We start from the raw sequence: 71,820 nt of genomic DNA on the forward strand, positions 1-71,820 counted from the left end.
TGCCATGACGTCCAAAGGAGGCCATAGCGTTAGCCAGTAACAGACTTGTGTACATTTGAAAGCTGTTGCTCCTGGCAACTGCAGTTTCCTCATTTATTCATTTGTAGTCTCCAACAAAGAACCGAGAGGAAGCTGATCATGATAAAGCAACATCATTTAAACGGGCACAGTCCAAAGGAGTTCTTATCTGCAAATGGGGTGGAGGGTGACGTCTGATTCTTCCCCAGATATGCTCACTTAATGGGTGAGAGTGGATGGGGAAATAATTAGAAGCATTTGTGGGAAATTCTGATCCCCCCCCCCCCATAACAGTAAATAGCTCTTGTAGTGTTAGGAAAACACCATTTCCCCTGTAACTGTCAGAATGTCTGGGAGAAGATTTTGGAATCTCTGCAACAACTTAATTACAACTGCATTCCCTGCATAATCCTCTAGAAACCCTTTTAACACAGGCAATATGTACTTCAACAGAGTAGTGGTCTATCATGCATATAGTACATTTCCAGAGTATGAGCAAATTCTGTTTTTTTAATTACATTAGCACATTGTCATTGGGTTGCTGCTGAACTCCCAAATATTGTTGCATCATGATATCAGTTGCCAAGGATTTATATTAGTATGTAAAAATCAGTGTATGCCTTCCCTTCCTCATCCAAAGTTTTTCACTGAAACATCAATTTCTGTCTTAAATTGGTTGTCCTAGCTGAGCTCCTAGGTGGCTCAAAAGGATCGATGCTCTGTGTATGGGGAACCAGGTGACCAGGCTGCATCTCCACAGATCAATTCACAAGACCGATGCCATATGGTTCTATCAAAGTTTATTTTAAATTACGTATGACGGTAAGTTCCTAATGTCCCTATTCATACTCACAGCAAGCTTACAAGTTGAGATGGCCAGTCTCAGCAGCAGCTGTAGACAGAGGCAAGGAAACTGGTGCATGCATCACTACCTCTGGGGTACGTTGGTCGTCTCTCAAATGATCCATGCGCTGAGCTGCTCTGTTTATACTTTCCAGCTTCTCAAGGCATCCACCACCCTTCACATTTTCTTTGTTGTCACTTCGGGTTATTTATCTGGCACAAAATGGTCCAACTGTCTTATAGTTTAGAAAACAATGCCTTTCCTCAGAGGGTTATCTCTCAGGGTCATATCGTTTGTCCCTAAACTATCCTGTTTACCAGCAGCCTGCCTCTTAGCAGGTTGTAATAAACTACTTTTCCTCTGATGTGTGTATCTTCAGCCTGTTCTTCTGTGTGAAGGCAGACTGCCGCTCATGAATGAACTGGACTCTCTATGCCTCGCTTTAGCCTTTTCTCTTCAGGATCTTGCTCATTCACACACTCACACATTCCCTTTGGCTAATTCTAAGTTTTAGTACGTTTTTAATTACAACAATATAATAAAATACATGTTTGTCAGGCTAGTTACTACTTTATCTGTACTGTAAGAAGTCTTTCAATATAGTTGGCAACTGGAGTTGGGGTACAAGATGCAACCTGGCTTTTCCTATGTAATTTCGGATATGTAGTCTGCACAGTTGGCAAAGAGAACATGGAGTAGCTGCAAGTGGATGAAAAATGACATTAAATGGCAATTCTGCATTCTAAAGGCTCACGATATAATTATTACACAGTTCGTATATTTTCATAGTACAGAAGAACCCTGTTATCCATGGGGGTTCTGTTCGGGGGGGGGCACGATAGTGAAAGTGTGGATAATGGGGGCAGAGGTTAGGTTCCTGTGGCAGTGGGGCAAAAGGGCAAAAATGATGCAAAGGGGCTGGCAGGGATGTGCACGACCTGGAAGACTGCCAGTTTGGCGGCGGCAGGGGTTATCTTTAAGGAGCAGGGAGGGTTTCCCCTGCCAGCGCTGTGCCCAAAGCGCCAGTGTGTGTGTGTGTAAGAGCAGCCTCCCTGCTCCTTAAAGGTAACCTCTCTCCCACTGGACCTCCAAACCGGTTTGGCAGTCCGGAAAAGTACCACTGAACCAGTTCATACACATCCCTAGGGGCTGGTGCCAACAGTGCATAAGGGCTAGCGAAAACGGTGTGAAAGGGCTGGTACAAACAGTGCAGAAGGGATGGCGAAAACAGCCTGAAAGTGGTGGGGGGAGGAAATGGAGGTGAGTGCCCTACCATGCTGTCTGTCCCCAGGTATTCAGCAATATCCCCCAAATGCTGCAATTTTCATTTCTCCCCCTGTGGTTTTTTTCTTTTTCGTGTTAACAAAAACAAACCAGAAAATGGCTCCCTTATACAAAATGGTAGGTGGAAATTACCTCAGAGGTTATTTCCACCCACTCCAACCTGCAGATATGTGCAAATTAGGCTTTTTTGCTGTTTTTTTCCAGCATATACTGAGGTTGGGTGCCAGTTACCCGACAGTGAATATGTGAAACCACGAATTTCAGGTCCATGGATAACGGGCTTCTCCTGTATACTCAAAGAAACCTATAATAATGCAAAGTAAAACAAAGAGCAAAACTATTTTTAACAGAATTCTTGCATATTTCTGCTGTGTCCTCCATTTTAATGAACACATGTGCTTGTAGTACAGGTTTCCCTAAGAAGTATTGGGTAATTTAGTTGTAATTAAATAATACCATGAGATAAAAATCTATGATAGTTCAGCAAGACTCATTTAAATGCTAAAACATGTAATATTTTTAGGTTGCTATTAGTCTAGTCTAGTGCGGCCATGGAGTCTATCATAATGAGAATGATTAAAGCTACTGCTTCTACATCTGTCTTTTATAGCATATGACAAAATAAGTTAGCAGCTGAGGTAATAAAGGGTATGTATTCTTTAGCAAGTGCCTTCCATAGTACATTTCATATGTGCCCTGATTTTTTCTTATTTTATGGATGAGGACATTGGTTAGAATTTAGATACAGCTTGTAGGTAACCTAGGAAGGCAAAACATAGCAGGTGTAATTCTTTTAAGGCGGGGTGGATTTAAATAAAGGTGATTTAAATCACCAAGAAAAAAACTGACTTAAATCGAGGTGATTTTAGTTCTTTTCCCACTGATACTATGGTGCAGATGTGACCAGTAAAACAAATTTGACCAGTAAATGTCAATAAAGTGTTTACAATATCTAGGAGAGTAATTCTTAGATAATTTGATTTTTACTAATTTAGGAAATAGTATATAATACCTTTTTTTTTTTAAGTGATGGATCTGCCTTGGACCCCACCACAAACAACAACTCAGACTACATCTTTGCACAGATAATTTTAGTCTGCTTAAAAACAGATACTGAAAGCTCAAAAATCTCTAGAAACAAGCTTGTAGTTACTAGACAGTGCTGCAGCCATTTTAATGAGATTCATGAAACTGAAATGAATGTCCCCGCTGTTTGGTAGGTAGGTAACTCAATGTATGAGAAAGCCAACATTCTTTAAAAAAATATTTTAAGTGTAGGTGTACCATGTTTGTGATGAGATTTAATTTTAAATATGTTGATTTTTAAATGAGAAAGGTAATATTCTATCTATCTATCTATCTGAATTTTATCCATCCTGCTTAAAGACCCCTGCTAACTGGGCAAAGTGGCACCTTTTAACGTGGTGATTCTCTTTATTTAGGAGGGGGAGAGTAACTGGCCCTATCCACTCCCAACACAGTACTTCCAGTGACTGTTGCTGGTGTCTATCTTATGTTTCTTTTTAGACTGTGAGCCCTTTGGGGACAGGGTTCCATCTTATTTGTTTGTTATTTCTCTGTGTAAACCGCCCTGAGCCATTTTGGAAGGGTGGTATAGAAATCAAACAAATAATACTAAGATAATAATAATAAGGATGGTCCTGGGGGGACATATCAAAGTCCAGTCTTTTTTAACCGGCTTACACAGCTCTTCAAAAATTATAAATACTTATTTTTCAACATACTGGGAATAGAGTCTAGGTTCAACTTGAGGGAATTCAAATCTAGGAGAAGCTTTTTTCCAGAACTGAGGATTCCCTACCATTGTGAAAGTTGTTTTTAATACATTACAATTATGATTTTTAAAAAATAGATTTTGGGGTCAAACTGTAAGTAGTGCCTCCTTAAAAATCCCAATCACAAGCAAAAACACTTTTTCGCAAAGCATGGTTACTACAATAAATATATGTACATTTCTGCTTTACCTTCATGTAGAAGCAATACTGTTTCCACCAAGCTGCGTTGAGGAGCTACATCTACAGGCCGTTCAAACTCTGTATTTTTGGCATTTATGTCTGCCCCAAACTCAAGAAGCATGTTTATTATTTCTGCACTTGATTGCCTTGCAGCTGCATGTAATGGAGTTTCCAAAAACTTTCCTTTTTGTACACTTGCACCTATAGATTGTAACAGTAAAGGAGAATATAGATTAACTAAATGGTCACAAACAAATCCTAGTTCCTAAAATCTCGTCCTCAAAAATTAGTTTATTAATGTAGAAATAGGAGAACCCCATTATTTGCAGGGCTTCCATGTGGGAGGGGGTGCAGATAGCGAATTAACAGATAATGGAGCATTAGGACTATGGGAAACACAAAATGGTAATTTCCAGCCACCCCTGACCTGCGGATATGTGAGTTTAACCCTTCCCCCCCCCCATATACCAAGGTTGGGTACTAATTATCCAGCTACAGATACGTGAAACCATGAATATTGGGCCCGCGATTAATGAGGTCCTCCTGAATTGATATTACAACTAATGTTCAGTAGTTCTATAAGTTCTAAATGCATTGAGAGGTACCTTAAGCCTGCAGCTTTAAAAATACCACATAGGTACAGGCTTGGGAATGTCTTTGGGTGCTAGGATAAGATGTGGCTACTCAGCCATAGATCAGGCAGCCCATGGCTAAGCTGGGTAAGCCACATACAGATACTTTATTTTGGTCTTTGACCATAACATAATACAAGTAGCCCTCACACACATACTGTATGTCCTTTACCAAGACATGAAGGTACTTGTACAGGCTGATGATTTCATTAGTGTATTGTGCATAAATATGTTGTTCCATTGGAATCTGCGTCATCCTTTCATATCAAATGCACAGATGACACAAAATTGGCAGGAACAGTTAAGGCCCAATTTCCTATGAAATTCAAATGCCATTTTATCTGTGTTAGGATTTCCCCCCAAGACTGAAGAAGCAGCATTACTAAAGCATACTCGAAACAGTGCTAAGACCTCATTTGGAGTAATGTATACATTTTTAGGACCAGTTAAGAAGGATCTTGACAAACTTGCAGGGTGAGCTACAAGAATAATAAATTTTATTTTTTAAAATACTATCAATTACTTTCAGCTGTATTATATAGATTAAAGCCTTTGTCTCAGAGCAGCTCACGTGACGGGGGCGGGGAATGCTGAATCATCCCCAATGAGCTGCCTGGCTAGGCTTCTCCTAAACTAATCTATATTTCTGGTAGAATTAAAATGCTGCCGCCACCACCCCTCTTATCAACAGAGCTTGAACCTCCCTGGGCTCGGGGTGGAATCCCAGGGAAAACTGGTGTACTGAATGACTGCCCTGGAGTTCACCAGCCTGTCAGTCGAGAGAAGGGTTCACTCCCTGTTGACTCTTTAGAGGGACAGGGAGGCTGATCACTACATGTAGATCGTGATATTGCCCTGTTCACCTTATGAACAGTCAGTTTGACTTCTGAGGACTGCCAACTGGATTCCATCTTTTTTTGGATACAATAATATATTAAGAATTTTAAAGATTCAGTAAGCACGTACCTGCATGTAGAAGCTTACGGACACATTGTTTCTGTTGTGAAATGCAAGCTACATATAAAGGTGTTCCCAAGTGTGGAATGTCTTGATCAACATCTATGCCACAAGAGATCAGCAGCTCTAGACAATCACTATGACCTAGCCAAAAGAGAATGCAATTAGATATACAATGTTGGATGCATTTCGTGATCTATTTCAGTTATTTTAATCTTTTACCTCTGCTGACTGCTTCATGAGTTGGAGAAGGGAGACATGTCTCCCACTGAGCTTTGGCACCGTACTCCAAAAGAAGCTCAACACAAGATGTACTTCCTCTTGAACATGCATTGAACAAGGGTGTCACTCCGTCAATTGTTGTAGCATTCATCTAAAACATTGGATATATTTGTGATCAGTAATAAAATACTCATTTATGTATTTTATATCCCGTCTGTGGAAAAATCATTATCTTTCCTCTCCTTTTTTCCTCCTTGATATTCCAGGGGGAAAGTTGATTTCCTGACCCTTGACCAACATGACTTACAGCAGGAACTAACCAGAACAGTCTCATGAAGAAACACATGTATCCACTGTAAAGAACAAAGTGAGGCAGCAGGCAAAATCTGAAGGATATAAACCTTTCCAGTGATAAAAGTGCAAATATTGGTGGCAGCGGAGAAGATAGTAATGTGTATTCAGGGCCAGACCACTAATGAAATGTGGTGAGGCAGGCACATCAGACACAAATTCTGATGTGGCCGAAGCGGTACAAAATGTCCTACAACCTCTGGCACCGTCTCCACCAGCCACCGCACTGCACCGCCTCATACCAGCACCATCCCATTACCTGGTGATGGCACTAGCACTACTGTTCTGCCACCACAACCACAACCTCCTTCCCCTCCCTGGCTTTTACAAAAACCAGGGAATGGGAGGAACAATTTGTTGTATTTGTTGTATTGTTTTTTATGCCTGTTTTTATATGTTTTTATATTTTTAACATGATGTTTTTATTGTCTTTTTATTGTATGTTTTTAACTTTTGTAAACCGCCTTGGGGTTATCTTTTTAACGAAAGGCGGTATATAAATGCAAAAATAAATAAATAAAAATAAAATAAACAAAGTGTGAACAAGGAGCAAAAAGAAGCGTGGAGCAGAAGGGTGGCTATACTTCACCATACTACCTCAGACACAGTTGGAACTTAGATGGGGTCTGCTTGTATAGTAACTTTTAATGTTGCTCACAACTCCTATGTCCTGGCAGCAGGCAAAGAATACACTAAGGATGGAAATTACATCTAGTTTTTGCATCTCTGAAGCATTCAGAGAATCTAGATAAATGAGCTCTCTGTGCAGTCAATAGATTGCCCTGTTGGGAAACATAATTTAGTACAAAACATAGCTGCAAGCTTTCTAATAGGAGGATCACTGGTAGCATATTATACCAGTGCGTCAATGTTTGCAATGGCTTCTTAGTGTCTTCCAGTCACAGTGCAAGTTTTAAAGGATGAAAAATGCTTACATTTGCTCCTGCTTCAAGAAGGATTCTAGCACAGCATACATGATCTCCTAAGCATGCCTCATGCAGTGGAGTCACTTGATCAATGGTTAGAGCATTTACATTGTATCCCTAAACAAAAGAGAAGAAAACCCAAATAATTTAGACAAATCTATCCAGTCTCCTAGTAAAAGATCTACTTCTGCCTGATTGCATTGAGACAGGACATCCTAAAATAAAACTTTTTAATGCAACATATACTTAACATGCAAATTTCACTGTCATTCAGACACTTATGAAAAGGAATGTGTAAAAAGCCTGGTATCATTTAATTGAAGTCTGATCATGATAGGATCAAGCGTATACTTGAAATATTCTTGAACATCTGACTTGTAGATACATGTGCTGAATAACAGGAACAGAGTTTTCAATAACCACCCTCCTTAAAGAAAGAAAGAAAAGCAACAACTTTCCTCTTAATTTTGTTATACCAACCCTTTGCAGACAGAGACAATAGTGAGATGATTTATCATATCAGGAAATATAAAGCTGTGTAGAGAAAGCCAAGAAAAGACTGTGGGACAGCAAGCTTTCCCTTTTACAAGTACTAAATGCCATGTTGTTTTGCCTTAATGGCACTGAACATCGTGACTGACATCATGGCTAATGAAGCACCAGTGCTTCTGAAAAGTTCAATTGACTCGGTTCTACTGCTAATGTAATGGGCAGAAATTTCGATGAACTCCCCTTCCTCAAGAAATACTCTATGCCACCTGAAAATATGCCCCCAAGAGTTGCACAGCCCTCAAGGACATATTTTCAGATGACACAGAGTGCCTCTGGGATAAAGGGAAGTTACTGAAATTCACACAGACACAGACACCCCGGTGTATCCAGGGGGTAGCTGTAGTTGAACAAATGTCCCTAGACATTGAGGGAGACAGCTTTCTCTTCACTCTCCCCCTCCCACCCTCCAAAGGAGGCAGGGGCCCATCTTCACTTTTTGTCTCAGGACTCACTCCAACTCTACTATGCCCCTGGGTACTGTTATGAGTCTAGAACTCTTCAGAAGCACTGGTGCTTTGCCCACTGCACTGGTGCTTCGTAAGTGAGGATGTCAGCCTATGATTTTACCTTTCCCCCTTGAATATTATGGAACAACTTTGTGATGCTGTGGATCGTTGTGTGATTGTTTGTATATTTTGATAAGTTAGTTCTTCGTGTATGCCCTTAAGGATGCAACATGGATCTGATCCCAAATTGCCAAAATCAGCAATACATGCAGTTAAATCCGTAGAGCTATGCTGGTCTCTGCAAGCCAATACTGAATAAAGGGTTTATGCTTGACTGAACACTCTGCAAGAGGACCCCAATTCTGTAAAGACATAGTTCTACATTAATTTTTCAAAACACATGCTTTATTAGTATTAAACTAGTCTGTGAGGATTAAGAAATATATCATGGTCAAAATATTTGCTTGTATTACAGTCTACTGTTCTGAATAATTGCAGGCTTTCCAACAAACATCAAGAAAGACTTAGAACTATATATAATTTAATAAACAAAGAAGACAGAATGGTTTGAAGTAGTGATGGACCAACAATAATAATACCTGCATGCTGTTTTCACATTTAAAAACTGGATACCAGCAAAGAATGATGGTATGGGGGGAAATGGACAATGTCTGAAATTCAACATGAGCATTTTTACCTGTGCAATTAAAGTTTTTAGTGAAAGCAGGCGTCCCTGACTTGCTGCTTCATGCAGTGGTGAGCGATCAGCCCAAGAACCTGTGGAACAATATCATCATATGGTTTATGTTATAAAAATAGATATTCTCATTAATATAACAAATAAAAAGTAAATCTGAATATCACAAATACTACAAAAGCCTATGCAGTACAAATCTCATTCCTCAGTGTAAGTGAATCCTGTTGTAAATGTAGGGAGAGAGATAATAAAGCCAGGAACTTTCAAAGTTCAACAAGGTCGTAACATCCATCATCCATGATAATGCTGCAATTAATTGGGAGCAAGTCCCATTGAACTCAGGACTTACTTGTGAGTAAATGCATAATGGTTCAGCAGGAGGAGGCTTAGAACATCTATAATCCAGTGCTGTGGCCAGATGAAGATTGCAGCAACTTTGCTTGTGGAAATACTGGCTTTGTTCTAGCCTAGATCTCTTGTATATTGCACACAAATCGAGTAATTCCAATATTATGTTCAAAACATAGGACTAGCCTTTACAGCAGGGCTGCACAACTTTGGTCCTCCTGAAGGTGCTGAACAACAACTCTCATCATCCCTGACATTTGGCCACTGTGGCTGGGGACGATGGAAGTTGTAGACCAACAACAGTTGGAGGGCTGCAGTTGTGCAGCCCTGCTCTGCATGGTATTGCTATGATGATAATCACAGAAAGGTCACCAGTGTCAGCATAACTCATAACTGCATTAAACAGGATTTGTATGAATCAAATAATTTGAAGTTTGACATTCTTGTCATATTTATTAAAGTTTCCCAGATAGCCATTGTTGGCTTATGCTAGAAAAGTGAACAGCACTTTAGCAATCTTAGGCAGTATTTACCCCAACAGTGTGAAATAACGGAAGAAATTGTTGCAAAAAATCTCAAGATTAGTGGCTGCTGTTTCAACTATCCAAATTTATCCTCACTGCAGCGAATTCAACACCCTCTTGTGCCAATTTGTTTTGCTGCCAAATTGAGTTCTAAGAGAATACCAAGAGCTGCTGCATCAGGAAACTGTACCAAGAATATAAAGTACCTTATTAACATCTAAGAGACATTTTAAACTGATATGAATTCTACAGACTTTGCAGAAATCAGAATATAGCATTGAAGATAGGTCTCTCCCACCACCCCAAATTATATAAATCTTTAGCTGTGCTGCCTTTGCTACTTAATGCTATTTAAGCAAATGACATTTACTTCTCAAATGATGCCAAGACACAACCCCAAGCTCTGTTTTGAAACAAGTCCCCAGGGTATCCCTGACCACTGTCAACATCAATAGTGTATACACTCCAATATTTCAAAGATGAAAATAGGAGCAACATGCTTGTGTACGTGCATATCATACAAAATATCACTTCCTGGCTACCCCACTCCTCACTTTATTCGTTGCTGGAGACCATTCTGCACTCACTGTATGTTGTATACATTTACTCTGCTTTATAATGGGCTTCTTAAATAGGGAGTGTGTGTAAACTGACTATAGTACCCTTTTTAAAAAGGGAAGCCCTGAAGAATATTTAATATCACAATAGACCTAGTTGTACTTATAGAATAGCTGCAACTCAAAACACATCCTGCAATATTTACTTTCCAGGAAGAGAGTGCTTTGAAGTTGTACACTGGACTTTTGTGTTCATGTGCATGCATTTATATTTATATGCATTAGAGTCAAGAAGCATCCCTCCTGCAAGGGATTTAACTTCAAGAGACCCAGGAAAGTGCTGAAATCTGAGGAATTCTCGTGCACACTATTAACATTCTTTAAAAAGCATACACAAAAGGCAAAATAAGGACAGTTATTTAGGGAGTTGATCTAAAAGTTTGGGACAGAAAGTTATTTATTTTTCTGGAGTGTCAATGCTTGATGTTTCCATCATAGACAGAGTTGTAGATTACAAATATTCCCTATGCAAAATATTTATTCAGTACTCTGTACACTTTTTTAAATGTCCTTGCAGTTTTTCAAAGCCACCTCATGTATTGTGGTGAAGATTTAGTCCTGAAACATCCTGGCTCAAACATCCCCTTTTAAACTGAATATACAACAATTTTAAAAGGCAGTTTAGGAAAATATTCCCTGTTCACCATTCTCCTTATGATTCTTTCCCCCACCCCCTGACTTAGATGTAAAGTATCTCTGACTATATTTAGACTCTGTGTTCCAAGCCATCTGGCATTTAATTTACTGGAACAGCAGCCTACAATTCTGTAACTAGGGCTGAGATAAGGTTTTAAAAGCTAATATAAACAGCAAGAACAAGACATTTCTTAAAATGTATATACAATACCTAAATCTCCATCTCCCCATGGCATTTCCAGCCAATCGTAATTATAAATCCTGCTCATTTTTAGTAAGAGAACTGTCCCCTTTAGATGAATCCTGTTCTTAATACACTTCAGCCATTTTTAGAAGGAGATCTGCACTCATTATAATATGAACTTTCACCTGTAATACCCCTGTAGTAAACAGAGATCGAGCGCTGAGTTTAGGAATAACCTGTATTTTCTTGTGAGTACAAATACATACAATACAGCATAGTTTAAAATATCATTCTCATGTTATAATAAAGAAACAATATGATCTAGTGAGCGGGGTAGATTTTGATCTGGAGGGCTGGAATAAAACCACCCATCTACCATATATCTGTAATGTGATCCAAGACTTGCAGCTTCTATTTCCTATTAGTAGAGTGGGGAGCAAGGCTGACTCTTGGTGGTGGTGGTAGTGGTGGTGGTGGTGAGTTCCCTTCAGAAAAGTAGTTGCCCTCCCCCTGTGGAACACAGCTAAGGTAAAGTGTGCCTTTGAGTTGGTGTAGACTCCTGGCGACCAGAGAGCCCTGTGGTTGTCTTTGGCAGAATACAGGAGGGGTTTACCATTGCCATCTCCTGCACAGTATGAGATGATGCCTTTCAGCATCTTCCTATATCGCTGTTGCCTGATATAGGTGTTTCCCATAGTCTGGAAAACAAACCAGTGGGGATTCAAACCGGCAACCTCTGGCTTGCTAGTCATGTTATTTCCCCGCTACGCCATTAGGAGGCTGGTGGAACACAGCTCACCACTCACAAATACATTTAATCCTTCTGTGCTCCCCTCATCTGGTGCAAACTATGATGGAAAGAAGAGCTGTACCTCACAGAACTGTTGTGAGAGCAAGCATTTGTGTCATATCCACTCCACTTGACTTTTCCTACCTCAATGGATGAGGTATAACCATAAAAAAAGTTAAATGAAGGCAGGAATTCAAAATGATATTGTGAGGATTTACTGTGTGTTCCCTCCCATTATGGTTTTAAGTCATGAAAATGCTTCCATAAGTTACCCGGGGTGGTTGGCATACTACAAGAGTACGTCAGCCCTAGTAACACTGCATTTATGCAACCTGTGTTACACAAGAGTAAGCCCATTGGAAATGATAGGCTTCTCTTTTGTAACTCAATATGGCCAAATGCAATGTTACTAGGCTGACAAACTCTTGTATAGTGTCAGCCCCGAGTTTAAAGTTATAACATGAGAACAGTTATACACTTGTGCTTGAGCAAAAGGTAGATGTCATGGCAAGGAATGATACTATACTTCAATATTGGATTTACAGGATTCTTGCTAGTCAACCATGCCAGAAGAAAACCTCCACTATATACAGAGTTGAATCGGAATGGGTTTTTCACCTCCTGCCTCTCAAGAAGCCTAATCTTGATGTTCCTTTCCTGCTTCAACTGGGTAATACGCACAAATTTGTCTGTTTCATCTATTGCAAGAGATCCGCAGCTAGTATGTGTTATTTTTCTTGTTAGCTCAACAGGATATGTATCTACTCCTGATCTTCAAAATCTCCTAATGATCATACCTAATTAACATTGGCTACAAAGGAATTTGCCATGGTTGGCTATATGCACATATATATTGTTTATCACATCTGCATCCCTCCTTCCTCCAAAAAGCTTAGGGTACTGTACATGGAATTATTCCATGCTTTCCCTTGTATACGCTGTAGGAAAGAAGATAAGAAATAGTAGCTTGCCTAAGATCACCCAGAGGCCTTCATGGCTGAAAAAATCCAGGTCTCTACTAATTCAGTTAGGTTAAATAGACAAATCCCAGAAAAATTAGTACAGGTTGAGTATCCCTTATCCGGACTGCTTGGGACCAGAAGTGTTCCGGATTTCAGATTTTTCCGGATTTTGGAATATTTGCACGATGAGATATCTTAGGCATGGGATCCAATTCTAAACAAGAAAGGTTACTGTATTTTATTTTTTTAGGAGCCAATAGAACAGGCACCAAACTGAGCAGGGATGGAGGAGGGGGCTTTCCCTTTTCTCTCTAGCGCCAAAACGAGAACATCAGAAACATTAAAAAGCTCCACAATAAAAACAGAGCTGCAACTAGAGAGAGTTACAGACGAAACCCTTGTCACTAACAGCCTTCTGAAATAAGTAAGTTTAGACTGCATGTTTAGAAGCAGCAAAATTGGGAATCTGCGAGCGAGTGAGCTGAGGCGTTTTGTTTTTTGTTTTTGTTACGGTGTGGTGTCCAGATTTTGGAGCATTCTGGTTTTCATATGTCTGGATAAGGGATACTCAGCGTGTATGACAGAAAACTCCAACTGCATTTATACTGAACTAAACTGAGGCCTTGGGTGTGTGATTTGTGAAGTAGTCTCTGTTGTGGAGTCTAATGCTTGGGTCACAGCAGGGGAAAGACCATAGGGACAGATGTTTTCAGGATCCTGACAGGGCAATCACTGTGGGGCCCACCTGACTTTCAGTGTCTGGGGAGAAGGTCTTTGATGTGCCCATGGACTGGTCTCAGACTTTAGAGTGGGGGCGGGGGGGGAGTAAGGGGCAGAAGAAAATGGAAAGCTGCTTGGGTTGAGGCGTATGTGAAAGTGAGCCTAAATTACTCTTTCACTGGAAATACTATCAGTCTGTTACTGTGATTAATCTATTTTGTTGTTATAGCTTAAGTAAAACAATATGTACCCAATCAAGCCAAAGTTAAGCACTTTGTAAGTCCTGTTGACTTAAATTGGAGGAATTTAAGCATGTGCTTAACTCTTACATTAAAATTGTACTTAAACGTGCTTAACTTTGGCTTTACCATGTCTTATGAACATGCAAATACTATGCGTTAGCAAAAAGGAAAATGCTAAATGTTTCTTTTTAGATTGTGAGCCCTTTGGGGACAGGGGACCATCTTCTTGATGTATTATTTATTTCTCTATGTAAGCCGCTTTGATGACTTTGGTTGACAAGTGGTATATAAATATTGTTGTAGTAGTAGTAGTAGTAATAGTAGTAGTAGTAGTAAAGAGATAACCATCTGCAATACAATGCACATGGTGCCAATTCACTCATGCTGCTGCAGGCTCACAGTGAATCTCCAGCAGTGTTGTGCTTCTGCATAGGAGCGCAGATACTTCAAGTAGCTCACCCACACTCCAGAGGTGCTAGTTAAATCGGAAACGCATTGCTGATGGTCAAGCAAGATATTTCAATTTAACTAGCACTTCTGGAGTGCAGGTGTGTTACTTGAAATATTTGCACTCTTGTGCAAAAACACAACACCGCTAGTGCTTCACTGTGAGCCTGCAGCAATGTGGGTGAGTCAGCACTGCTGACATTATGCTGTGCAGGACGTTGGCCACTGTTCCTGCTTAAACCTGCCTCCTTCTGTCTCCCCCTTTTTGTTGTCTCCTTTGTGTCAAATTGTAGATTATCAGCTCCTCGGGTCACAGGCATGGCAGGGCAAGCATAGCAAATGCCCTAAGCAGTGGTCCCTCCAACAGGGATTCCCAGAAGTTGTTGACTACAATTCTAAGCATCCCCAGCTGTAAGAGCTTTTGCTTGGGGATTATGGGAGTTGTAGTCAACAACATCTGGGAATCCCTGTTAAAGGCAACACTGGCCCCCAGCCTGGCTCTTTTAATCCTCATTACAATTAACTGATAGGGGGTCCTGTACTGGCTGATTTGCCTCAGGCCCTGCACCAAACCAGGGCTCTCTAGGACAGTCCTGGCCACAGGCCTATCCTGATATAAATATATTTAAAAATTTGAAAAGCACTATGCTGACTGATGTGCTACACACACACACTCAAAAATATTCAAAATAATAATTGCCTCTGTCTGAAACATGGCTAAATTAGCTAGGCAGGAAGAATTGTCCATAGTTATACTCTTCGCTTGCAAATAAAAGAAATTACATTTTTAAAGGTAGTTCTCTAGAAGAATGCTTTATAGTTTTCAAAGACCACCTATTAGTATAAATCAGCTTTCACACAAAGATCTAAAGCAGGGATGCACAACTTTAGCCCTCCAGCTGTTGCTGGACTACAACTCCCATCATCCCCAGACACAGAGGCCCATGGTCAGGGATGATGGGAATGTTAATCCAACAACAATAGATGAAGGGCCAAAGATGTGCAGCCCTGATCTAGAGCATTCTCAAGTACAGCCCTGGCTTCTGTAAACAGGAGAAAGACCACATCAAGTGTAACAACAGTAATGATTTCTACAGATCTACAAATGGCTGCCTGTCCATATTAATTAAGATTTCCTTAGTGTCGCTAATATTTTATCTATAAGTTGGAACAAAGTTCCCAATAAATGAATTCACACATTTTGATATTAGTTTCAGAACTGAACCTGGTTCAGATATTATTAGACAGCTAAGTAAAGGAAACCCAGACTTATGAAGTTTTAGTAATATGTAAATGGCAGAAACGCAGGGATAGTAATTACAAAGAGACGTCACAGCTCCTTCACTGATGTAAGCCAATATAGTTTGTATGCACTGAATTGCTTTTGACGACACACATACAGGCAAATTTTTATATTAACTCAATTCTGCAATGTTAACATATAACATGTAGTTCTTCTAAGATCTCCTGCATTGTTTACCTCCAGATGTCTGTTTACGTATAAGATTGCCCCACCCCTTCCACTCTGTAAACAATCCTCGGTATTAAGCCACACTAGCTTTTGCTTTGCTTTATATATAATGTGGTTTCAACATTTACAAAATCAGAAATCAAACAAAAATGCACTAAGAGTGACACCTTATATGGCACTATAATATAATGCCACAAATGTGCATTTGCACTGCCACTATTAATTTAGGAAACCAGTTATCCTTTTAAAGCTGGTTTGTTGCAAAAAAAGTGGTCAAATTAAGCATATTCCAATGCTCCAATGGCCTATTGAAATGATTGCTTTACTAACCTTGGCTGGTGAGAATACCCCAGTTAGCTTTTCGTTTCGCAGGACTCTCCTCTATGCGTTCTAGGCTTCTCTTTGAGAGATTCTGCTTAGTGCAGCTTGTCTCAACAGCAGTATTTGTGGACATTATCGTAATATTTTTGTCTCCTGCTGAATCCTGCATGTCCTCGATGCAGATGCTCTTCCCTGCAGAACACCCACAAACCGCTAGCTACTTCCTTCCCTCCCCTTAACATTTTCTTACAAAGGGTCTGGTAGGTTGTGCTTGCTGTAGACCACACTGAAACCCATTCAGCAACATTTACAAGCAGGGACAGCAAGCTAGAGTGAGGGAAGGAAAGGATTGCACTGGCATTTTCTATTTATAAAACAAGAAAGAATCAGCTTAGCCGCAGCCTGTGTCTGTTTACATGATTTAAAAGGGAAGAGGCTTTGATTTTTGTTTAGAGTTCTACTGGAAAGGCTAGTCCTATCATATTAGGTCTCCATCTGTAAAAGAGGGGATAATAGTGGCTTAACTCACAGGATTGTGGTCAGGGCTAACGTATTATTTCTGTAGCACTTTTGCAAATTCAAACTGTTATATAATACTCAGTCACTTGTCTGCACTATCTGATTTTTGCAATGGGAGTTTTCAGATGAGGATGCAGCAAGCTGCAAACACTGTGAAATATAAATTTTTAAAAATGACTTAATGTGTTATAATTTAGCAGCAGGTCTCAAGCATAAATACTGTGTTGTGAACACCAAGTTAACTAAGTTTTTGTACATTGAGCACAGGTAGCTTAGACATTAAATGTTAGCAAACCAGAGCAAATGTCCTTTAGGCATAAAGTACTGAAAAACCTATTTGTAATGCTAGAAACAAATCTGCGTGAACAAGCAAACAGATGAGGCTAATCCTATCCAGGATAAAGTTACAGTCCAGATTAACTAGAGCAATGATCTTATTACAGCAGTGATATGTCTGGTAAAAGGAGCTACTTATCTTATGGTCTTGTTTAACTAACTTAAGCTTTGGCAGGTACCAACAAATTTGTACAGCTTTATGCTTTGGAGTGGAAGCCTTAATTTACAGAGAGTATTTTCTGATAGAAAATTAAAACTAGGGATGTGCAAAACATTTCAGTGTTAAAAAATTTTCACTCAAAATGGGCTGTTTTGACTGTCTTGATCTTGAAACAAAAGGGTCTTTAAATAAAAGTGCCTGTTTTGAGCTCGGAACAAAACAACCCCATTTTAAGCACCATTTTGGAGGCCTGTTTTTCTCTTGTGATTGGTTTTTTGGCACTGACATCTGATTGGCTTGCAATCTCCTTGGTTGGCTTGTTACCATACAAATCAAGTGTTGTAATGGGCAATTGTGCCCCCAATGGCTGGTGGGAGTGAAGAAGGAGAAGGGAACACCAAAGGAGGGACTTTCAAAATGTATTCAAAAGGACCAGGAGGCAGAGAGCCCTTGTGTCTCTCTTGAAGAGGATACATATGGAGAGGAGAAAGGTAGGTAGGTTGGTTTGATTTTGTGGTTTTCTTTTCTCAACATGGAGTATAATATGCTGTGCTAATGCTGCTATAACTATCTGGTTTTGCCGGATCTCAGATTGGCAAAGGCAGAACTTGCGTGCCTACATTCTTTGAGTTGTGATTTGTTTTGTTTGTGAAATAGTGCATGTATACAATGGATTGCATTAAAGAGCCAAAAACCTTAAATATTACAATATGCATCAAGATCAAGCTATCCTCTCAACTGGGATCCGCTTGGATTCCAGACAGCCCTTGGGCAGTTTCCAGTGTCCAGAACTGGTGACCCTGTCGAGGCCCTGGTTGATCTCTGGAATGGAGAGATGGCCCAGGCTGTTGACACAGTTGCTCCTAAACACCCTCTCCAGCTTGGTGGAGCCCGATCTGCTCCTTGGTTTTCCTCAGAGCTTAGGGCGATGAAACAACTCGGGCAACGGACGGAACAACGCTGGAGGAAGAGTCATGACGAAACCGACCGAACATGGGCTAGAGCCCATTTTAGAGACTACTCCGTGGCGGTGGGGGCGGCGAAGAAATGTTTTTTCTCCGCCTCCAATGCATCTGCTCAGTGTAGAATGGCGGAGCTGTTCCATGTAGCAAAGACATTCTGCACACATCCCCCCAGATAATGGGGGAAGAATCATCCACAGCCCACTGTGATCAGTTTGTGTGTCACTTTGCAGATAAAGTCACTTGCATCCATGCCGATTTGGACTCCAGAGTTTTGGCAGTTCTGGCAGACGTGCCTCTGGTCCCATCTGGTCCAATTGTGTTGGATTCTTTTCAGCTGGTGCGGCCTGAGGATGTGGACAAGATCCTGGGCAGTGTGCAGGCGACATTGCCTGCTCTTGACCCTTGCCCTACATGGTTAATAAAAGCTGCCAGGGAGGGGACAGGCAGATGGTTGGAGGTGATTATTAATGCCTCATTAAGGGAGGGCAGGATGCCACCGTGCCTCAAGGAAGCGGTGGTAAGACCTCTATTAAAAAAGCCCTCCCTTGATCCCTCCAACCCAGACAATTATAGACAGGTCTCTAACCTGCCATTTTGGGGCAAGGTGATAGAGCGTGTGGTGGCGTCCCAGCTGCAGAGGGTCTTGGATGATACGGATTATCTGGACCCTTTTCAATCTGGCTTCCGCCCCGGGTATGGGACTGATACTGCCTTGGTCGCTCTAGTGGATGACCTACGCCGGGAACTAGACGGGGGAGTGCATCCCTGTTGCTTCTGCTGGACCTCTCGGCGGTGTTCGATACCATCGACCATGGTATCCTTCTGGGCCGCCTCTTGAGTATGGGAATCGGAGATACTGTGTTGCAGTGGTTCCGGTCCTTTCTTGGGGGGAGGGTCCAGAATGTGGTGTTGGCGGACTGCTGCTCGGCCCCATGGCCATTGGCCTGTGGGGTCCCGCAGGGTTCGGTCTTGTCCCCCATGCTGTTTAACATCTACATGAAACCGCTGGGAGAGGTCATCCGGGGACTTGGACTGAGTTGTGAGCAATATGCGGATGACACTCAGCTCTATCTCTCCTTGTCACCTGGGAGGCGTCCTGAATCAGGGGCTAGAGGCTGTGATGGGTTGGATGTGGGCTAATAAACTGAAATTGAATCTGGACAAGACAGAGGTATTGTTGGTCAGTAGGAGAGCCAGTCGGGATGAGGAGATTTTAACAGTTCTGGATGGGGTTGCACTCCCCTTGAAGGAGCAAGTACGCAGCTTGGGGGTACTACTGGGCCCGGCTCTGCTTTTGGAAGCTCAAGTGGAGGCGGTGGCCAGGGGTGCCTTTGCACGGCTTCGGCTAGTGTGTCAGCTGCGTCCCTTTCTTAAGAAGACAGATCTGGCCACAGTTACCCATGCCTTAGTCGTGTCACGGCTGGATTACTGTAACGTGCTCTATGTGGGGCTGCCCTTGAAGAATATCCGGAAACTGTAGCTAGTGCAAAACATGGCAGCTAGGGTTTTACCTGGAGCTGCCCGGTGGGAGCACATCACACCCATTCTGTAAGAATTGCACTGGCTGCCAGTTTGTTTCCGGGTCCAATTCAAGGTGCTGGTTTTGACCTTTAAAGCCCTTAACGGTTTGGGCCCATGGTACTTGAGGGACTGCCTCATCCCAAGAGTTGCTGCCTGATTGACAAGGTCATCTGAGGGGGCTCTGCTCCGCTCCAGGTGCCGACAATGAGGGAGGCTTGTCTGTCGTGCACTCGGGACAGGGCCTTCTCTGTTGCTGCCCCCAGACTTTGGAATGCTCTCCCAGTGGCCATTCGCTCCTCGGACTCCATCACAGTTTTTAGAAAGCCTGTTAAATCTTGGCTTTTTATCCAGGCCTTTACATGATTGTTTTTATTGCTGCTTCTATGTGTTTTACTGGCATATAGTTTTTATGTTTGTATTTTATAGATTTTAAATTAGATTGATTTTATATTTTTAGCTTATTATTTTTATTGTCATTTTTATTGTATGTTTTTAACTTTTGTAAACTGCCTTGAGATTGTTGTTAATGAAAGGCGGTATATAAATTTTTAAAAAACTTCCCTATAGAGATCTCCAGCTGATAAAAAACTAAAGCAACATTCCTTAGGGGGATTACTTATTGTGAACCTCTCCCAATCAGCCTACTGTGCTTCACTTGCCTTTCTCTAAGTCCACTGGTTGAACAGAATAGTGACTGTATGTTTTGCTCCTTAACTCTGCTTCTATAAGGGCTAGTGCTTAGTATTTTATTCATTTAAAAATGAGAGCTGGGAATCTGGGCAAACTAGTGGGCTATCCAGGTGACAGGGAACATACTTAACATCTGGTAAATACCTGGAAATCCAGGGGTGATGACAGCCTAATACATAACACTTCAGGACTCCCCACTAGATCAGGGAGGCAATAGTGGTGATTCCAAGAAAGAAAGAAAGAAAGAAAGAAAGAAAGAAAGAAAGAAAGAAAGAAAGAAAGAAAGAAAGAAAGAAAGGAAAGAAAGAAAGAAAGAAAGATTTTGCTCATACACACATGCATAATCCTGGATGTGAGCAGGTCCCCTGTCATCTTCCCTGGATTTCCAGGTATTTACCAGATTTTAAGTATTTAAGGTGGTTTTTGTACCCTGTGCCTAGTTTGGATGTCCTTCCTTTTCTTTTGCATATCCTGCAAGCCTGATTAGCTACTGTAACACTTTTTTTGTTGACTCTAGTGGTGTTCTCATTCTGTTTGTGTGTGTGTGTGTGTGTAAGAGGATGATGACAATAAGCACTGATGAGGGTGTAAGTAGCTGAACATTGCCACGGTAATATAAGATAGTGGGAGGTTCAAACCAAGGCCTCTGACAACAGAGCTCAGATATTTTTGTTTCCTGCATCATTGAGACAATCTGCAATAGAACTGACTGATCTGAGCCTTGCTGCTTCACAGCCCTCTGTTGGGGGGTTGTTATTTTTACATCCAGTAAGTAAACAGCGGAGCACTAAGGAAGAGAGCACACACTCCAGTTACAATGTAGGTAGCAGATGATGGTTTAGTTGTTTCAGCTATTTAGAGAAAACACATGGAGATTCTTGTAGAACTAAATACTAAGTATTTATTGGTTACATACACTTGGATAGAAAAGACCTAATCCTAATCTAAAAGACTACATCATGAATAGGTAAGGATACATATATATATATATATATATATATATATATATATATATATATATATATGTTTCCATCTACTCTCTGAGGAAAGGAAGGGATTGTGACAGCACAGGAAGTGCTGAAGAGTCCGATCAGGGGTCATAGAGTAGGGACCAGGGGCATAGGTTCCATTGGGCAAGGGGAGACAAATGTCTCTAGGCCCACAGATCCTGGAGGTCCCCCCAAGGCCCCTTAGTCAGCCCCCCTTGCCTTGCCAGCTGGTCCCCTCTCCTTCTAGCCCTCCTGCTCTGGCCAGGGGAGTGAAGCAGCCTGCAAGTTGCTTTGGCCCCTTCAGTCTCTGCCTCTCAGCTGTTTGGTGGGTGGGCAGGGCTTCCAGAGAGGCCTCCGTGCAGGCCTCCCTGAAGCCTGAACTTGAGTGCTGGCAGGTAGCAAGGAAGAAGGGAGGCAAGGTGGCCAGCACTGCCCAGCTTTTGACTCCTCGGGCTTAGTAATAGAGGTAGGATGTGATTTCCTTTTTGTGGTTATTCCCCCACCCCAGATATTTAGGGATTGCTTGCCATAGAGCTTTAATATAAGGTGTGTGTGTGGGGGGGAGATGTAGGGCAGATTGAAATGACTCTGAATATTTAATTCAGAGATTGAGGAATTTGCTGGTTTTAAATATTTTTTTTAAACCTACTTTTAAAAAGGTAGTTCTACCCCGATATGGAAGAATCTGCCCTTTGCCTTCATAAAAAAACAACCCCATTTCAGCCCCAGCCTTTCATAGGGCTTTGGTTTTAAGCAGAATGTTATGGGAGGAATATGTATATTTAAATTGAAGTGGCTTGGACAAATTGTTGGTTTTTAATATTTTTTAAATTAAAAAAAAAATCAAAAAGTCCTATAAGTGGCTTGTTTCATGACAAAAAATTACAATGTCCTTTAGGTTTCAGTGAAATGTACTTCCCGCTAAATGTGGTTTGCTGCCTGAAGCTGCAATTCTCTACACACTAACCTGGAAGCAAACTGTACTGAATTTGTTAGGATTTATGAGAAAACATACATAGTTTTTAACTATGTATTTAACCATCGCACTGCATGGTTGAAAGTCTCCTTTGTTAATCAGCAGTGAGGGTCCCATTTTAAAATCTCATCTCCAGGCCCACTCCAACCTTGCTACGCCCCTGATAGGGAAACCCTTGCTCACTATCTCTACTCCCAGTGCCCCTAGTGGTCATTAGGATAGTTGGTGCAAAAGGTCAATGCACTGGAATTCCATCTCCAACACCGTCTCCTAACAATGGGGAAAACTACAGCCAGCCAGCTCAGAAAGAATTAGGGGAATCAACTCTATCACTGATGACCATATACAAAAACTCTCCTGAGCTTGACTTCCTTGTTTCCTTTTTTTAAAAAAGGCATTACATGCCTTCAACACCCCATTCTCCCCACTTGCTTGCCTGCTCTGGAACCTCACCAGGTTCTTGGGGACATCACACCTCTGAGCCCTGACATTTGGACTGGTTGGTTCACTGCCTGCTTGAGTGGCAGGAGACTCTGTGTGTGAGAGTGAGAACCATATTCCCAAGACCATGTTTCCTTTGCTTATGTGTTCAAGTGGTGCATCTGGGTGAAAGCAGCAGACTATCTACCAAGTCCCCCCCCCCCTTTATTATCCTATAAATTAAGTGCTGCTACATGATTTTGAGATGTTTGAGACACATTGGCCCCTTTCTGTAAATGCCCAGTATTAATTATTAAAATGACTGGCAAGCTATAGGGATGTGTGAATGACTGAAGGCCCATTCACACATTATGTTCAACACTCATACAAATGTGCAGTGTATACAAGTACAGATCTGTACATAGGTACCAGGCATTCTCATGTTACGTTGAACACAGGTACAGAAACACACTTCCTTTCTGTACGATACATTTGAAGGGCCTGTATCCAGGTTCACTTTTAAAATGAACACAGATACAGTCATTCACAAAAACACAGGTACGAGTGTACAGACATCTATACACATATAACATAATGTCTGGACTGGGCTTGAAAGTTGCTTAATTTCAGTTACTGTAAAGCAATACACAGAATGATACCATTCAGTTGTGGAGTGTGACTGCTGGAGGCCAGTGTGCGGCCGTGGCCCCGCCTCCTGCGTCTGACGTCAGATGCGGGGCTAGCCATGCCCCCGCGTCAGACGCAGGGGCGTGGTCTGGCTCCTGAATGGAGCCATAAGGCTCCGTTCGGCAGCAGATGGAGTCTAGCTCCTGAAGGGGCTGTGCAGCCCCTTCGGGAGCGAAATGAAGGCTAGCGCTGTGTTTGCAGCGCAGCCAGGAGCGGCTCTTCCCTGGGAAGAGCCGCTCCTGGCCGCCTTCATTTCGCTCCCGAAGGGGCCGCACGGCCCCTGCAGGAGCTGCCTAGGCTGGCGCTGCATTCGCACCGCAGCCAAGAGAGGCTCTTCCCTGCCTTAAAGGCCATTTAACTCTCAAACGGGGCAGGGCCGGCTCTGGGGGATCTTGCGCCCCGATGCAACATTCTGTTGAGCGCCCCCCCCATAGTAAAAAATAAAAATTCAAAATAATTACAATTAGTGTGTATTCAAAATTTAATACACAAAGATTTTACTTAATTATGTACATAACATTGTATATAATAATGTACATAATATGTATATATATACTGCGTCTGGGGCCATTTTCTTCTCGCCGCCTCCCGCCAATTCGAGCCGCCGCACGGCTGAGGGGATGGCTGCGGGGGTGCATGTGTGTCCTTCTACCCCCCCCCCCCCCCGTGGCAGAAGATATCAGAGCAATGTCGTGGCCTGATGCTTGGCCAGGCATTGCTTCTCAACTGCGAGGCATGCCTGTGCAGTTAAGAGACTTAACTGCACAGGTGCGCCTCGCAGTTGGGAAGCGATGCCTCAACTCATTGGCTCAATGCCCTCCTGCAGACTGCGCCCCGATGCGGTGCATCATCTGCTTACTGGTAAGAGCTGGTCCTGAACGGGGGCTGTGCGGCCCCCACTCGGGAGCTAAACTAGCACCCCCACGTCTGACGTCAGATGCAGGCGGCATGTCGGGGCCGTGAGGTGCGGCCCCTGATTGAGCACGGCCCGGGTTCTTTGAACCCATTGGCTCAATGGTGGTTCTGCCCCGATACCATTGTCTCTGATAAGATTATGCAAGTTTTCCCATCTGTACCTGTAGCCAGCATCTAAAACGTGTTAGTCCCTCCCTCTTCTGGTTAAACTATTCCTGATTTTTAAAAGACATAGCTGGGAGGTTAAACATAGAACTAGTTCAGACATTACAAAGCGGGCAGGATTGCCTGGAATGGGCTCTCTTTGCTCTTTTTGCCTGCTTTCAGAGTTCTCCAGAGGAGTTATCACCTCCCTATTGAAGGAAAAGTAGCTATCACCATCCCTCAGCTGCAGTCTGACATCAGGCACTGTTAACCATTTCCTGTCCACTCATACATAAGCAGAAAACAATGATAATGCCTTTTAGGGAAGCAGAAAGATATTACAAGCAGGGAGCTCACCTTAGGCAGCTGGATTGGCTGCCCACACGATTACTGGCCGGTAGGGGCAGTGGGGATCGGGGGCTGCCCGGTCCCCGGCAGTCTCAGAATGCTCTGCATGAGTGCATGGGGCATTCTTAGGAAACCCTCAAGGCCGGGAGGCTTGTTGTAGCCTCCCAGTTGGGGGGGTGCCCTCATGAATTGCCGTGGTTAGTGAGGTACTTAGTGAGGTTAGTTTAATGGGGGGGGGAGTACTTAGTGAGGTTTGCTGCCAAGAGCCACGTGGCTCCCATTGCAGCACATGACTGCAGGAAAGCGGGCTGGGCACCCTTAGCCCGTTTTCCTGCAGTCGTGAGAATAGCCTCATTGAAACGATCCAGAAGGGGAAGTGAAGTAATGGAGGCTGCTCACTGTTTGGGTATATTTCTAAGAACATCTAAGGACTCATGTAAATCTACTTGCTCAGTTATTGACTATAAAAACTTTAGAAAAACACAATATCCTATGCTGATGTTTTACGTGACGTGCCGAACAGTTATTCCCTGCCACATTCCTTTCATGACCAACTAAATCTCTATTGTACCTAGAAAGCTATGCCTGTAAAGTCAATATAAATAGAACTCTGATCTACCTGGAATGTGAGCAGAGAAGACATCTTGTAATACTTTCCCTCTCCCAACAACTGTTGCTGAGTGACATTATCAGTTGCAATTGTTAAACAGGGCAAGAGGAAACATTACTTATCATTCATAACTGTGAGTGCTGTCAGCCTCTTCAGTTAACATCTAAAAATATGAACTACTACACAATTTCCAGAATTTAAGGGGCAGATCTTTGGATATGACTAATGAAGGGATGAAAGTGATGCAAAGTCATTATTCTTGATTATGGGAACAATTTGACAGACTAGCCTGTGTTATAGATGCTTCATTACTAGTCTAATTTAGGCTAGTTAGAGAACTAAGTACAAAACACATGTCATTCACTTTTACGTTGCCACTTTAATGCTAGTGCACAAGAATTTAGAAAATGTGGAGAATCATCAGCCATTTTATTAAGGCAACTTTATCTCCTTTCTGCACCAAAGGCATGTGTCTGGGTGTGGAGCAATATCTTCAGATAAAAAACAAGTAGCTTTCAAGTAAGGCACCTTTTAACGTGGTGATTCTCTTTATTTAGCAGGGGGAGAATAACTAGCCCTACCCACCCACAACACAATACTTCCAGTGACAGTTGCCGGTGTATATCTTATGTTTCTATTTAGATTGTGAGCCCTTTGGGGACAGGGATCCATCGTATTTATTTATTATTTCTCTGTGTAAAACTGCCCTGAGCCATTTTTGGAAATGCAGTATAGAATTAAATTAAATCAAATCAATCAATCAATCAATAGTGCAATCGTATATAAAAAGGCCAGCTAAGTGTGCATGATGATTAGATGAAATTAAGTAGATCCATGACAAGCCCAACAGTAAAACCAATTCCAGAACCGATTGATTGATAGCAATAGCAATAGCAATAGCACTTACATTTATATACCGCTCTATAGCTGGAAGCTCTCTAAGCGGTTTACAATGATTTAGCATATTGCCCCCCAACATTCTGGGTACTCATTTTACTGACCTCGGAAGGATGGAAGGCTGAGTCAACCTTGAGCCCCTTGGTCAGGATTGAACTTGCAACCTTCTGGTTACAGGGCGGCAGTTTTACCACTGCGCCACCAGGGGCTCATTAAGTGCCATCAAGTTGGTGTCGACTCCTAGCGACCACATACCAATACCAGAACCATAAATACCAATACAAAAAATAGCACATTTATGCTAACTCCCAATTATTTAATCTAATCAGAGTATTGGCCCATAAACGACTTATGCCAGAGCAGCGCTGTTAGAATTACTGTGGAGTAAATGGATTGAGGAAGTGGAGATTCTAGGAATGTGCACAAATAAAAAATTGCAATTCATTTTAGTTTGAATTAAACCCTTCTGTTTTGATTCAAACACGAATCTAGTCTGCCCTAAAACAGATTGATTCGATTTGAATCAAATCTGAATCTATTCGATTTGTAGTGTGTAGGGGGAGCGGGGAAGAGAGTCTCCTTTCAGTCTTAAAAACAACAAAGATGCACCGGGGCACGCAGAAATTACCTTTATTGTGCAGAGCCCACAGCGGGGTGGGGGGAGAGGTGGCAACCTGACCCACCATTCCCCTGCAGCTGCCTGCCGCTTTGACTAAGAAGTGGTGCAGAGGCACCTCTGAACCGCTCCTGGCAGGAGCAGTAACTACTGTAGAGCTGAGAGCGGTGGGAGGACGTGGCGACGTTCCTCCCTGTGTCCGGCCTGGCTGGCCATTCAGCTCATACTGACTCACGCTGGGTTAAACCTCCTTCAGATGTCTCCCAGCAGGTGTAGGGAGGCCATTTAAAGGGTAGCCTAGTGTTCTTTTAGCTAGAACACTAGTGTTTTTGCCATGTTCTGCTTTATTCAAGTGCTGATATAAATTGTTGAACTTTCTTTTTCCAATTGAAATATTGCTGATGTGGTCAGGATATAAAAGATGTAAAGTATGACAAATGAATACATGGGGGGGGGGTGCTTATTAAAAACTAGATCCTTAAAATTAGGTATTTGCTCGTGACGAGAGGCATGTGTAGAAGCTAACCAGTGGTGTAGTGGTTAGAGTGCTGGACTAGGACCGGGGAGACCCGAGTTCAAATCCCCATTCAGCCATAAAACTAGCTGGGTGACTCTGGGCCAGTCACTTCTCTCTCAGCCTAACCTACTTAACAGGGTTGTTGTGAAAGAGAAACTCAAGTATGTAGTACACCACTCTGGGCTCCTTGGAGGAAGAGCGGGATATAAATGTAAAATAATAAATAAATAAATAAATAAATAAATAAATAAATAAATAAATAAGTGCCGTCAAGTCAGTGCCGACTCTCAGCGACCACATGTTGTCGCTAAGAGTCGTAAGCAGATATGCATACCTTAATAATAAAGTACTAGTTTAACCTGTGCAGAGCGTCTGCGTGCTAGTACCTGATTGCTCCCCTCACCCCCTGCCACAGCCCCCCCCACCTCAGAGATCTCTCCACCCTCACCTGAGCTGCACTCCTGATCCTCCTCCTCCATCCTGTTTCTTCCATCCCCCTCACCCCTCTTGGTCGTGGCTGCAGCGTTGCAGGCACCTATTGGCCAAGCTGCAGCCTCCTATCCCCAGAGACCTCCCCACTCTCACATGAGCCCTGCTCCTGCTCCTCTTCACAGGAGCAGCAGTTGACTGCCCTTCCTTGCTGCCACCACCAACATGGCCACTTGTTCCCCTCAGGCCGCTGACAGGCCTGCGCCCGTCCCTTGCTTGCCTGCCTCCTTCTGCCAATGGCCCAAACAGCAGCAGTGGTTGACTCGGTAGCCCCAAACAGCAGCAGTGGTTGATTGGGCCCTTCCTTGCTGCTACCGCCATGGCCACTCGTTCCCCTCAGACCACTGACAGGCTTGGGCCCATCCCTCACCGTTAATTCTTCCTCTAGTCCCCTTCCTATCTCTCTCCTCCACTCACTTTCCCCCTGTCTGTCTCCCACTCTCTTCTTTTATTCTTTCTTTCTCTCCCTCTTCTTTCATGAGTTAACAGATCTTGTTCATCTTATTTCCTCATCTAATTAACACAATGGCAGCCTCCTTCTCCTGAAGGGGCTCTTTCCTCCCTCACAACCCGTCTCTTCGCAGACCCCTGCTCACTGTCCTTTTATATATAGATTCTTCTCTAATCAAGAACTTCTTCCAACCAGTAACAGTTGCATCCCAACTGACCTTACCAATCACAGGCTCCTCCTCCCTATCTGCATATGGAATCCCCACAGTCCAATCAGGTGCTGCTGCTCACAAACTCTTGTGAGAGCTGCCACACACGGGATTAGCCTCGGGTATAATGCCTTAGAGAATTACATTTATTTATTTATTTATTCGATTTTTTTAATACCACCCTTCCAAAGTGGCTCAGGGTGGTTTACAATTAAAACAAAACCATTAAAATCAATTACCAATATATAGAAGATAATAATACATGCAATTTAAAAATTGAATGTCAGTAAGTTGGCGGACTATGTGCTCGTATGGTCTAGCACAATGTACTTCAGCTTGAGGGTCCCTTCATATGTTACGCAGGTGGCTTGGGAGCTGCTTCAGCACAGCTTCATTGTACACAGCTGGACTAACATGAGAAGCACAGTGTAACATAGGGGGATGTGGCTCCTTTCCACATCAGTGTTGCTGAGTTCCAGGAGGGGTGCATCTATTAGGAGGAGCCACAATATGAGCTGCTGCTTTGGAGCTTAGGGCTTCTCACGTTATCCCAGCACTGTAGCAGCTCCCACACTGAGATATAATGTGAGAAAGTACCCTGAGTTGCACTGAAGGTAACTGTTTTGGTTTGCTTACTCTTTGTGGGCTACCATATTTTCTTACCTTAAGCCATCATGCGGCAGGGTGCTTGAAAGGCTTCTAAATGAAAGCTCAGCTGCTATATTTGTCTTCTGCAGCCAAAATCCAATTGAGTTCTGCATACCCGCACAGGAAAACTATGACTAGGCAGCTAAATTTTAAAGGTTCTGTTCAGTCATTTGCGTTGCTGAAGAGGCAAAATGTTTTTGGTCTAAATATGATACTTGTAACTGAAAAGCTTCTGCCACATAACTTTTGACAGCCAGTATTTTCCTCATATTTTTAATGTGGTCTTGGGTATTACTGGTCCCTGGACCACAGCAAGGTCTACTGGCTTTACCAGTGAAAAAACCAATGATTATCCATACTTCCACCGTGAAAAGTTCTAGAGACGAGTTTGGGCATATCCAATCCTGCTAAATTGAAGTGGACCTGATCAGACCTTGAATGAATGATCACTGGGAGTAAGAATAGGATGCAATTTTTAAACAAAGCAAAAACAAGAAAGAAAGGTATGAAGTTCACCAAATGCTAGAGCATTGCTGCAGGGAGGGTGTGATTTGGGAGAGGCTGTAGTTTATGGCTACCTCTTCTTCTTTTTTTAGCATATGTGTACACATACTTGTGCTACAATGGGGATACTGAATCACTAATTTTCTTTTAGTTGAAAAAAGTCCTCCAAATATTGCAGGTATGGTGGGTGCGTGGGGGATATGTGCTGCTTGTTAGTAGTGATGTCACATATAGGCAAACTATCCATGGTTCCGCATATCCGTGGCCAGGCTATTGACACCTGACCTCAGTATATGTGGTGGGGGAAAAGCTAATTTCTGCATATCACCTCTGAGGTCATTTCTGGTCAGCATTTTGTTTAAAGGAGCCATATCGTGGCTCTTCTTTTTATTTTATTTTTAAACTGATTTTTCATAGAAAATCCCCGAAATTGGGTGGTTTGGGGGCATTGCTGGACACCTGGAGACCTGCAGAGCACAGTATGGCACTTTATTGCTCTTATTTATGCCATTTTTGTGATAGTTTTTGCCATTGTTTAGTCTCCAGGAACCCAATTCCCATTTACTCAATGCCTCATATCTTCAGTTTCATTACCTGTGGAAATCGGCAGGAACGGAACCCCTGCGGATAATGTCTACCTTTATACTATCCAATAAGTGCCAAATATGATCTACCTTCCCTAATTCATTACAATAATGCACTAGATGTAGGGTGGGGTAACATTTCCCTGGTCATAATATCCTACCTATGGCCTGGGAAATGCTCTCCCACACATCTAGCACATTTGAGTGCTTACGGGGCGGGGTTGATATCCTTGCAATCACCATGCTACCTGGAGGAAAGAATTCTGAGTTCTTGCTACAAATTAGTGATCACAGTTCTGTTCTAGCAACACCTCTACACATCTATTGTGTGCACAGCAATCTAGAAACGCTGTAAGACAAAGATGAGTCATATTCCTCTGGATACCTTGTGCACTACAAAGTAAGATGGAAACCTTCAGAATAACTAGTGAGTCCAATCTGAAAGTGAATTCCTTCCTGATTTGATAATGCTGCTGTGAATGCATCTAACTTCGATCTATTAAGTTCCAACAGAAGGAAATGGTCTTAGCACTTTATCACCCACCCACTTAATCTACTTTCCTGTTGCTACTTATTGCTGTATTTTAAGTCCAGAGTCTCTTCCAGTGTAACATGTGCCTCTGAGGGAGTGCTTTTGGAATGATTCCCATGGAGGCATAGGATTAAAAATATTATGTCAAAATTAGTATTGTACAGTGGCTTGTCCTCTGCCATTTTCATCAACTTTACTGGAGGACCATTTTCAGAACAATCTACTTGGATAATCAATAAAAGCAGACAACATTTTCGAAAACTCTTAGTATAATTTTCACACATGTTATACATATCCTCCATAGGAGTCATTTCAAATATCTTCCTTGAAGACAAACATAACATGGAAATGGACTCTCAGAGAAAAGGAAAATGCTGGGTCTTACAGAAAAATGAAGTTTTATTTGGAAGTAGCCATATCTGTTGGTATTCAACAAATGAAGTGGAGGTGGTTTTTAGATTGTTTTGGTGTTGCTCCAACATGTGATCTGTGGAAACTATTTCAGAGCCTTACTTGTTAGAAACTTTTCCAGTTCTGCAGCCCAAGCCTGCAGCCTAATTTTAACACCTTACATTAAGCTGATTCATGTTTTAATTATTCTGTGTTCTGTGATGCAAACTTACTTTCACTAGAATATCTGTGCAGATCCCGGCACTGCTCACAAGCAGCCTAACCCAGGCTGGCCTGCCCTAGCCTGGGTTGGACTGCTTGTGAGAACAGCCTTTATGTTATGGTTTCCTGAATTAAGAATATTCACACTTGTCAAAAATCGCATGAGAAGGGCCCAAAGGTACTTATTAGCATTGCAGGTGGAAACTGTCAAAGATGGTGACCCTGCACATACTCACTTGGAAATGTCACGTTGAAATTAATTAATATATTTCTGACCATAGTGATTTACATCACTAGATTGATTGATTTGATTTATATACTGCCCTTCTTAAAGTGGCTCATTCAGTTTACACTAAAATAAAAAATACATAACAATTAAAATCAAAAACCAATTAAAAGCAGATTAAAATTACAATTAAAACTAGACAACATTAAAACTGGATATCATTAAAAGCCAAGCTAAAAAGATGGGTCTTTAAGCTAAAGCAGTGTATGTATTTTCACTTAGGATATGAGAGGGCCTGGGGTTCTGTCATGGACAAGCTCTCTATCTTGGGAGAGTGGGTGGGTGCTGAACCTTTATAACCTGGGGGAAGGCCATAGCCCAGTAGTGAATACTTTTTGTATCCCTGGCATCTTCAGGTGGGGCTTGGAAAGACCCCTGTGGCAAACCCTAGAGAGCTGTTGCTATTCAGTGTTGAGAGTATTGAGGTAGATAAACCAGTAGTCTGACTTGGTAATGCAGCTTCACATGTGTAAAGCAGCACTCTATACGTAACTGTTCAACTCTCTGACCACTTGCTATTAACTCTCTAGTGACTGGGGTGGGGAGAAAGGGGTGCTGTTGCACGGTTGTGATTATTGTGACTCCAAGAGGTGCTGAATGGTTATTTCTGGCCTTGCCACAACCACACAAGAATCTTTCCAGGATAAGGACAATCCTTGGCACTAGCAGCACTACTGGCTTCTGCTATGCCATGGGCAGAGCTGAATCCTTAAGCTTGATTCACTGTGAGGGCTCAAAGGCTCAGGGTCTATAAATATTCTAATGGAAAATAATGTACCCATTTGTTTTGGCACCCTTTGACATAAATGCTTCCTGAATTTTCAGCTCGCCTCTTCTGTGTAAATCACTCAAAGCTGACAAATAGAACCCAAGGCTGTGGTTGTAGGTTACTTAGGAGTGAGCTGATTTGGGCGGTATAAAAATATGTTAGATAGATCTATCTATCTATCTATCTATCTATCTATCTATCTATCTATCTATCTATCTATCTATCTAACAGCCATACCAAAAAAATAAATAAACCCATGGCTTCCCGCTCCCCATGTGAACATTTGAAATCTTAAAACCGCCCTAAGCCACTTTTGGAAGGGCAGTATAGAAATCAAATAAATAAATAAAACAAGATTAAAAGTGGCTTCTTCTGCCATCTTCAAAAATAATGAAAACTCTAGTTTCCCCCATCTTTATAGTTTTGCATGAGTAGCTGGACAGAAATTATTATGGCACAATTATAATATTTGTATACAATGATATATAATAAACACTAGAAATTAATGTAGTGGCATATGTTGTAGTCATATTATAAATGTCAGTTGGTACATTTTTTCTTAGGAATTCCCCATCATATGTTCAACTCATTTTTAGAGAACAAACAAAAGTAATAATTCACAATTTAACACATCACATTGTGCCAACTTTATTCATGTTAAAATTGTCTGCTCTATCATTGATCAGTGGAATAGCCCATAAGAAAGAGAAATATTATTCAATATTATAATTTAATAATGTAATTAATATTCCCACTACAATAAAGTGGGGAAATCTGACCAATATCTTAATCAACATGTATATGGAAAATCATGGAGAACTTGCTTTACTAAAATACTTTTTACAGTTAGTAGGTCAACAGCAAGAATAAATAACGATGATGATAAAGTAAACAAACATACCTTGTCCTTGAGAAATTCCATAAAACTCATCAGCTATTCTTGCTGCCTCTTTACGGTTCCCTCTTACAATGTAGAAATGGCTGAGTATTGCAAGGCTGATTTTCACAAAAAGCTTAAAGCAGAAAAGTGAAAGTATCGTAAAGTAGACATTGGATAATTGTTGGGCAAAAGGGCGATTTTCCTCTATGACAGTCATTGCTGCACGAGAGGCTTTGTCAGTGTTTAGATATGACTCTGAAATACGTTGATAAGATCATATGGCTCCAGCCAAACACTCTTTGGGAACAGCTGGTCCTGAGGAAAGAAAATATCAGCTGGTCATGATGCTTGCTGCTCAAAATATGAGGATTATTTTTACTGTACATAGCATTGAGTTCACTTGAGCTCCTGCTAGTCTGATGGTATTCAACTGGCAAAGAATACATATAAACACAGTTTCAAACACTTTGGATTATAACACTCCTTACTAAAAGGTTTTTTTTCATTCCACAGCTCATTTCTCTATTGTGTGTAATTATTTCAGTTTTGCACTTAGTTAAATTATTATCAGATAGATTTACAAAGTTTTTGTTTTTAATCTGAAATGTTCTAACAATTTGCTGTTATCTGAAAGAAAAGATTGTTTTGTCCAGGTAGATTAACTGTCTCTGCTCTTTTAAATTCTGCTGGATCTCCTATTTAAAGTGACATTGCTTTCATACGCATTTATCTCAAATCAATGGAAGCATGTGGGGTAAGAAATCTTGAGAATATCACTTTATTTTAGGAATGAATGGGCTAGTGGCAAATTATACAGAGGTTCCAAAAACACAGTCATCACACAATGACTTCCAAAAAAGGTATAATCTCATTTATGTTGCTTTAGATTGGTCTAAGAAAGCCAAACAATTCAGGAAAAAATGTTATTAGAGTTAATAGTTGGGGTACTGATGGCTCCTTGGGCCACTGTTATTTTTAGCATTATTGTTATGACCCTCTCAGGGGCAAAACTATAATAGGGCAAGGCGAAACAGTTGTCTGGGGACCCATTGCCCGGGGGGGGGGCAGAGGCAAGTCACATGACTGACTCCCCCAGCCACGCACCCGCCTGGGCTTCCTTCAGTTGTATTCATCCTCCCAAATTGATGTGAGTGTTAAGACCTGGAGCTACTAGAACAGCATGTCTTTCTCTAGTACCATTAAATGACTTGCATCGTCCACAGTTTACAAAACCTTTAAAAAAATAATTTAGGATGATGTTCTATTGTGGCACATAGGATATATATATATATATATATACACACACACACACAGAGAGAGAAAGCGAGCTTTTTTTTGCCACTATTCAGCCTCATTTATGATTTCTTTACTTCATGAGCTGAGCTTCAGTGAGGGGGGGCCCATTTTAAAATCTTGTCTCCGGGCCCACCCCAACCTTGCTACACCCCTGGACCCTTTTGCTATACAATTCACTTGTACTTGAATTCAGGATTATTTAATGAAAAGCAGTCTATCTTAACTGGAAGGAGATTTAAAAAGTCTTTTTAGAAAATCCTCAAGAGATCCATGTGGACTCAAATGCACATACACATTTACTGCACTAACCATAGCCAGCATTCATTTTATTGAAATGAATCAATCTCTATGTGCAAAGGAATTTTTTCCAAGTATGGGGAGGGCATCCGTCACCAGATGGGTTGTCAATCACTGCATGCTCCGAGACAGGGCCAATAAGATTTGAGCATGTCCACTACTCCCCCTGTCGAGCCCCGTTATGCCCAGTTCTGGTCCTGTCTTCGCTCCAGGACAGTACTGCTTTCTCTGGCTCAGCTTTCCTTATCTGCCTTTCTACTGTGTGCAAGGGGGGGAAAGGAGTTGTGTGTGTCCTGATCGGATCTCCCTTCGGTGCGGTTGAGTATTGGCCTCTTGTCTGCCCCGTTTTGGTTTCCCGTCTTTGTCATTTGTGGTCCGTTTCTAGGAGGACCACAAGCACAACATAAACTGGTTAGAGATGAAGGCTGTGCGTTTGGCCCTGATGAGCTTCCCAGGTCTCTTGGAGGGTCAGGATGTGCTGGTACGAACAGACAACGTCACGACGAAAGCCCACATAAATCATCAGGGGGGCACAAGATCGCGGGCTCTGATGCGCGAGGCGGATGCACTGTTCGCCTGGGCGGAAACTCACCTGAGGTCCATAGCTGCGGAACATCTGGCAGGACACGCGAACATACTAGCAGACTGGCTAAGCAGACAATCTCTAGATCCAGGAGAGTGGGCATTGCACCCGGAAGTGTTCACACAGGTCGCTCGGATGTGGGGTCTCCCTACGGTGGATCTCTCCACGTCGCCCTCGAACCACAAACGCCCAAGATTCTTCTCTCGACACCTGTGTGCTCAGGCGGAGCAGGTGGACGCCCTAGTGTCCAAATGGCTTCGGGGAGTACTCCTTTACGCATTTCCGCCGTTAACCATCCTGAGGATGGTCATCAGAAAAGTAGTGGCCGAGAGGGCCGAAGTCATCCTGATAGCGCCATTCTGGCCAAGGCGCCCATGGTTTTCAGATCTGTTGGCCCTCTCGATCCAGGAACCATGGGCCCTGCCCACGAGACCCAACTTACTGAGCCAAGGGCCGGTACTTCATCCGGATCCAGATTGGCTATGCCTACACACGTGGAGGTTGAGCGCAGGGCACTAGAGGATAAAGGCTATCCCGAGGCGGTTCAACGGACTATCTTGGCGGCCAGACGCCAATCCACTCACCGGATATATCAGATGACATGGTCAGTTTTTTGCTCGTGGGCAAGTAGGAAGGATCTTGACCCATTGCATGCCGGAGTTCCTGCGGTTCTTAGCTTTCTGCAGGCAGGGATTGATAAAGGTCTCCACACCAGCACGCTGAGACGCCAAACTTCTGCTCTATCTTCCATTTTAGACATCTCTGGCATGGACTCACGTCATTTACATCGCGACGTTCAATGTTTTTTGAAAGGAGCGGCGAACTTATATCCTCCCCCGATTCCCAGGTTTTCTTCCTGGAATTTGGATAATGTTCTCCAGGCTCTCATGAAGGATCCCTTCGAGCCGTTGCGGAAGGTCTCCTTACAGTTACTGTCATTTAAAGTTCTGTTCCTCATGGCAATTACCTCGGCCAGGCGAGTATCCGAGTTGGCAGCTCTCTCCGTGCGTGACAAACTCTGCATCTTCCAAAAGGAAGCCATCATAATGAAATTAGATCCTACCTTTCTACCTAAAGTAAATTCGGTTTTCCATAGGGCTCAGGAGCTTGTCTTGCCCTCCTTTTGCCCTAGGCCGCGACATCCAAAAGAGCGTCTCTGGCACACTCTAGACGTTCGAAGGGCTCTTCGCATATATCTCAAGCGGACCAAAGCCTTTCGGAAGTCAGACTCTTTGTTTGTTTCCTTCTTACCTTCAAAGCTGGGCGCAAAGGTCTCTAAGGATACCCTAGCCCAATGGTTGAGAGCTATTATTTCCTTGGCATATGAAACCTCGCAGCTGAAGTTGCCTTCAGGTGTGACGGCGCATTCCACTAGGAGTGCGTCCACATCGGCAGCCTTCTCGGCACAGGTTCCAGTGGAAGACATCTGTAAAGCGGCAGCTTGGTCCTCTTCGTCACCTTTCGTTAGACATTACAAAATTCCGTCATTCTATGAGCCACAAGCGGCCCTGGGCCGTACGGTTCTCTAGAAGGTGCTATAGTCATTCGTTCGGCATCCACTACCCACCCACTCATTAGCTTGGATATGTCCCATCTGGTGACGGATGCCCTCCCCATACTTGGAAAAAGAAACATTGGTAGACTTACCGTGAAGGGTTCTTTTTCAGGTATGGGGAGGGCATCCGGCCCACCCACGGATGCATGGGGGGGTACCTCCGGGTGGCGGAGCAACTCCTAGGGTACACAGTTTTCATATATCACTGAACCTTGTCTTCCGGCTTTTCTTCGACTCTGTTATCTTGTTGCTTCTATCTTCCCTTTCTTGAGCTGAGCTGAACTGAGGGCTACTCCCTGAGAGACTGATCGCTCCGCAAGACCAGAACTGGGCATAACGGGGCTCGACAGGGGGAGTAGTGGACATGCTCAAATCTTATTGGCCCTGTCTCGGAGCATGCAGTGATTGACAACCCATCTGGTGACGGATGCCCTCCCCATACTGAAAAAGAACCCTTCACGGTAAGTCTACCAATGTTTCTTTCACACAGATCAGCTCTGTTAACTGAACTGAAAGAAGGGGAAGGCATGCCAGACAACATTGCTCAGAGTACTAACTGGAGCTGCTGTGCCTGAAACAAATAACTGGACTGGATAACTTGGTGCAATTCAGAGACAGCTTAATATGTTTGTGTTCCATTAACATCTGCAAGGTACTCAATCAGTGTTAATGGAACTGGCCCAGGGGTGTTTGGTCAGCACCCCAATGTTCGGGCTTTGTGGGTAGTGGGGTAATCAGCTTTGTGGGGTAATCAGCTTTTAAAGGGGGTCAGCTTCACCAGTTTTAGTTTGTGCAAACGTTTGGACTCAATAAATGACTGGATTGAGACAAGGTTATAGTAAGTAAGTTTTTGTTTTGGTCACTGACCAGCAAATACAGAAGAGCAAAAGTAAAAATGAAAAAATAAAAATACATAAAATTCCTAAAAGTCCCTAGAAACGTTTAAACATATTGTGGAGGAAGCACCAGCATCGGGGAAGCAAGGGGTTGGGGGAGAACCACCATTCACAAAAACCGACTCAATTTATAACAGCTGACCTCAGTAGATAGTGATACTTAGTTGTTCAGGTACATAACATGGACCTACAAATTCTGCTAGCAATTTGGCAGAACCTTGCAAGTGCATAAGAGATCTTATGTAGAAATCATCAGCGCAGCCCAGAAAATTTAATAAATATGGAGTAATATGCATATCATGGATGTCCCTATAAAAATTAGAGTATAATAGAACATGTGCTGTTGATTCTATAGCTCCTGAATCTCAGGGACAAAAGTGCTTTGCAAACGGGACTTTGTTAAATCTGCCCTCGTGCACTGCAGTACGCAGAACATTAAACTGTGCTTGGGTAAACGCTCTGCAATACTTGGACACTGGTTAACCAGATATCTGGTTAAGATATCTGGCAGGGTGTATGTTCAAAGTTTGATTTCCCAGCACTACTCCCCTTGGAATGAAACTTTGGTCTGTCTGCCGTTCTGCATCTAAGATTCTTTGGGTAACCACCAGCTTGGCCCTGTCATAGCCCATCATTGTTCGTACTTACAGTGATAGGTCATAAGTAGGAAGCTTCTGCTCAAATGAGCGTTCCCATTTGGGAATGAATTAATCAGCGGGGTCAACCCCAGAGGATAAAAATGTGGCTTGAGCCAGAACTTAAAAACAGAAAGCCAGATCTTGGAATCTACCTTGGGAAGACCCACCTCCAGGCCAAAAACAGCACTGGGGACGTAATGGGCTGTTTGAAGTAACTTCCTACGGAATTTGGATTGTACAACTTCTAATACTGCAAAATTGGAATATGGATCAAGTTGGGCACCATATAACAGTTGAGCTATGGCCTTGGATTCGAGCAGCTTCATTGCAGCATGAATGAAACAGGCCCCTTTAGAGGAGAAGAAAGCCGAAATGGCTGATGTAGACTTACATGCGTTTTGTAACACATACTCAGAGTGGGCCTTATGACTGCCAGAATATTGAAAAACTTTACCCAAATACTTATAACGGACTTGCTCAATCTTGCATCCATTGATAGACCAAGTCAGTGACCTTGGCAACAAGGTTATAGTTTCAAAATTAACAAGTAGTTCTAGTAAGAACTAATCAGCCTACTTTCCTTTCACTGTCTCTACATCTGGACTAAATTTGGTGCAAATCGAGGTCCACAAGTTAGATCTATTGCACCTCAAATGTTAATGTGTCTGCCATCTTAGATCGGGGTGGATGTCGTCATTACAAACTGCACCACTGAGGTGTCCCTGTATCATTCATTACAGCTGTTCCAAATTTGATTCAAATTGGTTATAGTCCTCAAGTTAGTGTACTTGTGCCTCAAAAGTTTATGCATCTTGGATCCGGGTGAGTGACATCACAAACCACACCATTGGGCATCCCTATGTGCCCATTCAGCTGTAGCAAATTTGGTTCAAATCAGTTAGACTGTCCACAAATTAGTGCACTGGTGCCTCCAAAGTTTACGTGTCCACCATCTTGAACTGAGGTGGATGACATTGTCACAGTCTTCGCTGTTGAGGTGTCCCTACAGCTGCAGAAAATGTAGTTCAAATTGGTTAAGTGGTTCACAAGTTAGCTCACTTGTGCCTCAAAGATTTATGTGTCTGCCATCATGGATCAGGGTGGAGGACATCATCACAAACTACACCATTAAGTTGTCGCTATGTGTCACTCACTGCAACTGTACCTAATTTGGTTTAAATTGGTTAGTCAGTCCACAAATTAGATTGCTTCAACTCAGATGTTCATGTGGCCGCCATATTGAATTGGAGTGGAGGAAATAATCACACCATACTTTGGGCATTCCTATGTGTTCCTACATCTGTAGCAAATCTGGTTCAAATCGGTTAGACGGTTCACAAGTTAGCCCACTTGTACCTCAAAAGTTTATGTATCTGCCATCTTGGATCAGCGTGGATGACATCATCACAAACTACACCGTTGAGGTGTCCCTATGTGTCCCTACACTGTACCCGATATGGTTCATATTGGTCCAAGCGTTGCGAAGTTGGGGGGGGGGGAACGACACATGGACACACACACAGAATGCCGGTTGATCTCATAAGCCTACTGGAAAGTAGGCTAAAAAAGAATTTATTGGAGGGAGGGGGGATACAGAAAGAGATATGTGGTTAAAGCAATAAAAATACATTACTAAGCAAATTAACTACAATGAGGTGTTTCTAACTTAAAGAGCAACAAAGTACGTTTCTAAATCAACCAACTGTAATGAGGCATTTTAGCTTAAAGTCTAATTGTGTGAGATCCCAGGCAGGCAAGAGAAAGAGGCAGGAGAGAGAGAGAAATGGGTTTGGATTTAAGGAAAAGATAGACAGGGGCCCAAGAGCGGGGCAAGTGTTCACCTGATCTGGATTGCAGAGTCTTGCTCCTCAGCGTGGTGGGGAAGCAGGAAAGTTGTGGAGATTAGTAGGGGGAGAGGTGCCCATGAGAAGGGCTTCTCAGTGGGTTCAGCTTCCTGTGGGTATGAGGTAAGCTGGATGGATTGGCAAAAGGATCGATCTGGGTGATGACACAAAACTGAACACCACCATGGCGGGTGGACAGTAGATCGCCCAAGCTGGTAGTGATTTCAAGCTCTTTTCTGGGTGCAAGAGAGCACAGGGTGGAGTCCCACGTATAGCATATGAGGGGGCACGAAGACTGCTTGCTAGAATCCCGAGTGGAGCACAAGAGAATGCTTGTAGCAATTAAGTCCCAAGTAAAAGGCACGAGGGAACACACCAGGTCATGGAACTGGGGATACTTATCTCCCAAAACATGACTTGGGGGCACATTCCTACTGTCATACTCTGCTGATTAGAAGTGCCATGGTGGGCCTGGATGGAATGCATTGTGTCTCATCGTTCTTCCTGGGTGTGACAATGTGGGGACCGCCTTTTTTGTGCAAGGTTGTTTGTCAGCTCCACCTACCACAGCCATCGCTCCAGCTTTGTTTCCAGATTCCTGGTTTGGACCTATCTCTTGGTCACTTGGCTGCCTTAGAGGACCGACCTCCCCTGGATTTTCCCTGGAACCAGCTGCTTTCCTGGTTCCCTGGCTTGCGAGTGTCACACTTGCCTCTCTCTACCCTGTCCTTCTGCTTGGTCCCTAGGAAGGAATATCCCAGCATTTCACATCCTGCAAGGATGACAGTCATCCCTGGAAGAAGGTACTAACTGGCTTAACCTGAGCAGAGCATCTGTGTGCTAGTACTTGATTGCTCCCTCCCCCCCTCCCCACAGTCCCCCACCTCAGATCTCTCCAGCTTCACCTGAGCTACACTCCTGCTCCTCTTCTTCCATCCTGTTGCTTCCATCCCCCTCATCCCTCTTGGTCGTGGCTGCAGCACTGCTGGTGCCTATTGGCCAAGTTGTAGCCCCCTATCCCCAGAGACCTCACCAAGCCCCACTCCTCCTCCTCCCCACAGAAGCAGCAGCAACCGTGGTTGACCAGGCCCTTCCTCACTGCTGCCACCGCCATGGCCCCTCTTTCCCCTCAGGCCACTGACAGGCCCGGGCCCATCCCTTGCCTACCTGCATCCCTCCACCCGTGGACTCGGTAGCCCCAAACAGCAGCAGTGGTTGGTTGGGCCCTTCCTTGCTGCCGCTATGGCCGCTCATTCCCCTCAGGCCCCTGACAGGCTCGGGCCCATCGCTTGCCCTTCCTTCTTCCCCCTCTTTCGCTCTCCTCCACTCGCTCTTCCCCTCTGTCTTTCTTCCCCTCCCTTCTTTTTCTCCCTTCCTGAGTTAATAGGTATTGTTCATTTTGTTTCCTCATCTAATTCACACAATGGCAGCCTCCTTCTCTTGATGGGGCTAATATATATATATCCCTCTCCTACAATCAAAAACATCTTCCAACCAGTATCAGTTGCATTCCAACTGACTTTAACCATCACAGGCTCCTCCTCCCTATCTGCATATGGAATCCCCAGTACCCAATCACCACGGTGCTTCTGTTCACGAACTCTCGCGAGACCTGCCACACATGGGATTAGCCATGGGTACACCAGAAAGAGAGAGAGAGAGATGGCTCAAATTATATTTTTGCCATCAGGGCCTGAGCTGCTGCCCACCCCCACCCCCACCCCCCAAGTACTGAAAGATGAATTCCATTCTAACTGGTGTAAGAGCCTCCATTATAAATTGGGCAGATATGGCCTCTCTCCACAATATCTACTTTCATTGGGACATGACGCCGCCAAAGAAACTATTAAACTATGTATTGTGGATATTTAGAAGCAATCTGATTTAAGTCTTGTTAACCTTAGTAGCATTGCAGGTGGCTTCTCATACTACCCTCAGCCAGTGGCCTTACAAATTTGACCAGTCTAAACCAGAGGAGAGCATTCTCACTGGCGCGGTTTAATGCCCTGCCTAATGCCATTTTGTATGGCAGATTTAAACAATACCACTCAGGAACCAGCTATGTCCATGCGGTTTGGACAATATCGAGTCCATCTCACATGTGTTTTTATACTGTTTATATTATAGGGTCACTTGAACAGAATATTATACTTCCTTTCTTATGGCAGACCAGTATACAGCAATTACAGCTGGGGTAGCAAGATTCTGTGCCACAGCATGCAAACTGAGACGGGAGCAGTTGATGAATTGTAAATGAGACCTATGTATGTATATGTTTTGATACTCTATTAGCCAGTCCTGTTCTTGATTTTATTTTACTTTATTTTCCATTTTGTTTTTCTGATTGCTGGTCAGTGATTGTAGTAATAAATTCATTCAATTATCTATCTCTATCCCTTTCCTCGTAAATCTAAACTCTGCACTCCAGGTCCTCTCTGTCTGGCAAGCCTTAAGCTGATTTAATCACAATTTAGACCTTTAAGCTAAAAATGCCTGTTTGTGAATCTCTGATTTATATTACTAGTTACGTTTTTTTAATTGCCTTTTGTCAATTGCCTAACTATTTTTCATTTCCTGTAACCCAATAACCATTAAATAATTCTGAATGTACCATATTTCTATCTCAATCCAGACCAAAGCTTTGCACAAATGGATACTGTAATGGACTGTTCACGCAAGCCTCACTAATTCCCCACACAGGCCTCAAAGTAGTCTCAGGTTGTCCCACCAGCGTTCCGAAAGAGTTCATTTAACATGTGGCAGGGGGTGTTGTCCATGTCAGTGCCTTTGTCAGCCAATGTACCAATTGATTTCTCCTCTCACAGCTGTTTGCATAAACACCAAAGGACTAGCTGACAAACATTCCTCTTCTGCTAGATCAAAAGACCTAGCAACCAACAGGGCTTACCTACATGTGGTGAAGGAAGAGACATTTGAGAAGAGTTCCGTGAGGTGCAAGGTCACAGGGGAACAAACCAAGACTATCCTTCCTATGAGTTTCCCAGTGGCACTTACCCACATGGCACTTTCGTAATGCTCATAGAAACTAAGTGATCAGAACATAGCTGATGTTGGGAGAACAAAATAGGGGGAGAGAGGAGTTCCAGGCAGGTGGCAATGAATGCCATGTATACTAGACATGGTAAAAAAAGTCAGGCATGAAGGCGAGTGGAAACCAGCAACTGCTGCTTAGACCCACTTTATTGCTAATCAGGGAGTTGAAAAATTTATTTATTTATTTATTTATTTATTATTATTTTTAACATTTTATATCCATTTAAAATGAAGAATATATACATTACGGTTTCTACCAAAACAGGTTAAAATACGCTCATTGCACCAGGACTCTCTCTGCCCTAGGTCACTCCAATGGGAATATGTATGAAAACAGCCCTGTGGAAGGGCTATATGTGAATAGGACTGAAAGAAAGAGAGGCAGAAAGTTAAGGAGTGAGAATAGTAAACAGAAGGGAGGTAGTATGAAAGAAGGGAAGCTGAGATAGGCGTGAGAACTAGGAAAGGAGAAGCAGAAATTAATCTTAGGCAGAGCCAGCTGGAATCATTAGTAGCCACCTGGTGTCGTGGTTGGAGTAACAAATTTGGACTTGGAAGACCCCCACTAACTTGGCAAAGAGGCACCTTTTAACGTGTTGATTCTCTTTATTTAGCAGGGGGAGAGTAACTGGCCCTATCCACCCCCAGCACAGCATGCCTCCAGTGACTGTTGCTGGTGTCTATCTTATGTTTCTTTTTAGATTGTGAGGCCTTTTGGGACAGGGATCCATCTTATTTATTATCTCTCTGAACCATTTTTGGAAGAGTGGTATAGAAATCAAATAAATACATAAAATAAATTCTAATCCCCATTCAGCCATGAAACTCACTCTGACACTGGTAATCCTCTGTCAACCAAACCCACCTTACTGGGTTGCTGGGAGATTATTAAAAATACAATAGGGGGACTCGTATGCTGCCCTGGTTTTGCTGGGTGGGTGCAAGTGGACTGAAAATACTAAAAGAAGCCAGGCCCCACCCCCAAGACTCCTCCCTGCCCCCAACTTGTGTCCCGATTTTGGCCAACTCAATGTTGGCAACCCTAGGAACTTAGAACCTTCTCCATGTAAGCATGAAGATGCTCTTCCCAGAGCGGCCCCATCCCTTAAGAGATGTGTTCACATGTAGTTTCACAATCAAATGCAAACCATGACAGACCCTGCTTAGCAAATGAGTCTATTCATGTTTATTGTTATTATTAATAATTAATTATTATTATTTATTTTATTTCTATGCCACCCTTCCAAAAACAGCTCAAGGAAATTACAGAGAAATAATAAATAAATGTTTGCTACCACAAGCCCAGCTCTCCTCCCTAAGTGAGGTTCACATGGCATCATCACTTGATTCCTTTAGACACCAGGTGAAGACCTTTCTGTTTACCTAGGCTTTTTAAAAAAAGGTTAAAGGTTAAATTTTTTTTGCATTTTATTGCATGTTTGTTTAATTGTATATTTTATTCTATTTTGTTTTATTTTGTGAGCTGCCCAGAGAATGGCTGTTATGGGATGGCCAACAAATAAAGTTATTATTATTATAAATGGCCTTGTCAGTGCTTGTCTCTCTCTCTCAATGATTATGATGGGAATCGAAGGACAAAAGTTCAGGTAAAACAGGATGAAATAACCACAGTGAATACTTTCACATGTAATACTGTGATAATCATTCTACAACAGGTGCATAACTTTTTATTAGTGAAATAAAATGAATATGTTCCAAAATCCAGAGAGTAAAGGAAATATTGTAATAATGATTAGAAGGTATGGAGAATGATACTGACAAAAAGCCTTGATAATAAACTGCATAAATATACCTAAAAACTAATGAGAGGAAAGAAGCTTGAAAAGCAACAGGTAGAAAACTTCACCAATTTAAAACTATACATTTTAAAATTTTGCAAAAATGTTTTGTTTGTTGGCTTATTAAAGGGTTTTGAAGCCAGCATGTAAACTGGAGTTACATGGAGTTCTAGCTTAGTTGCTTGACGCTACTTGCCATAGATCCACTGTTTTGAACCAACAGAATGTTCATTTGGGGCATGAAAGGTGCAATAGAGATTCTGGGAGAAAAGTAAATCGGAATTGTTGACCATTTAATAGAATGACAAAGTTGTAACCTATTCGTAAATTGTGAGCAAAGAAATCTTAGAACAGAATCTGGAAAGCATTTTTAATCCGATTTTTTAAAAATCATGGTGAAAATCCGATTTAAAAAAAAAAAAAACCACAGCAATCTATTTCAATCCACTCTGGACGTTATATTTCTGTACCTAAGCGTCAGTTGTTTGTTAGGATAAGGAATTATAATGAGAATTTTGTTGTCTATTCCCCTCCCCCCCGCAGCAGGGGCCGTAAGGCGGCACCCAAGAGTTGCAGCAGGAAGGCATGCAGGGTAGAACAAAGAGGTAAGAAAAACCTAGACTGATAAGTACATTATCAGCAGATCGTATTTCCTGGCTATTTTGGAGGCCAAAAGTGTTTCTATTAGGATGGTAAACAGTGTTTATAGGAAACAATAGGCTATGAATCTTGCCCTGCAAAACCCTTCCTACACTAGGAAAGAAAAGCAAAATGTGCTTGTCCTGATATTGCGGGGAAGTAAAGACGCTGAGGTTGATTCCAACCGCCTTGTAATAGACTTCAGTGCGGTGTTATACCCCATTTGCGAGGACAGGGTGGGGTGGATTGCGTGAATTACCTATTGACTGACCACAATCCTGAACTGTAGTCCAGTTCTCAAGGGGGTTGGGGTGAGGTTTACTACCAGCATGTTTTATCTTATCCATATTTCAGGGGTGGGGTGAGATCGATCGTGACTCTAACAAACTCCTCCCCAATAAAGGCTTTAAGAAACCTACGCAATCTTGACGAAATGCAACGTCAGTGTACAGCACGATGCCACACATACATCCGTTTACGAACGTGCACTTAAAGTGGGCTGCAGCAGCGAGGTTTGCTAAGCGCACAATAAATGGTAGTCTTTGCGGTGCCAGAAGATCCGTCGTTGTTTTCACATATTTTATCAGACGCAGGGAGGAGGCAGGCAGTAGAATAGTTACAAAACAGACAAAGCTCAGTTGTCCACCTGAAGGCGCTTTACATCGGAAATGGGACACTAAAGCCACAGGTTTCCCACGCAACACGTATCTCCCAGGTGCAGCAAACACGTGTGATCTACGTCTAGAGGGTGCTTCTACAGTCCCCTCAACCCGCCCCGCCCCGCCCTCGGGCTTAGTGGGAGGCTGATGCTGCCGCGCTCGCGGAGTGACACCCTGCACTGCCCACAGACCCACCCCAGAACAGCGCCTCTTCCGAAGCTCATTGGAGGACGCGGGAACGCGCAACAGAAGGCAGAAGCCCGCACTTGAGGCTCACGGGGCCTCTGGGCAGGCGGAGCTGGGAGGCCGTCTCCCGCCTATGGGTGGGCGGGGACGCTGGGCTTGGGGCTCCTCCCCGTGCGCCGACTGGGCGGGCTCGCTTCCCGGCGGTCGTTTTGGGCCTCCCTTTTTCTTCCGACACGCAGCGCAGCGGCAGCATCACCACCACCACCACCACCCCTTTTCCTCCCTAAGTTGCCCGGCGCCAGTGTCGTCCCCTCTCCCGGGCTTGCCTGCCCGCCAGCCCTGAGGCCTGGCCGGCGCGGAGGGCAGAAGGAAGGAAGCGGGCTGTCGTGTGTGTGGTGAGGGCCGGAGCGGCCGGCGGGGAGATGAACACCGTGCTGACCCGCGCCAACTCGCTCTTCGCCTTCTCGCTGAGCGTGATGGCGGCGCTCACCTTCGGCTGCTTCATCACCACCGCTTTCAAGGAGCGCACCGTGCCCGTCAGCATCGCCGTCTCCCGTGTCATGCTGTGAGTGAGTGTGAGGCTGGGGGCGGTGGCGAGTGGCTTCCTGCCCTTGCCGCTCCAGGGCCCTTCTCCTTCTGGACCTCCGCTGCGCATCCGATCTTGAAGGGGTGTGGGGAAGTGTGTCCCCCCCCGGGGGGTGGGGTGGAGAGGGGCCACGTCTCATCCCTGTTTGCTCCACCACGGGCATGTGGCTGAGGAAAACTGGGTTGCTGTGGGTTGACTTCTTTGCTTGGAAGGATTCCCCCCCCCCCGCCCCTGCTAATTGCGAGCATCCTCCTATGGAAAAGGAGCACTAACTTTGCAACGATCCCTCTCCCTCTTCTTCTAATATAATCGCGTAATACAGCCAGTACTTGCTTGTGATGGGGGCACGTAACTGTCATTAGTCCATTGTGTGTTTCTACATGATTATGGCAGTGGCTTGTGATTGCCGCTGTTACTCCCCTTCAGAATGTGCTTTCGAAGCCCGGCTCTGTTAGGAACGAGTGTCTCGAAGGAACTTCGTGTTAAATCTGGTGCTCAGTTCCAAAAGACACGTTTTGCTGATCCTGCAACCTTTTGCTCGTGTTTTCTCCACGCTATTGCCTACGTTCTAACTCGATTCTATTTGGTACGTTGTGGCTTTCAGAACGGTGTCCTTTCCCTTCCTGTTCTCTCATTTCCCGTTTCTCTGAGCCAATGAGCGAACACCACGAACTCTCCAGTGCTGTAGTCTGCCCTCTGGCAGGCTCCCTTGGGTCTACATGGGAAGGCAGTTCGGCTGTAGGGGTTAGCAAACGTCAGTGTCTGTTGCTCTAGTGCCAAGCATATATTAGTTTCTGTTGGGCTAGAAAAAGAAAAGGGTTATGTAGCAGATTCTTCTGACAAATGCAAATCCTGTTCTGGGAAGCACTGCACATAGGTGTTAATATTATTCTGAGTAGTTTTATTGATTTTAGTGGGATAATTTGATTTTCACATCCCAGTTTAGTGTGCTTTGATATAAGAAGTTACACAAAACACTATCTCAGCTCTCTGTGTGTAAAATTATGCACTAAAGACATTTGATACACTTTGCAATTAAAATATCCTCTCTAATAAAACGCTTGGTGTCCGTCCATGGACGGACACCAAGCGTGCGTTCGTGCCTGGCCTGTTCTGGGCATGCCCAGAACAGGGCAAGGGAGGCACGAACGGCAGGACCCGGCGGCCATGTTGGGGCCGGGAGAAGGAGAAGTGGCCGCCGCCTACGCCAGGAGGAGAGTGCAGGAGAGGCGGCGGCGCAGCCGTGGCCACGGCCAGAGGTGGCGGTGGCCGCGGCGGGGCAACTGGCGGCGGGAGTGCGGGTGAGGCGGCGGCAGGGCCAGAAGCGGCCGCCGCAAATAAAGGAGAGAGGCGCCGGGGGAAGAGGCGGCGGGGAAGCTGGCCGAGGTGGTGCCGGAGCCGCCGCCGAGGCCTGGCGCCGCCAGTAAAGCCGGGCGGGGGGGGAACCTTGGGGCCCGATCCCACCATTCCCGTCCCCCCGCCAAATTACTAATTACCAAATTACCCCCGCCAAATTGGCCCTGAAAAATGCCACCGCCGAACCGCCCTCCCAGCTGCCCGATCCCACCATTTGTACAGGAAAGAGGAGCTCGCTAGCAGAGCTCCTCTTTCTGCAAAGGCTCTTCTCAAACTGGCGCTTTGAGCGGAAAGGGCGTCCTTTCTGCTCAAAGCGCCAGTTTGAGAAGAGCCTTTGCAGAAAGAGGAGCTCTGCTGGTGAGCTCCTCTTTCCTGTACAAATGGTGGGATCGGGCAGCTGGGAGGGCGGTTCGGCGGCGGGGGCCGAAAGCATTACTAGCGCCCGTTTTTCAACGGGCTAAAATTCACTTGTGCTAAATAAACTGCTTTCCCAATATACATAAAATCATGGCAATGCTTGGAGTGTGTGGCTGTTGTGTTCTGTTGGCACTTGGGCAAGAAGATCAAGTTCAATTATCTATCTATCTATCTATCTACACCCAATTTTAAATAAATATTTCATAATTAAAGCACATACAGGTGTGTTAAGTGTCAGAATATTTATTTCTGTGCTCATCTGAGCAGATTTTTGTGTTTTGGCAAGCTTTACATTTCATTCTGCCCCCTCAAGTAATGATATACTTCCGAATGGTATAATGTTACGTTTTAGATTTTGATGGTTAGGTTAGGAAGATCTTCATATAGTTAAATTACTGAAATCCTGTGCATGGATTTCATCTGACACCATTGCTACTATACTATATCTTTGATCTAGTTCTAATAAAATTTCATTGTGTAATTTATACCCATGAACACGTGCATTTATAATAATTTTGATGCTTTAATATTTCAAATTTGAGTAGCACTTCTGCAGGCATTGTAGCTGCCTGATAATTGTTATAAACCAAAATAACCACATCACTACTCTTACAACTAATCTCAAATGCCTAATATCAATTATGCTTGATTTCTTTTTGATGCTATTGTCAAGAAAAGGGTTTTCAAACTCTTAATATTGCTAAATATAGATTGTAAAGTAGACAGTAATACTACTACTACTACTATCTCAGTCCCACTCTGCCCTGTTCTGAAAAAGCATATTCTTTCACTGAAGAACATTTGTTTTCTGTTGTGACTACTTCAAATAATATTTATTTATTTTTTCTCTAGAAAAAATGTAGAAGATTTCACTGGACCTGGAGAAAGAAGTGACCTTGGAATCATTACTTTTGACATTATTGCAGATATCCTTTATAACGAATGCTAATATTTATATTTAAACTGTAACAAAATCTTACTTTTGACAATGAATATTTATTTATTGCTTTTCAACAGAAGTTTCCAAAGTGGTTTACATGGAGAGATAAAAATCAATCAATCAATCAAATCTTTATTTCGGTCAACAACTAGCACAAAGTTAAAACAAATATAAAAGAGAAGCTAGTCAAACTTCTACTTCAACGAATAAAACCAAATAAACTAAGAAAATCCTTCTAAATATAAATCAACTAAAAATACACAGCTTAAACTAACAATGAGACAGCAGCATTTCATGCTTGTAAAATTATTACATACATATCAAAGCTTAAACAATTGCCTTCCTAACTCCTGGGTGGGTTAAACATTTAAAGGGCTTAGGAAGATTTAGTTGTTAATTTTACTGCTAATATGCATATGGTCCCAGAACCTGCGTGCCCACATACAATTATCCGCTCTATACCTGCAAAATTACTCTGACCTTAAGACCGTCACCTACTTTCCTGTTGTCAGACACTTATGCAAAAGGAGGGCTACAACACAAAATTTGGCCACCTGTCTGGTGGTGATGGAATTACTTCCTTCCAGCAGTCTTCCTATTGCCTGAAAGGGGTCAAAACCTGGCCATTTAGCCATCAAAGGGTGAATGGGATCCCATCTCGGGTCTCTATAAAACAGGCATTCAAGCAACACGTGAGAGAACTTTTCCACTGGTCCTTCCCCGCATGGGCAGAGCCTCTCCCTGTAGGGAATCCCTCTATATCTGCCCTCTAAAAGGGCTGAAGGCAGGACATATCTCGCCAAAGTGAAGACTCTTCTAAGGGAGGGCACCTCCAAGATAGTAAGGTGGGGTGCTGGAACCAGTCTATATCTAAATGACTCCTGGCTCTGAAAATCAGGTGCCCTCACTAAATCCATTTACCTCTCTATGTCTTCAGTTCTCTGTTTGATGAGCTTCCTAGCTGTCTCCAGATTTTGCGTAAGCAAAGCAGACTGATCAAGGCCCCAAACAGTCAGCTTTTGGTTCAAAGCACACTTCCAGGCCGACTGGTAAGAATCCTCTAGTATCAAGTGACTCAGCCCTGTGGCCATAAAAATAAATAAAGATGGATCCCTGTCCCTAAAGGGCTCACAATCTTAAAAAAGAAACATAAGACAGATAGCAGCAGCAGCCACTTGAGCGATGCTGTACTGGGGCTGGATAGGGCCAGTTGCTCTCCCCCGCTCAGTAAAGAGAATCGCCATTTTAAGAAGGTGCCTCTTGGCTTAGCAGGAGAACAAGGAAGGATAGGTGACAAGATGAAATGTGTATATATCTCCTTTAAGCTTTTAACAAAGTTATGAACAAATGATGCATGGAATATTCTATTACATATGTTAGAGGCGAAATGTATAGTTTATATTTGAATCTTGTCTAAACTGTTGTTGAGACGAGGGCTAGTAATGGCCTGGTGCATTGTCAATTATTTATTTATTTAATCAATCTATTTATTTATTATTGAATTTGTATATTGCCAAATATAGAAATTACTAGGACTAATAATGGCCTGGTGCACATGTAATCTCTTCTGATATTTTAACCAAGATTAGGAGACTGGGAATGGATTACAGGCTCTGCCTGACTAATTCCCTCTTTCTTTTAGCAGTGTAGCATTATGTCTGAATGGATGCTGCTAATCATGTGTTGGGAAACCAGTTTCAAACTACCTTTGTACAGCTGCAACTCTGCACCATAGGAAGTGTGTGGGACAGGAGTCCATGAACCTGTGGCCTGTACCCAATATCTTCTTATGTTTAAAAGATTGGGAAGCATTATGTCTGCACAACTCCATTCTAAGGCCTGGATATAAAGAGCTGCTTAAGGTATGCAGGGCTACACAGATCATTCTAGGGTCATTCTGAAAACACTTATCAACTGGAGAGCCAGATTACTAAGTTAATATTGGGAAAATATTTTCTCTTTATACAGCAGTTGCTATTAACTCTTCTTCATCACTATGAGTTAATTTTTCTCTTTGCATTTGGTTAGATGCCCTCCTTTTCCTCTTTACAATAGAGGAAATCTTCCTTCTGCCTCATTTTTGGTTCTCTGGCTCATCTTTTATTCTAACCGGCTCGCTATCACTCCTTGCTGAGCTTGGCAGCAACATCACAGAAGACTCTTATTTTCGCAACAGTTCACATACCTTAAGGAATCTCATACACAGGTGGGCATTATGGCTGGCTGTAGTGAATATAACAGCTGTCACCATAACCTCTGTGCCTTCAAATGTTGAGTTCAGGATGAATATTGCAGAATGTAATAGAGGCCATTCTTCCATTTTGAACAAAACCTGTTCAGACTGCAAATGTTCTCACAAACCGGTTAAAACAAGTGGCAAATGACAACTGGAGGTTGCCCATTGGACACAAATAGGGGAGCAGTGATTGGCTTCTTGTGTTGTGTAGGCCCTTCCTGAATTCTTGCATTAGCCCAGTGGGCCTTTTTCTTTGAACAACAAATCCAATCCATATCAGAAATTCTCTTCATTGTGATTTGCTTTGTGGCATAGAGAGCTGCTGTTTGAGAAACGGCAATTCGGAGCCTATGGGACTTAGTCTCCGTTACATAAGAGACTTGGAATCCCATTCTTCAGTCCAAATATCCAGAATCCTAACTTGTTTAAAATAAGCAACATACATTGAAACTATACAACTTAAGTCGTAAAGCTTCTTCTGGAAAGATTGGGAAGTACAGAAAAGGAAAAATAGGCTTGTAAAGGACGGGTATTCACCCCACCTTTAAGTCTAGGTAATTCAAGAGTAAAGGCTTTTCTTGCCTGCCTGGTCCATGAGGTTGCAGAGGAAAACTGTTTCTAGAATTTAAGATTTGGGTCCCATACACTTGAGAAACCTATAATTCATAGTTAGACAATTCTAATGTTGATAAATGACTTTTGAAGAAAACATCATTGTTAAAGCTTGGATTTTGATCTGTGTTGAATGTGTATATTAAAAATACTAAAATTTGTTATGCTGTATGTTCCTTAACTTTTTCACATCTGAATAGTATATTTGACTGGAATGTTAAACAGTTATTTCTGTATTTATCGGCGGAATACTCAACAAAGAACAATGTAAGTATGAAACGTGAATGGAAAATCATATTAACTTAGTGACTATTATGAAATAGCTGACTTAGTGACTATTATGAAATAGCTGTAAGATTTGGTACAGCCCAGTGAGCAGGTTCATTCCCTGCCCCCCGATAAAAACTGGAATTATACAAATTCCTATGCCCTTCCTCCCAACCCACTGTCACCCAGTGTGAGCATGTGTACATATACGAGGGAGGTTTTAAATGCAGTTTGATCTATTGTGGGAAGCATATGTGCTACTATTTGCAAACAGTGGGAAATGGTCTGCTGTCATTGTGCTTAATTAGAAGTGCTTCTATTGAGCAGTTAAATGTATGGCTTCTGGAAAATCTATCCCTGTTCTGAAAGTTTTGCAGTTGTGTGACAGCTACAGCTTAAATGCTGTTATGAAAGCTGATTCACAATTCTGTGTCTCAAGAAACAGAAGCGATTTGGTTTTCACATGTCCTTAGTCTTCTAAAAATCTGCATTACATTATAATTCCTGTTGCTAGTATGTAACTTGTATTATCTCTTTATTCTGATACAATAGCTATGCTCATTGATATTTTCTAAAACTGTGTTACTAGATAGAAATTGGTATGCTTCTATAAAACCCTTAGTCCTTGCTCTAATAGAAATCCTGTACAATCTAGAAAAGATATTTCTGTGGGGTCATAATGATGCTAGTTATTGGAGGGAGGGAGAAAAATTGTTTGAATAGTGATCTTGGCTTCCAGGATCACTGCAGCAAAATTTTTCATAATTCCCTGCTGTTTGTTTCATCAGTCAGAATACATGCAACATACACAAATTGGGGTGGCAGATTGTTATACTGTTTTACTAGTTGGAGCTAGTGAACCCAGTTCTTATGTGTCATATGTTTGTTCATGAACAGTATGCTATGTTAAGAGTATTTTCAAAAATATCCTCACTGCTAATTAAATGTTAGCAGAGGTGTAGATGTTATGTTAGATGTTAAATGTTAGCAGAGGTGTAAGTGGACCTGAAGTATCCCAATTTCCATGTGTTTCTTTGCTTATGTTAGCACAGCATTTTTTAAAAAAGACTACAGTTCTGAACTTGTGTCAGATACACAGTTGTAGTATTGTTTAAATTGAAACTATTAGTTTTTCTCTTCAAAATACAATGACAGGTAGGTATCATATTATGGAATAAAAATGACACCTATTTGCACAGTTGTAGTGTTGTAATACTTCAGTAACACTGGTTGGTCACCTGGATGTACAAATGTTAACATAAGCTCAAAGTCTGTTTTACCATAGGTTATTTTATTTTCCCTCAAAGCAGTCCCAAATATTTTTATAAAAACTTTTTGTTGTTAAATTTTGAGAACTAAGCTAATGTTGTCTATATAGTTTACTTCTTAACTTCGTTAGAAATATAGATATTTAGTTGCTTTATTCTTTACTATAGAAATCTTTCTATCAACATTTTGATTTTTATTAGTTCACCTACAGAAATTGTTTCATACCTTCAGCTTCCTGGATGAATATTTTTGTGATTCTTTCCCACTGGATAAATCTGGATAAATTTCAATTTCTAATTGCAGGCTTTGAACCAGGTAGTTCTCTGGGATAAGATCATTTTGAGAGGAGATAATCCCAAACTGCTGTTAAAAGACATGAAATCAAAATATTTTTTCTTTGATGATGGAAATGGTCTCAAGTGAGTAAATCCCCACCCTGTGTTGTTTTGAAGCTCCTGTATATTTGTGATGCCTATATTTGTGAAGAATATACTCATGACACCTGTGTTCCTCCAATAAATATATTTTTATAATACATATATTATATTAAATATATAATGTTTGAGGAACCACAATATCACAAGCCTGCCAGTGGGTAGCATCCACAGTTGTCCTTAGCCTGGAAAAGGACTCCTTGCTCTAGATTGTAGCTGCACAACATCTCATACTGCACAGGAAGAGGCAATGATAAACCCCTCTGGTATTCTACCAAAGAAAACTACAGGGCTCTGTGGGTGCCAGGGGTCAGAATTGACTTGAGGGCACACTTTATTGATAATGGCAGTGGTTGCTGATTTACCTTTCCCGAAGTGACTTGGTACAAGGTGCCAGCAAAAATGGAGAAATGTTCATGATGACCTTCCTGCCTATAGCTGATGTACACATACATATGTAGCATTCTGGAATGTGCTTTATCAGAAGTCTAGACTGATGCATCTACACCAGCTACCAGTCAGTTTTGACAGCATAGCGTCCTTTGTGAAGTTTGGGACATTTTACTTTCTTGCTTGACCGTGCCCTAGCACTACCCTTCTACGGCAGCTTGTGAAAAGCACACTGAAATTCAGAATTATTGCTTGCATGATAAGAAGCAATACATTATTGGTTAGTAGGCTTATCTGTCATGCTTGGGAGCTTCCTTTGATTAACAGCTTAATCAATCAGATAAGAAAGCTGTGGTGACTCTTTTAAAAAAAATAAAGCTATTGCACATTAGTTGCAGATATTTTGTAATTAGTGTCCGATATGCAGAACAAAGAATTGCATGCTGAATGAGCACTGTTGTGCTAGTGCAAGAGGATGGTTTAGTTTGGCAAAATGCAGGGGTTGCTCAAGAGGGCTATTGTGCTATAGCTCTCTTAGCCACAGATTCCCATTGAAATGAATGAGGTGTGCTGCAGTTGCACAGCTGCAGAAAGGCTTGTGGTAGAACAATACTTACTAGTCTGGAATACAAGCTCCAGACATGGCGCAACTAGCACAACAATTTTGCACTAGAGTAAGGTCCATTCTCAAGTGGTTCATTGCTCTGGATGTCAGCCAGTATTTTTGTGTGAAGTGGCCCGATGCTGTGGCCGTTCATTATGACATCTCATCTTTGTGTCTCAAAATTTTAGGGAAGCAAGCTGGTGAGTGAAACTGCCCCCACCTCCCACTCCAATATTCTAGCAACAAAGCCATGGCAAATGACCGAAACAATAATTCCTTCTTATTTTGATATAAGCAGTGTGAAAATAAAACATTGACTTCTGAAGCCTCTTTCTGAGTGCTAAAGTTTTGGGAGCCTCATATTTTAGTAGACTAGAAATGTGTTCACAGGAGGCAGTAGAATTTCCATCTTTTGTTCTGCTTCCAAACTTAGCATACAGTCCAGAGAAAATTTTATGCTGTATTGACATAGGCAGCACTCTAGTGCTTAACATTAGTCCCTTTGATTTTTTTGATGGAAGCACACTTTCTACAAATTGAATCTTTAGACCAGGGGTGGGCACTCTCAGACTTCCAGATCTTGTTGGACAACAACCTGTGCCATCTCCAGTCACAAATTCCTTTAATTCCACAATAAATCGTGGCTGGGAATGATGGAAGTTGTAGTCCAACAACATCTGGAGGTCTGAGATTGCCCACCCCACCCTTAGACTTCTGTGATATGAAAAATAAGTCATTTGCATGTGATTACTTATAATAGAATACATTATTATACTACAGTATAATAGAATATACTGCAAATCAGACTAGTGAATTGTTAATGTTGACATCTGTAATGTTTCTGACACACCTACTGTAGCATTCACTGTAACATTTACAGCTTAGAAATTGCAAGTGTTCTTGCTAATGTTGTATTTGCATTTCAGGGGCAACAGAAATGTCACTCTGACGCTCTCGTGGAATGTTGTACCAAATGCAGGCATCCTACCTCTTGTGACAGGAGCGGGACATGTATCTGTTCCATTCCCAGATACTTACAAAATTGCAAAAAGCTATTAAATTATTATGCTGAACCTTGAGTAACCTATTTTTATACTTGTACATTATACATTTTATCACTTTCTCGTCTCCCACCCAATGCAATTCAAAGGTACTGTACTTGATTTATTTAGGTTTAGCTGAGACGGAAGGGAAGAAACTCTGTTTGGCTTGTTCTTAATTTTAAATTTAAAAAGAAATGGAGATCTCAAAGAAAGGTGACGAAATCTGGCAGGAGGGGGAGTTTTTTGTGTTGGTTATTGGGACAACAATACCTTTCTTACAAATAAAATTTTTGGAACCAGAAAAGTTTGTTATAAGTGTACTGAGAGTTCTTAATATCTCTTTCCCTCTGCAAACTCCTACCAGTGTATTGGGCAGGTAATCTCTCTCAAGAAAATCAGTGCTGTGGCATTAAATATAAGGTCTTTATCAATGCTGCTATCAGAAAGGTTTAAAAGACTTTGCCCATTTAGTGCAACTGAAATCTATATGAAAATATTTTACAGAAGGCTAAACCTAGGAGGCCATTTCATAAGCATCAGTTCAAATGGATGTTACCAAAGGATCACAAACATCAGCCCTCAGTACCACGTTGTGGTTCCATCTTGATTCTCCTACACAGATGAGTACATGTCTTATCCAAACTGAATGGAGCTGGACAGAGATAGTGCAGCGGGGCTCTTTGGGTGTGTTTTGTTGTTTTTAAGGGGCTTCTAAGGTTCTCCACTCTCTAGGTTTGAATGTGTCTCAAAACACCAGTTAGCCAAACTTCCCAGCACTTTAGGAAAAAATTAACCTATAGGATTAATAGCAAATTTGATGACACTTACTTAATAGTATAATGCAAAATGCATTATATTAGTTACTACAATATACTATACAACATACTAATTATTAGTATAATACAATAGAGATATAAACTTATAAATAAATTACAATACAGACACAGTTGCAACTTACAGATATGGATAAATTAAAAGTAAAGACTTATGGTGATCTGAAATTATAAAAAAAGATTTTAGATTATAATGCAAGTCAGTAGATAAACATTTAAAGTAAACCTTTGATGAGCATATCAAATTGCTTTTCTAAAATAACAGCTTAGAAGATATTTCGTATTGGTTTGGTCACAACCAAAGCAGGACATGAAACATTACAAATACAGGAAAACCTCGGTATTTGCCGGGGTTCTGTTCCCGGCTATTGCCAAGGATACCGAAGCGGTGATTGGGGCTATGGAACCACAGGGGTTAGGTTCCTAAAGTGGAGGAATTTTTGAGAAATTGGCTGAAAAACAGCCCCAAATCAGGCCAAAATGGCATTTGTTTTTTAACCTTAAAAATGGTCGCAGATGGCAGTGGAGGTGGAGGGATTGCAGTGGAGGTGTAACATTTTACCTGCTAAAATTGCCGCATGACAGCAGAAGTGGCGGCAACAGGGGATTGCATATAGGTGACAGCGCATTTTGCTTTTTCAAATTGCTGCGGAGGTGCCCGTAGCAGCAGGGATTGTAATGGAGGCAGTATCGGAGACTGCTTCTCCCTCCATGCCTCTCTTCTAACCGATCGCAGGGGCTAGTCTGAATTCCATTTCAGGCCTCTCTGAGCATGTGCAAAATGGAATGTAGTCCAGCCCCCCGCGAGCAGTTGGAGGAGAAGCTTGAAAGGAGAAGGAGTCTGTTACTGCCTTCGCAGCAATTTAAAAAGGCAAAATGTAATGTTGCCTCTATGCAATCCCCGCTGTTGCTCCTGCCTTTGTTGTTGTCTGTGGCGATTTTAGCAGGTAAAATGCTGCCTCCTTTCCCCTCGCCCCCCTCCAACCCAAGCCTTTTACTTGTAAACGAGAATTGTTGCCGGATTCCCATTTACAAGTACGGCTGCGCCTGACCCGCGGATAGGCGTCTGACCTCTGCCCCCCACCACCACGTATGCCAAGGTCAGGTGCCTATTCCCCAACCGAGGGGAATATTCTGCCTATATGCCGAATAGTCCTTAACCCAGATTGCCTTGTGATAAGAGTGAACTTGGCAGGTAATACTTTGATTCTGCTTTCATTGATAAAAACCAACCAACAAATAGGTTAAGAATAAAATGCCAAAATGGCCAAAGCAAACTGCATTATCTTGTTTGTTGGACCAACCCAGAATTGTGCAAGAGATCACTGGCTAACCTCCAGGCTTGACTACTGCAATGCGCTCTACATCGGGCTGCCTTTGTATGTAGTTCAGAAACTTCAATTAGTTCAAAATACGGCAGCCAGACTGGTCTCCGGGGCAACTTGGAGAGACCGTATTATGCCTGTTTTGACAGTTGCACTGGCTGCCAACATGTTTCCGAGCAAAATACAAAAGTGCTGGTTATTACCTTCGAAGCCCTGAATGGCTTAGGTCCAGGTTACCTTTGAAAGCGTTTTCTTCTGTATGATCCCCACTGCACGTTAAGGTCATCTGAGGAGGTCTGCCTCCAGTTACCGACACTACGTCGTCTGGTGGCGACTCAGAGGCCGCTCCCGGACTGTGGAATGCACTCCCTGCAGAAATCCATAATTTGAACTCTTTATTGGCTTTTAGGAGAGCCCTTAAGACCTATCCGGCCTGACCTTCCAGGGTTTTTAAATTGTTGTGAAGGGTTTTAATGTACCTGGTTTTTCAGGGTTTTTAAACTGTTTTTATTGTTTAACTCTTGTTTCATGTTATTTTAAAATCTGTTTTAATTGTTGATTGATTTTAACTGTGTTTGTTTTATCTGTAAACCGCCCTGAGGCATTTCGGAAGGGTGGTATAGAAATTGAATGAATGAATGAATGAATGAATGCTCCCAAACAACTTGAAAAGATGGCAAGGTTACTTAAGGATTGTGATCTTCATACTGGTGTGATGTGGTTTGAATAACTGGGGAGACCTCTCTGCTCATCTATAAAGCTCAATGGGTGTCCAGGCCACCCAAAAATTCTCATCCTAACATATCTCGCAGGGTTGCTTTGATGATAAAATGAGGAGACCTCCATGTATTCTTCTCAAAAGATCAGGATACAAATAGGATGCTAATTAAAGAACTTGGGAGATGGGGTATGTTCCTAGCCATGTGTTCTCACAAGGATGTATGTTTAGGATTTGCAGCCTTCATTTCTTTGATGGCACAGTGTCATGTAAAGTTAGAGCCTGCCCCTTTAAACCATGATGCACAGCTCCGTTTTTTAGGCTTCTGGCCAATTATCCTTAATTTGTGTTGCTTCAACATAGCGTATTTCCTTTACTACTTTCTCTCCACCTGTATGAAATGACTTACTATGAACTTATTGGGTGAGAGGGCTAATATTTCTGGCTGAAGCAATGGAGGCTGTTCAAATTAAGAGCACTCCCATTAAAAAAACCAAAAACATCCCCAGACAGGAGTGCTCAGCCTATAAGAAATGTGGCTATTTCACCTTCATAAACCCATAGCAAGACCAAGAATAGTGCCAGAGGAATCCTGGGAAAGTAAAGGCCAAAGTACCAATGGTTTCAGACACGAATATGTCCACTGATCAGTTACAAATGGAAAAAAGAACTGTGTCCTCTGCCTTCTAGTACTGCTGCTGCAAGTAATACATGGATGGGGTTGTCCTATGTCCTGAGAATCCTATTTCATCTTTTTGCACTAGGTAGAAGGGAAATCTATCTCTTTACCTTGTGATAGGCTAATCTGAGGGGTGCCACTGCTGTGTATGAGCTCAGTAGGAGATAACCTAGAATCAGTGCAGTCTCTGAAGAGTCTTCTTGCACCTTCATAGAGATACATTGAACTCTTCAATAGCTCTGTATATGAAGTAGGGATGTGCACAAACAGATTTTTTCAATTTTATTTGTCCCCGAATTGAATTACCCCCAATTTGTTTTTGGTCCAAATCTCCCCTCCCTGAATCATTCCAGATTCGATTTCTACCTGAATTTTCAAAATCTGAATCAATTCAGATTAAAAAAAGAGTCCTGGGGCCAAAAGAGTAGGGTGGGTAGCAGTGCCCAATGAGTGGAAGCTACCACCCAAATTTCAAAGAAATGGGCAAATGGGTGATTTTTAAAGCATTTTTGAAGCTTACGGGTCTTTAAGCTTCCCCCCATAGGGAATAATGGGGATTTCAGCAGCCTCAGTTATAACTCCCGAGGGGGGGGAGCACCGGGGGGCCCAGAGCATGTTGTGGTGGGTGGTAGTGCCCAATGGGTGCAAAGAAGCTACCACCCAGATTTCAAACGAATTGGGAAAGGGGTGATTTTTAAAGAATTTCTGAAGTGTGTGCATCTTAAGCTTTTCCCCATAGGGAATAATGGGGATTTCAGCAGCCCCATAACTCCACTTGGGGGGCACCAGGGTGGCCTGGAGCAGATTGTGGTGTAGTGCACTTAGGGTGCCAACTCACCCACAAAACCACAAGCCCATGGGGCACTAGATTCTTTGGCAGGAAATGATTGAGAGTGTCTTCTCTCATTTCCTATCAGAGACTTTAGTAGAAAATGCTTTCTTAGCCAAAAGGCCTACCAGAGAATCTAACACCTCAGACACTGAAAACAACAAAACCCAGTGGCCCATGGAGAATCCCTCCAGGCTGGCACACAGCAGGGGCAGGCAGGCTGGGTGTCAAGGCAGGCTGGGCTCAGGCTGGCAAGGGAAGGCAAGGCAATAGTCAAGGCAAAGCAAAGCTCTCTCTCTCTCTCTCTCTCTCTCTCTCCTCCCACAAGGCAGAAAGGTAGAATCGTGGCTGCTGCCTCTTTAAATAAATTCAAAAATCCCTCCTTGAATACCCTGAACCTTTGCCCCTTCTTCGACCCTTCCCCTGGCCAACGCAGGGTCAGTCAGCAGTGGCAGGAGCCAAAAGAGCCAGTTATCCCTGCAAGTTATTGGAGAGCAGTTCACACACAAGAAAAATAAAATAAAAGCACCACACATGCTTCACAGTTCTCATTCAGACCTTCTGGGTTGCAAAACAACTTGAACATAAGTGCATTTATAAATGAATGAAAGAATGGATGAATAAATAAATATTTGTTCCAGAAGTTTTTGTAATTTTCTGACATGAAACAAGCCACTTATAGGCCTTAGATAGTTTTTGTTTTTAAAGCCAGCACATTTTTCAGTCTGTTTTCAATTAAATATTCAGAGACTTCTCAGTCTCGCCCCACCACCCATATCAAAGCCCTGTGGCAAGCAGATCCCTATATACGGGGGTAGCCACAAAAAGGAATTCACAGCCTACCTTGCAAAAGCTGTGCTGGGTGGTCTGGTCTGCTGCAGGGAGCTCTGCCACCCTCCTTCCTGGCTTGCTGGGGCCTGCCGAGTTCAGGCTTCAGGGAGGCCTACTCGGAGGGCTCTCTGGAAGCCCCGCCCACCCGCCGATCAGCTGAGAGGCAGGGAGAGAAGAGCTCTGCAGTTTGCAGGCTGCTCCGATCCTAGGCCTCATTGCCGATCCTAGGCCGGAGCTGGAGGCAAGTGGTTGAGGGGCCCTGGGGCTGGGCAGGTGGGCAATGGGGTGGGGGTGGCAGGAACTGGCATGGCGCCCCCACCTCAGTGGCGCCTAGGGCACGTGCCCTGCCTGCCCCCCCCAGTTCCGCCTATGGAATAATTACTACACACATACTGTGAGTGTGTATGTGTGTGTGTGTGTGTGTATAAAATGACTGCCTGTCCCCCATCTCATGTTAGAGTTGCTTGAGTCCTCATACTAAAGGCTAAGCAACCTTGGCCTTGTATCCATCCGAGATTTGTTTTGGGGGTCACTATTTTTCAGCTAGATTTCACTGTGTCTCGGAGTCACTATTTTTCATCTGGTTTGTGTTTGCCCTGATTGGAAGCTATTCATGTAAAAGTAAATCAATCTATATAAGCCACAGGTAAAGCAGACACCAGCTACAAAAGTGGAGAACGAATGCATCCTGAAGCTACAAGGGCAGCTCTGCCAGCCTATTTCAAAAATGCATACATACACAATAGAAAAATCACAGGGTTTCCAGTGATGCTTGCTGCAGCCATGAACTATTTCCTGTAACTTAGAGGACACCATGGGAAGCAAAGATGCATGAGGACACTCTCCACCTACTCCATGCCTGCTGAACAGCTGGGTAACACTCTCTGCCCGCCTTGGGTGTCCACCACTTAGTCTGGGTGTTCGTCCTAGCAAGCAATATATATATATATATTTAAATTAAGATCACTCCCTTAATCCTTGCCCAATATTAAAGTTACAGAGGGACATATTAATGTTACAGATACTGGCCACAATTCAGAGAAATGCCTGGTTCGCTCTCTACTTACCAAATGGGATTGAAAAGCAGTTTCATATGCCCTAAAAAAACCCATTCATATGCCCTCAAAGAACTTCCTGGCTTCATATGCCACTTTCGAACCTAATCCATCCCATCTTACAGCTTAGGAGCAGGAGCTACTGACTGCTTGCTGCTAGAGGAGACACTTGGCCTAGCACTGCTGCCAGCAGAGGTTTGGACCCCTGGGTGCCGCCGCCACAGGTGTAATAGCAGACCCGACATGCTGAAGTGCTTAGGGTCCTTGCCCCTTCTAACAAGTGCCTTGCAGTGGGTGCAGGCAGCACGGCTGGGATCACCAGGGCAAAGCTCAAAGTGATCCCATCCCACACTGCTGGACTCTCCTGCGACACGGAGCCACTTGGGTGGTGGCGCTTCGGCTGGTTCCTTCTGGGGCATGCCACCACCACTGCCCTCAGAGCTGGCCTGGGAAGTCCCAGGGACAGGAAACACAGGGTTTTCCTCCTGGGCCTCCTCAGATGCAACCTTGGGGCCCCCAACCCCCACAGGGACCAGTGGGGAGGGTGGCAAGATATATCCAGCTGGACTGGCAGCAGGCTTCACCTGCACCACCTCCACAGCTGCCATGGGAAGAACGTCTTCCTTGGAGGCCCTCCCAGCTAACTGCTGCCCAGCCACAGGCCCTGGCATAGGACCAGGCAGATATGAGAAGTCCAGCCTGTGCACCAAAGGAGGGGTGGGGGTGAAACGGGGAAGAGGCCCCTGTCACTCCCCACCACTATGACCAGCAGCAACAACCCTCCCTCTACCTGGCACTCTTCCGCCCCTCCCAGCCCTCTCTTTTGGGACTTCTTTTTAAAACCTTGAGTCTAAAAAATAAATTTCTGAAAGAATTGGGCAAGGGGCAGGGGACACTCAGGTGGTGTCTCAAGGCAGGGGACACTCAGTTGGGAGAAGAGCCAGGAACAGGGGCTGAGCTGACTTCAGCGGAGTGTGCCCACCCCCTTGTCGGGAATTCTCTCTGGTAAGAGAAACCCTTTCTCATTATAGCAGAGTGCACAGAGGCACAACACAACGGAATTTAGTTAGGCATGCGTGTATGCTAAGAGTAAAGTAACTTGGAGCCAGTTCATAGTTTCAAATCAATAAGTGGTATTTATTAGAGAACTCCATTCAAGATAGGAAAGTGAGGAGATGGGATCTCTAATCTAGCTAGCTAGCTGGATGCAGATGGATTCTGCATCTCTGCACACATGGTGCAGGGGAGAGGAGCTTGCATGTTGCAAGGTAGAAGGAAGGGAAGGGAAGAGAGAGAGAGAGGAAGGAAGGAAGTGGCTGGAAGGAAGGAAGTGTCCCTGAGAGCAGCAATCTACATTCCAAAGGGATAGTGTCAGAGCAGTAGAGAAGGGATGACCAGTGTCTTGACCCTCTAACCCTCTGACTCACCAGTCTGTCCTCCTATGTCATTGAGACAAGAGACAGCGCAAAGTCCTTCACTTCCAACACCCCTCACACCCATTGCCAATGGGTTGTGGTGCTGCTGATGCACTGCACAGAACATGGGCTTGGACTGGAAGCAAGCTGAAAATGGGCAAAATGGGCACAGTGTGGAGGAGGCTGGAGCCTGGGAAAGCTCAAAGCTTTCTTTGTTTAAAGGCTTGAGTTGGGGGTGGGGGGTAAATGAGCACAGTGAGGAGGCTAGAGTGTGTGCCCAATCAGAGCCTGTATTCTTGGCTGCTGGGCCAAGAATAAATACAAATATAGGCTGCTGGTGGACTTGTGTGGGTGGCTCAAGGCTTAGAGAATCTTAATACTAATATCTTATGGGCAAAGAGGGCTGGAGGAGAGGCTTCTGGTTTTTAAAAATGCAAAATAAAATCATTGGAATGGGAAAAAAGAATTGTTTTTTAAAACCATGAGGCTACGCTGCGCTTCTAACCACCTACTAGTACTAGCTAACGGGCATCCCTCCCACAGAAAGAACCCCTTTTAAACTAAACAACACACAACTTTTAAATAGTCATAGTAATAGTAATAATTTTATTTACAGTCATTGACCAAACAGAAAATGAAAACTAGCAAGCATTAAAATGTGTGCGTATATATATACAATTTAAAATTGGGATGATATCCCATTATACCTTTTAAAAGCAATATAACTAAACTTAGCTACAGAAATAGAAACTAAAGCATCTTTATCTGAAAGCAGATGTTTTACAAGGTTTGCATCGGATTGATCTGCAGTTTACATATTAAAGGAGCAATAAGGCATTCCCTGGGATATAAATGGAGATTACAGTGGAGAAGAATATGTGCGACAGTTTCTGCATCTCCTGACCCACAACTGCAATGTCGTTCTTGTAAAGGCACACCCTGAAACCTCCCAGCTAGAAGTGCAGATGGAAGGGAATTAACCCTTACTCTCGTGAATATCCATCGAAACTTAGAAAAAGTAATTGTCGACAGATATCTTGCGGGGAAAAGATCCATATTAGTTCTTATAGTTTTATAAAACTCTGGAAGCGCAGCCCAGTTTTCTTGGATCTCAATATCAACAAAGCGTTGTCTCACCACTCTTTTCGCATTCACTAGACCCAGTTCCAGCAGTTGAGTTGCGTCTAAGCCTAGAGAGGTGAGTTTCGTACTTACTGTAACACAACATAGTGACTGGGGGCTAACTGAGAGAAACTCAGGAATTAAACCAACTGGTTGCAGATGTATTTTCAACCAGAAATAAATAATCAGAAGCCAGGCCCGAGATTCAATTTTTATAAAGCCAGCCTCTGTCCTTAAAGTCACATTTGCTGTACATTTTGGCGTGCCAAATAAATTCCTCAAGAACCCTGATTGGGTTCTTTCCAAAGTGTCAAACCTTGAGTATGGACCTAGTTGTATGCCATACAATAATTGCGGAATGACCTTTGCAGTAAAGAGCTTTAAGGCAGCTGGTATGAAGCCTGCACCCTGAGTTCTAAAAAATCTTAAAACTGCTGCTGTGCTGCGTTTTGCCGATTCTGTGACCATGCTTATATGTGCTGATTTCCCAGCATTATGTTGAAAAATTACCCCCAAATATTTTATTTGATTTACCTGTTCTAATCGGTGTCCATCTAGCATCCATACACATTTTTTTACTTTGTTGGCAAAACACATAATTTTAGATTTATCATAATTAATCTGTAGATGCTCGTCTCTGCAGTAAAATGCTAAGGCATCTAACTCTCTTTTGAGCCCAACCCTGGTTTGAGATAGAATCACCGCATCATCGGCATACATCAGGATTGGGACTTTCTTGTTAGCTAGTTTTGGTGGATGAATGTCAGATGTCTGCAAACACTTTATCAAGTCGTTAATATAAAGATTGAACAAGTAAGGGGCCAACACACACCCTTGTTGCACCCCTTTCCTAATGGGTACTGGATTTGTAAGATTACCAGCACGGTCCAAACGCACTCTTTAAAAAGAATTCTCATGCATTTTGATGAGCAAGAGTAGAAGCCTTCGGTCCATAGAAGTAGCCGCCAATTTAGACCAAAGACGGCCTCTAGGAAGTGTGTCAAAAGCCATCTTAAGGTCTATAAAAGCGGCGAACAGAGGTCGCTTATTCCACACAATTTTAAAATTTAATTGCAACCCAAACCTCCCTCCAATCAGAAAACCCCCAAAGAACACACAATTCCAGAGATGTATGTGTGTGTGTGCGTGCTTGGTTTTAAAAAGGGTACTCACTCAAGTCTAGGACTTCACCCATGTTGCGTCAAGTTGGCCTCTTCTGTGGTCTGCTCTCTGCTGAGTCTACTCTTTATTCTTCAATCTTCTTCTCCTTTGTCAGTCTTCAGATTTGGAAGGGGTGGGGCTGAAGGAAAAGCCTGGAAAATTTTTTTGGTGGGAAGGGGTGGTTGGCCAGGTGGCCAGTGGCCACAGGGGCTCTGGGGCTGGTGGCTGGCACAGAAAGCAGGCACAGGCAGGCAGTGATTCTCTCAGAAGTAGGAAGGGGGTTAAAAAAGAATTCTCTCTTCTTCTCTATTCCTGAATTAGCAGCAGGAACAAAGAAGCAATGCAGCAGAGAATCCACTCCAGGCTGGCACACAGCAGGGGCAGGCAGGCAGGGTGGCAAGGCAGGCTGGGCTCAGGCTGGCAAGGGAAGGCAAGGCAATAGTCAAGGGAAAGCAAAGCAATCTCTCTCTTTCTCCTCCCACAAGGCAGAAAGGTAGAATGGTGGCTGCTGCCTCTTTAAATCTATTCAAAAACCCCTCCTTGAACTCCCTGCACCCTTGCCCCTTCTTCGACCCTTCCCCTGGCCAACGCAGCGTCAGTCAGCAGTGGCAGGAGCCAAAAGAGCCAGTCTGGAACCAGGAGGGAATTGTCAGCAAATCAGTCCATGCTTTTGTTCACCAATCAGAAGCTTGGAAGGGTGAGAAATTCAAAATGACGTCAAAGCACAAAATGGACACCGCACGGAGATCTCCACAAAATGAAGGTCCGAAATAACAAAACATTCAGCTCCGAAATTTGGGCGTTTTATTTTGGACCCGAATCTGGCCGGGCTAGCAGAGGGGTGACTTGTTTTGTATACAAATTGCCTGAAACAGGTAGATTCGGGTACAAATCATTCTATACCTGAATCGTATCGGACATCCCTATTGGCTATCTATATTAACCTTATAAGAAATAAATTGGGAACACATGAAAAATCTGCCACTTGTCATATTTTTAGAAAACAAATGTTTAGCTTTTAGTGTTCATAGCTTGCAAGAGTCCCCCTTTTTAGCCTACATTCCAGTAGGCTTATGTGCTCACCCAGCTCTGTGTGTGTGTGTGTGTGTGTGTGTGTGTGAGTGTGAGTGTGTATGTTTGTGTGTGTGTGTTTCCGGACCAACAGGAAAGAAATTGGGTACAGTTGTAGGGACACATAGGGACACCTGGCCGGCATATTTTGTGATATCAACCATCCCAATTCAAGATGGCAGATGCGTAAATGTTTGAGGTGCAAGTGGCTAACTTGTGAACTGCCCCATGTGGTATAAAGATATGATAAATCAATACAATATTTTTTAATTTGGATTTTAAACTTGTGGTTCGCAATGCTTTGGGGAAAGTGCCTGCTTTCTAAGCAAGCCTCACTGGGGGTTTTTCACACTCTTTGTTCTCTTTCTGGCATCACCCTCTATGACATCACCTAACTGTCCTCTTAACTGTAAACTGCTCATGAGTTTTCTGGGAGTCCATTTCTGCTCTTTCTGAAGCAGTTTCGAGCCTTGAATGGGAGAGTGGATCTGGGAGAGTGGCTGCTTCCTCTCTTCTCTGCTTTCCTCTGCCAGGGTTAGCAGAAGGTTTATATTCCAGATGCAGTGAAAGGCTTCAAGGACCCCAAAGGGCAACTCCTTGGCACCTTCAACATCCTGCCAGGGGAGTCGTGGTCATCATGATGGAAGGGCCTTCTCTTCTGTGCTGTGGCCCACTTCATCAAGGGGTGAGTTTCAAGGGAGTCCTGCCCTCCCTCTGTTCCCTTTGGAGGAGACTAGGGGGGTTTCTATTAAAGAACCACTTTATCTGCTAATAGCTGGACCTCTGTTAACTGGGCCAAGAGATGCCTTTTAACCTGGAGACTCTTCTTCTGGGCACCTGGAGAGCAATTGTCCCTATTCAGTCCCGCACAGTGGCCCTTCCAGGGTCTCCCTTGTGTCAGAATCAGCACTGCTGAATGGGCAAAGAGGTACCTTTGTGGGTAGTTCTCATATTTCGTGGTCGGGGGCGGGGGCAACTGTCCCTATTCAGCACTTTGGCTGTTGATGGTGTCGTGTGTGTGTGTGTGTGTGTGTGTGTGTGTGTGTGCATGCTTGTGAGTCCTTTAAAGGTAAAGTGTGGGGTCTTTGCTAGAATACCAGAGGGATTGACCATTGCCATCTCCTGCGCAGTATGAGAGGATGCCTTTCAACATCTTCCTATATCGCTGCTGCCCGATCTAGGTGTTCTCCATAGTCTGGGAAACATACCAGCGGGGATTTCAACTGGCAACCTCTGGCTTGTCCTTTGGGGACAAGGAAATCTCTTCAGGCATCCTTGTGGCACACAAGGACTTCACCCTTGCCCACTGAGCAAAGCACCACTTTGTAAAGTGGTGACTCTCTTCTATTTAGCAGGATGGGGAGCAACTGTCCCCTAATCAACCGAGCCTAGCATCCTTCTGGGGCTACTGCTGGTCTCTCTGCTGTGCTGCCGCACAGTCTGGGTCCCAATTCCCTTTTGGGTAGGGAACTCTCTTCTCATTCCTTTGGCAATGTAAATCACACTGAGAATTCCTTTGGGTTGAAAATAGCAAATTTTCATATTTTTGGATCGTGTGTGTGACTGCAAAGAGTTACGAAGTCACACAGTTCCTCTTCCCTGCTCATGTGCCAGGCTGCACATTGCCCAGACCTGGGTACTGTGGCTTAACTGCTTACACAACTGGATGTATCTGTTTTTTCCTTATATCCATAGAAAAAGAGGCACCAGAACAGGACCATGAAGGATTTGGGGGACAAGTGGTGTTTCCTTTGATCTATCTGGTGTAAGGTCAAGATGTGCAAAGATAAAGCAGGATCCAGCAAGGAAACAGCGGACTTTGAAAGAAGGTGTAGTAGTCAAGAAGAGAAGAGGTGTATCTGGGGATGGGAGGGGAGGGGAGGGGGTAGAAGAAAAAGAGAACCTCATGGGGCAACAGAAGGGAAAAGGTGTAGCTGGGCTGTGGGGTGGATGACAAGAGAAGAAAGGCCTACTGGTCAGGAACAGTCAGTGAGGGCTCGGGAGCAACCAAGCCAACACGGACACTTGCTAAGGAGGAATCCTTACAGCTTCCTCCAGAGGTGCTCTTACCCCTGGACTTTGGGGGCAAAGTCCAGGGCCTCTGCAGCCCCTGGGGACCCCAAATCCCCTTTAGTCTGTCTTGGATGGAGTGGTCGCCCGGCGGAGCATGATGATGCTTAATTTGCAGGGGAAGGGGAGCCCCCAAAGGTCTTTAGGTCCTGGCTCCAACGTTACCTAGGTGCACCTCTGGCTTCCTCAGAAAAACCACAGACAGACATTTTCTCTGAGAAGGAAAGAGAACCCTTCCTCCCTCCTGCTGGAGCCTCCTGTCTTCCCTGATTTGCCGGAAAAGGTGCCATTCAAGATATTCTGTCGTCTGATTGTTTGGGGACCACCTGACTCGGCGTCTTCTGCTTGAGTCTGCCCGACCAGGATCTCCAGGCGGCACTTGGGCAGAGCAGACACTGGCACCTAACAGCTAGCCGGGAGGGTAGTTGGCCACCCATCCACCCAAAGACTAAAAGAGAAAGCTTGCAAAATCAATCCATCAATCCAGGAGACACCTGGGGAAAAGAGAGAGCCTGGCAGGTTGGGCAGCCGCAGCCTACAAAAACATAAACTGCCCAGGCACACAGCAGCAGATAGCAAGGCACAGTTTGGGAACACCAGAGGGGAAGTGGGGGGGGGGGAATCTCAGCATCCCAGCTATCAAAGGCACTGAAGGCTGTTACAAGTCAGAATGGTGGGAGAAAGACACAAATATGCAGAATTCAACCCACAGCAGCACCCAGTTAAAGCCACTACCACTAGGGCTGCTGGTACCATTTTAAAAATAATAGAAAATAAGCAGTTGACAAGGAAAATAAAAAGACAGTAAGCCAGACACTGGCACAGTCTCTTTGCCACCACTCTCTGCCCTGCTGCAGGCTCCCACCTTCGATATCCTCTAAAAGAGTGTGGCTCTCTCTGTCGAGCAGCCCCTTAAATACGCTTTGAAACTCCCTGCTTTTGGCTTCACCTCCCTCCACCCTCCCCTCAGACATTGGGGGCACAATGGCCCCTGACAACACTTGATTTTGTATGATAACAAGCAAACCAAGGAACAAGGAGATCACAAGCCAATTGGAAGGCAATGCCAGAAAACCAACCAGCAAGGGAAAAACACTAAAACAGCCCTCCAAAATGGCACCCACAATCGCCACTCAAAGCAGCAAACCAGTTGGTTCTGGGTTGATCTAGAAGAAGACACCTTTTCGTAGGGTGCTGTGTGGCGAGATAGTATTGCTTGAAATGCCCCGTTTTGCAGGGAACCATTGAACGGGCAAGTCGTTCTGCACATCCCTAGTTAAAACTGAAAGCCATTAAGAAAATAAGTCATTTAAGTAGCAGGTCTGCGCACGTAGTGCTGACGGTGGTGAGTGAGAGTCCTCGAAAGAGGGACAGTTTCATAAATAGTACCTAGATGTAATCAAAAGCTTTTTCTGTTTTTTCATTTTCCTTCATGTATGCCAGAAGGACCAGGCTGGCCATATAGTGCTTCCCTGCCCTGAGGAAAATCCCATTATCCACTTCCAAATGAAATTGGCACCATTGAATAGGACTAGATCAGAAATAAGAAGGGTCCATATACTAACTTTGGTATTTCAGGAGGACCTCCCCACTTCTGTCGGCGGCCCCGGGACACTCACATAACCCCCTTCTGCAGCCAGCCCCGGGACAGTCCCGCACCCCCCTTCAGCA

The 71,820-nt window shown here is 43.4% G+C and overlaps 2 protein-coding genes across 4 annotated transcripts; one reads left to right on the top strand and one right to left on the bottom strand.

The window, feature by feature from the left end:
- Positions 1-801: 801 nt before the first annotated feature.
- ASB5 (ankyrin repeat and SOCS box containing 5) lies at positions 802-33,740 on the bottom strand. 3 transcript variants are annotated; one of them, XM_053251755.1, is made up of 7 exons: positions 33,462-33,740; positions 8,906-8,985; positions 7,220-7,327; positions 5,934-6,084; positions 5,721-5,855; positions 4,132-4,323; positions 802-1,561 (listed from the first exon to the last, which is right to left on the bottom strand). In XM_053251755.1, the coding sequence occupies exons 1-7, from the start codon at positions 33,655-33,657 to the stop codon at positions 1,434-1,436; spliced, it is 990 nt and encodes a 329-aa protein (XP_053107730.1). In that variant the 5' UTR covers positions 33,658-33,740; the 3' UTR covers positions 802-1,433. The 3 variants fall into 3 exon arrangements, with proteins under 3 accessions (XP_053107730.1, XP_053107731.1, XP_053107732.1); XM_053251756.1 differs by lacking the exon at positions 33,462-33,740 and adding an exon at positions 16,177-16,480; XM_053251757.1 differs by lacking the exon at positions 33,462-33,740 and adding an exon at positions 11,242-11,384.
- Positions 33,741-46,907: 13,167 nt separating this feature from the next.
- Positions 46,908-57,070, top strand: SPCS3 (signal peptidase complex subunit 3). The gene is made up of 5 exons (XM_053251771.1): positions 46,908-47,451; positions 50,098-50,171; positions 53,224-53,300; positions 54,873-54,988; positions 56,924-57,070. Exons 1-5 carry the CDS (start codon positions 47,309-47,311, stop codon positions 57,054-57,056), a joined length of 543 nt encoding a protein of 180 aa, XP_053107746.1. The 5' UTR covers positions 46,908-47,308; the 3' UTR covers positions 57,057-57,070.
- The last annotated feature ends 14,750 nt before the right edge of the window (positions 57,071-71,820 follow it).

This window comes from Hemicordylus capensis, chromosome 5 (assembly GCF_027244095.1).
Source record: "Hemicordylus capensis ecotype Gifberg chromosome 5, rHemCap1.1.pri, whole genome shotgun sequence".
NCBI lineage: Eukaryota > Metazoa > Chordata > Lepidosauria > Squamata > Cordylidae > Hemicordylus > Hemicordylus capensis.

What these genes read in the sequence shown, in the direction of transcription:
- ASB5 (XM_053251755.1), bottom strand. Translation starts at nt 33,657, where the DNA reads ATGACTGTCATAGAGGAAAATCGCCCTTTTGCCCAACAATTATCCAAT. An exon ending in TCATGAAGCAGTCAGCAGAG is followed by an intron (nt 5,856 to 5,933) that starts GTAAAAGATTAA and finishes TCTTTTGGCTAG; the next exon opens with GTCATAGTGATTGTCTAGAG. An exon ending in CCGTAAGCTTCTACATGCAG is followed by an intron (nt 4,324 to 5,720) that starts GTACGTGCTTAC and finishes TACAATCTATAG; the next exon opens with GTGCAAGTGTACAAAAAGGA.
- SPCS3 (XM_053251771.1), top strand. Translation starts at nt 47,309, where the DNA reads ATGAACACCGTGCTGACCCGCGCCAACTCGCTCTTCGCCTTCTCGCTG. An exon ending in TACTTTTGACATTATTGCAG is followed by an intron (nt 50,172 to 53,223) that starts ATATCCTTTATA and finishes TAACTTTTTCAC; the next exon opens with ATCTGAATAGTATATTTGAC. An exon ending in GATGATGGAAATGGTCTCAA is followed by an intron (nt 54,989 to 56,923) that starts GTGAGTAAATCC and finishes TTTGCATTTCAG; the next exon opens with GGGCAACAGAAATGTCACTC.